The sequence below is a fragment of the Lycium barbarum genome, chromosome 9 (genome assembly GCF_019175385.1).
Source record: "Lycium barbarum isolate Lr01 chromosome 9, ASM1917538v2, whole genome shotgun sequence".
NCBI lineage: Eukaryota > Viridiplantae > Streptophyta > Magnoliopsida > Solanales > Solanaceae > Lycium > Lycium barbarum.
The window spans coordinates 38,377,177-38,449,265 of NC_083345.1; the positions used below are offsets into that span (position 1 = coordinate 38,377,177).

The 72,089-nt window shown below is 37.7% G+C and overlaps 3 protein-coding genes across 4 annotated transcripts; 1 reads left to right on the plus strand and 2 right to left on the minus strand.

Moving 5' to 3' along the window:
* The first annotated feature begins 15,494 nt into the window (after positions 1-15,494).
* On the plus strand, positions 15,495-18,541 carry LOC132610278 (uncharacterized). 2 transcript variants are annotated; one of them, XM_060324589.1, is made up of 2 exons: positions 15,495-15,639; positions 17,188-18,541. In XM_060324589.1, the coding sequence occupies exon 2, from the start codon at positions 17,578-17,580 to the stop codon at positions 18,076-18,078; it is 501 nt and encodes a 166-aa protein (XP_060180572.1). In that variant the 5' UTR covers positions 15,495-15,639; positions 17,188-17,577; the 3' UTR covers positions 18,079-18,541. The 2 variants fall into 2 exon arrangements, with proteins under 2 accessions (XP_060180572.1, XP_060180573.1); XM_060324590.1 differs by having other exon boundaries at positions 17,320-18,541.
* A 7,877-nt stretch (positions 18,542-26,418) lies between these two features.
* On the minus strand, positions 26,419-27,420 carry LOC132611879 (receptor-like protein EIX2). The gene has a single exon (XM_060326240.1). The coding sequence runs from the start codon at positions 27,418-27,420 to the stop codon at positions 26,419-26,421; it is 1,002 nt and encodes a 333-aa protein (XP_060182223.1).
* A 25-nt stretch (positions 27,421-27,445) lies between these two features.
* LOC132611880 (LRR receptor-like serine/threonine-protein kinase ERL1) lies at positions 27,446-29,145 on the minus strand. The gene is made up of 3 exons (XM_060326241.1): positions 27,949-29,145; positions 27,711-27,856; positions 27,446-27,590 (listed from the first exon to the last, which is right to left on the minus strand). The coding sequence occupies exons 1-3, from the start codon at positions 29,143-29,145 to the stop codon at positions 27,446-27,448; spliced, it is 1,488 nt and encodes a 495-aa protein (XP_060182224.1).
* Between the last annotated feature and the right edge of the window lie 42,944 nt (positions 29,146-72,089).

Sequence of the window (72,089 nt, forward strand, 5' to 3'; positions counted from 1 at the left end):
TACACGGGGATTTAATCAATGTTCCTCCCACCGAGCTACATGCGATGAGCTTGCCATGGCCCTTTGTAGCATGGGGGATGGACGTCATAGGACCCATCGAGCCCTCAGCCTCCAATAGACACCGTTTTATTTTAGTCGCCACTGACTACTTCACTAAATGGGTGGAAGCCATTTCCCACAAGTCAGTGAGCAAGAAGGTCCGGGTCGACTTTGTCAAAAACAACCTGATATGCCGCTTTGGTGTATCCGAGTCCATCATAACAGACAATGGTGCCAATTTAAACAGTCATTTGATGAAGGACATTTGCGAACGGTTCAAGATAACCCATAGAAACTCTACTGCCTACCGACCGCAGATAAATTGAGCCGTAGAGGCCTCCAACAAGAACATCAAGAGAATCCAGAGAAAGATGATCAATAACTACCGAGATTGGCATGAACAGCTGCCTTATGCTTTGTTGGGATATCGGACAACGACCCGCACTTCCACCGAGGCAACCCCGTATCTCCTTATCTATGGTACCAAAGTGGTCATACCCGTAGAAGTGGACATCCTATCACTCTGGATCATCCAGGAGGCGGAGCTACAATATGCAGAATGGGTTAAAAATTGTTATGAACAGCTGACTATGATAGAAGAGAAGAGAATGGTGGCAGTATGTCACAGACAGCTATATAGGCAAAGAATGTCTCGAGCCTTCAACAAGCGGGTTAGAACCTGACTCTTCCAGATCGGACAACTCGTGCTCAAGTGAGTCTTCCCTCACCAAGAGGAATATAAGGGGAAATTCGCGCCAAACTGGCAAGGGCCATACATGGTCAGGAAAGTACTCTCAGGAGGACTGAGGCTAAAAGATCTCCACCCATCTTCCCAAATCTGGACTTATCAATTCCTGACCATTTCCCGACTACCCAGACTGGGACTACTTTTCAAAATCCACTGCGCCGAAATACCACCCATATGGGGAATTCCTCCTACAAAACACCCGTTTTTCAAATACCCGCTCACCCTACAAACACAAATTCTTATCAAGCCCCTCAGGCAACAGGAACTCATGTGATCCATCCCGTATAACCAAATGTCACTTTTCAAGACCATGTCACCCATATTGACTCTTTTCCAGAACTGGATAACATAAAATGTTCTTTGAAGCAAGAATAGACAAGATCGAGAATGAAATGGGAAAGAAAATTGTTGAACTAGAACATGGCTCTAAAAAGAAAGAAGGGCTAAGATACATTAATTTGTGCATACATCTAGACCTGGGTCTACCAGAGGCTTCAAAATTCCCAAATTTGATCACTTTAATGGGTCGGGAAATCCCAGAGCCCACTTGAGGGCTTATTGCGACCAATTGGTCGGAAATGGCGGAAACGAAGCTTTGTTCATGAGGTTGTTTAGTCGAAGTCTGTCAGGAACAGGCATGGAATAGTTTATCTCTCAATACATTAGCTGATGGAAGACATGGGAAGAGATGGCGAGTTCGTTCATGAAAAGATTCCGCTTGAATGTGGAAAATGTGCCTGATCGTTTCTCGTTGGAGAAAATTCGCCAGAAATCGACTGAAACTTACAGAGAATATGACAGTCACTGGAGAGACGAGGTGGCACATGTGCAATCACCTATGACTGAAGCTGAGCTGGTAGCTACATTTATACGGTACCAAGAAGCTGACTATTTTGACAAAATGATAACTATGGAAGGGAGCTCCTTTGCAGATTTAGTTGCTGTTGGAGAAGACATCGAAGACGGCCTTAAAACCGGAAGGATCGTCAGTGTATTAAACAAATCAGGCATGTTTGGTGCCATGAGTGGCAAAAAGAAGAGAGCAGATATAGCTTACGTTTATAGAGCTACTAGCCCAAAAAGCCGAGGAAAAGAGATGACCCACAAAAATCAAGATAACTACCAATCACCTCCACCAACTAGCTATATAACCACTTCACCCCAATATAGCCCAATGTTTGTGTGCTACGCACAACCTGGCTACTAAGCTCCACAACCAAATTATCAAATACCAGCACCTAACAACCGAGCACCACGACCAAATTATCGAATGCAAGCACCCAATAACCAAGCTCCGCAAAACCAGACTTTCTAAAACCAGCCTTCTCCACCAACTATGAGGCACCCCAAAAGAAACCTATGAGAGTATTCACTCCCTTACCAGAATCAAGGGCTAGTTTGTTTTTTAAACTAAGATACGCCGGGCGAATGAATGTTGTTCCACCAAACCCTGCTAATCCCATGGATCAATGGTACAAGCCAGATTTCACTTGCGCCTATCATTCTAACCAAGTCAGACATACTACCAAATATTGTGTAAACCTAAGGCACAAACTACAAGATATGATAGATAATCATAAGCTTATCCTGGAACGAACACCTCCAAATGTGGACACAAATCCTCTCCCGAAGCATGGAGGGAATGAAATTCACATGATAGAAAGAGGTGATGAATGGAAAGAGAGCCCTGCGATAATTCGTCCAGATATTAAAGGGTTGGAAAGCATTGTCGCCTCGTTGTCTTTACAAGAGCGAAAAGAAGTGTTTAGCCCTTTGACAAAGAAATCTGAGACATCTGCTGTAGCCAAGAAAGATCCTTTCGTGCTCAAATATCCCGCAACAGTCGTTCGAATTCAGAACGAGTTGTTCATACTCAAAACATCAGGAGCAGTTGAGAATGCACCCTTTGTGATCAAACCGCCGCACCAGATGATAGTCAGTAAAAGAAAAGAGATAGTTGTTGTGGTTCAAGGTATGACCAGGTCTGGAAGGTGTTATGCTCTAGAAGAGCCTGTACTCGAAGCACCACATCGCGAAAATTCTCAAAAAAGACCAATCTCTGAAGGTGAAGCTGAAAACTTTTGGAGGAAAATGCCAGTCAAGGATTATTCGATTGTCGAGCACCTGCATAAGACTCCTGCCAAGATATCAGTAATGTCATTATTACTCAATTCATCTCAACATCACTTAGCCTTAATGAAAGCTTTGGATGAAGTCTAAGTTCCCGCCGGAAATACAAGTGAAATATTGGCTGAGATCGTGGGGTATGTTGTATAAGCGCCTAGGCTATCATTTTCTGATGATGAATTGCCAAGGGAAGGTAAGTCCCACAATAAAGCCTTGCACATAACAGTCAAATGCCGTGACAAGATTATCCCTCAAGCACCGATTGATGGAGGGGCTAGATTGAATGTATACCCTGTGACGACTTTGAAAGAACTCGAGTAAGATGTTGGCAAAATCTGCTAGAGTCGAACAAATGTAAAAGCTTATGATGGCGCAACGAGTGACCCAATTGAATAAATTGATATACGCATACAAATGGGTCCCCCAGAGTTCGTAGTGGAATTCGTCATCATGGATATCAAAACAAGCTACAACTTATTATTGGGACGACCCTGATTACACGCCGCTGGAGTTGTAGCATCTTCGCTACACCAGTCTCTCAAATTCATATGGGATGATCAAGAAGTTGTGATTCACGGTAAACGAAGTGTCCACAATTATCCAGACAACTCCGTACAAGTCATAGAGAAGTCACCAGTTGGTGCGGATTTCCACACTGTTGAACTAGCCATGATAGACCCTAGGGGAGATGATGAAGATATCCCTATGCCACTGGTTTACAAAATGGTTGCTACAATTATGCTAAGGAGTGGGTTTGGGCCCAGGAAAGGTCTGGGAAAGTATTTACTAGGAATCAAAGAACCAGTGAGTATAAAAAATGGGAAATATCGATTTGGGGTTGGATACAAGCCATGTGACGCAGAATATGGACCAAGAGGTCCCGTTGAAATGAGAAAGTCATTCCCTCATCTATACGAGTCCTTCACGGCATGCCCATTGAGTCACAACAGTCAACAACAAAGATCCAGAAGACGGTATAAGGACATTGTTTTGGGAAGAGGAATGCTCAACCATCATTGAAGAATGCTTCGAAGCATTGGAGATTCACCGAGCTAAGATAGGGAAACAACAAATGGATGGACTTCTACCCCGTTGTTCACTCTATAGTAGAAAGAATGCCCATTTTCAGAAAAAACAGCGAAAGTCAGCTTTGAGGATATATATATATATATATACGTTATTAAAATTGCTTTTACATGATTAATAACTGTGTTATTTTGTTTTACATTAATAATACAGAGGCCACAAATAATGTCATGACATGTTATGAAATAAGTAAAAACGACGACGAACAACGATCAAGAAGAAGAGATAACTGAACCATAGAGGTTGATAGATGTCGAAGCATACTACGAGAACAGACCAACGCCAAACCTAGAGAAAACAGAGGTTAATCCAGGAGATGAAGATTTGGTTCGGGAAACTAGAATAAGTGTGCATTTGACAGAAACTGAGAAAGAAGGGTATCAGAGCTTGTTGAAAGAATATGAGGATGTTTTTGCTTGGTCATACGCCGATATACCGGGTTTGAGTATGAACATTGTTGCCCATAGGTTACCGATCCTTGAGGGATTCGCCCTGGTAAAATAAAAAATCAGGCAACCTAAGCCTGATGTCAGTATCAGAATTAAAGAAGAAGTAGAAAAACATATTCAATCGACAGTTATGGAAGTGACACCATACCCGACATGGTTAGCGAACATAGTCCAGTACTAAAGAAATATGGGAAGATAAGGATTTGTGTGGACTATCGTGACCTTAACCGCGCTAGCCCAAAGGATAATTTCCTACTCCCAAACATTCACATACTCATTGACAACTGCGCCAAGCATGAGGTACAATCTTTTGTGGATTCTTACGCGGGCTATCATCAGATACTGATGGATGAAGAAGATGCTCAAAAGATGGCATTCATCACACCATGGAGAGTATATCATTACCGAGTAATGCCTTTTGGGCTCAGGAATGCCGGTGCTACTTACATGAGGGTGATGACCGCCATTTTTTATGATATGATGCATAGAGAGATTGAGGTATATGTGGATGAAATCGTCATCAAGTCTCGAGTGGGTGATGATCATCTTGAGCACTTAAGAAGATTCTTCGATAGACTCCGCAAGTACGACCTGAAGTTGAATCCTGCAAATGCGCAATTGGAGTGCCTGCCGGAAAATTACTAGGCTTCATAGTCAGTCTTGTGGTATTGAGTTGGATCCTACAAATATCAAAGCAATCCAAGAACTTCCACTGCCAAGAACAAAGAAAGAGGTCATGAGTTTTTTAGGAAGGTTGAATTACATTGGACGCTTCATCGCTCAGTCCACAGTAACCATAGAACTAATTCTCAAACTCCTCAAGAAAGATGCTCCAACTAAATGGACGGAGGACTGTCAGAAAGCCTTTGACACATTTAAAAGATACCTGTCAAATCCACCCGTTTTGGTCCCGCCAAGGCTGGGAAGCCCTTTGCTGTTGTACATGTCAGTATCAGAAAATGCTTTTGGGTGCATGTTGGCACAAAATGATGAAACAAGCAAGAAAGAGAGAGCCATCTATTACATCAGTAAGAAGTTCATACCCTGTGAATCCAGATATTCCTTGGTGGAAAAGACGTGTTGCGCTCTAAATTGGGTGTCTCAAAAATTAAGACATTCTAAAAAATTAAGACATTATATGGCTGCATACACAACTCATCTGATCTTAAGAATGGACCCCCTAAGATACATCTTTCGCCAGCCTATGTCGATAGGGAAGTTGGCCAAATGGAAAATGTTATTAAGCGAGTTCAACATTCAGTACGTCGCACAAAAATCAATTGAGGGGCAAGCATTGGCAAATCTACTGGCAGGAAGCCCGGTAGATGACAATCCCGTACCTTTGTGGACTTACTTCCCGGATGAAGAAATAATGACAATTGAGGGAGAAGAAAATAAAGATGAATTAGGATGGAAAGTATACTTCGACGGAGCGGTCAACTTTAAAGGATCAGGAATCGGAGCCATTTTGGTTTCAGGCTGAGGACAATATTATCCAGTGGCCGCCAAGTTGAACTTTAGTTGCACCAACAATATGGCAGAATATGAAGAATGTATCTTGGGTTTATGTTTAGCCCTTGACATGTATGTGCAAAATCTTCAGGTAATTGGCGACTCAGATTCGAGGAGAGTGGGCCACCAAAAATGAGAAGATCATACCGTATGTCGGACTTGTGCAAAGATTGGTAGATCGGTTCCAAGAAGTCAAGTTCAAGCATATACCAAGAACCCAGAATGAGTTTGCTGATGCATTGGCAACAATAACATCCATGATTCAGCATCCTGACTGTAGGTACATTGATCCTGTCAAAGTTGAAATCAGAGATTGACCGGCTCACTGTGCTTTTGTAGAGGCAGAGACTGATGGAAAACCTTGGTACATTGACATTAAAATGTACTTGGAGAAAGGAGAATATCCTAAAGGAATCACCTTAAATTAGAAAAAGACTGTTAGGAAGTTGGCGAATAGTTTCTTCCTCAACAAGAATGTTCTATACAAAAGAACCCCGGATTTGGGATTTCTTAGATGCGTTGACTCCATCCAAGCCACAAAATTGATTGAAGAAGTGCATGCCGGAACCTGCGGGCCTCACATGAATGGGTTCTTACTAGCAATGAAAATCTTATAAGAACAGGTTATTACTAGATGACCATGGAGAATGATTGTAGCAAATTCGTCCAAAAATGCCACAAGTGTCAAATTCATGGAGATTTGATAAAGGCCCCTCCGACAGAATTGAATGCTATAACATTGCCTTGGCCATTCGTTGCTTGGGGCATAGATGTCATAGGACCAATTGAGCCAGCTGCGTACACCGTTTCATTTTGGACGCCATAGACTACTTCACCAAGTGAGTAGAAGCAGCATCTTATGCATCGGTAATGAAGAAAGTAGTCACAGATTTTGTGCGCAACAACATCATATGCCGATTTGGTATCCCAGAATCAATCATAACAGACAATAGGGCCAACTTGAACAGCCACTTGATGAAACAAATGCGTGCGCAGTTCCGAATCACTCATCGGAATTCAACCGCATACCGACCATAAATGAATGGGGCTGTGAAAGCCGCCAACAAAAACATCAAGAAGATCCTCAGGAAGATGATTGATAACTACAAAGATTGGCATGAACAACTGCCATATGCATTACTGGGATATCACACTACTGCCAGAACTTCAACCGGGGCCACTCCATACCTGTTGGTATATGGCACTGAAGCAGTGATACCAGCCGAAGTAGAAATTCCTTCACTTCGAATAATAAAAGAAGCTAAGTCGGATTATGCAGAATGGATCCGCAAGAGGTATGAGCAACTGGCTTTGATAGATGAAAAGTGAATGATTGTCGTCTGCCATGGTCAATCGTACCAACAAAGAATGCCGCGGGCTTTCAACAAGCATGTGAGAACTAGAGGTTTTCAAATTGGGAAATTGGTGCTCAAACGAATATTTCCAAACCAAGAAGAATACAAAGAAAGGTTTTCACCAAACTGGCAAGGGCCCTATATGGTACGAAAAGTACTATTAGGAGGAGTTGTGGTACTTGCTGAGATGGATGGTCAAGAGTGACCAAGAGCAATAAATTCGGACGCCATCAAAAGATACTACGTGTGAAGAAGAAAACGACTACAAAGATTCAGAGTTTTTACAGTTTATGTTGCTTTAATTGCATTTCCTTTGCTTGTAATTTTGCTTTTTTTAAGAAAAAACAAAATCCAAAAACATGTACCAACTACGCGAGGACTTGATTCCCTATACTTATAAGGGGATACGTAAGCGCTTTTCCAAGCTCGGTCGCTTTAAATAAAAAATCCAAAATTATGTATTTTGAACTACGTTATGACCTGATTCCCATTTGGGATAGGTAGGCGCTCCCCCGAGCTCGGTTATTCCAAACAAACCTCCCTTATAAACCTTAGGAAACCTCAAAATGCTTTAGCAAGAGAGAGATAAAGGCAACTCCACAAGGAAATTAGGGCAGAATTTTTGAGAGGACCTCAAAAATTGTTTAAATATGTTAGTTCAAAGGAACGAACTGATTAGAACTTCTTACTAGGGCAGAATTTTTGAGAAAAATCTCAAAAATTCCTCAAGCACGGTAAAATCAAGAATTAACAAGTACGCACTTACACTGGAGCAGAATTTTTAGAGGGTCTCAAAAATTCCTTTGACATAGCGAAACTCGAGTTTGTATAAAGATGTATACAAACTGGGCAAAAATTTTTGAAAGGGATTCGAAAATTTTACTTGTCGAGATCAAGAAGAAGAAGAAGAGACGAAAAACTTTGTTTGAGTAACTAATGTCATGACGTTAAAACAGCGTGTATAAAATATATCATTTTCGAAACATATATAGCATACCAAATATACATATGTGTTTTCCCAAAATCATAGCCCAAAAATTTTCAAATTTGTTAAAAAAAAAGATTTTTTAAGGAAATTGAGCATTCCTTCCTACCGAAGTGTGAACGGAAAAAGTCCATGTGCAGGGAGAGCAATCGACCATATAGGAAACTGATAAATTTTTCTGTGGATGCAGGAACAAACAAGCATGGATGTTTTTACACTAACTTGTTTGCTAGGATGTTTAAATCAGGATAACGACAACAAGCCAAGTGAAGAAGAAGCTTCAAGGAATAGCAGCACAGAAGAGTATACGAAAGGGTAACGAAGTCCTCCCTAAGTAAAGTTTGCTTTACGCTGATAAGTTTGTTCGTTTTACAGAGCACAAAAATTTGTACAAAAGGAAATTTTAAGACTATTGAAAGATATAATCACGGTTTACCGAAAGCTTGCTCTCCACTAAACAGTATTGTGTCAAGGTATTGAGACCCCGGCCTAAACGTCACATGGCTTGCCTTGATACATTGACTGATTAGACGTCATAAAAATCTAAAATTTGAAGACGACGTGTTGAAATTGGTATTGAAATGCCATATTCACAATCGAGTCTAGTCCTTTTTGGAAGATGCGAACCCTGTCAACATGCGGGTATTCTTCCCCGGAGTCAAAAAAGGAAGCTATTAGTCTTGCCACCGAGGTAAGCTTCACTCCTCAAGATGACGATATGGATTAAACGACTACGTGCCGAAGGGTCTGAGTCGTCATCCATATATATAGCCAAAAATAGGTAGCATAATTCCGAGGTTGACGTCCACATTCGTTGAAGTACGAATGTGATTCCTACATCAAGATTTGTGGTCGCTACTACAGTTTATTTCAAGTTAACGTAATCATGGTTCCGGGATAGTGGTAGTCATGAGAAAAGGCTCCGCACTTGAATATGCAGTGGTTAACTTGAATATCCTGACTAAATGTTGTAATTCTGGACTCAAAGGTTAGTAGTCATCATGAAAGGAATATGATACTGCACTCTGATATGCATTCTACATTTGGGTATTTTTTACTATAAGTGATGTAGTCCCGAACTGGTATACCGCAAGCTTCGTATGAGGATAACGATGCAGTCGACACCAGATTTGTGACAGTCACCGCAGTATGTGAAAATGATGTGAGTCCAAATTTTCAGGGGTGGTGGATGTCATAAGAAACAAAAATGACCCCGCACTTGAAAACATGGTTTTCATTAGTAGCATCTTGCTTACGAAAACGACAACCAGACTGGGGTGGTTAGGTTTCACAAAAATGCGGTATAGCCCGACCCAAATCCCAACGGAAGTTATCATTGAACAATGAAAACATCTGAAAATGACGAAAAAAGAGCCAGTCAAAGTATCGTTATTATTATTATTATCCAGAGTAGATTATTTTTTCAAAAAAATACACGAAAACACACACTTACAGGAGAAAAGAAAGAAGACGGACAAGCATTGGCGAAAAGACAGACATAATATTGGAGGATGACTTCAATGACAATAAAATGGCAAAATATCACTCAGGTATGACTACATTAAAATCAAGATTTTCAAAAAAACTAACATGCAGGACTCAGTATATGGAAATGAGCTAAAACCTACTGAGATGGAAGCAAAAGCCGGATTTAAAACATGCGGAGCAAACGTGAAAATTTTCTTGGGCAACCAGTCAAATATCGTGTACGAGAGTCAAGCTTTCTACACCGAGGTTGAAACATCACTTCAAGCAACTGCACTAATAAATCTTTTGAAAACTGCTTCCGATTGGGTTTTTCACCCAAACAGTCAAAGGGATTCCCACATAAAGGGATATCCCTTTTCGGGTTATCGAGTCGAACTACAATTGGCCTGATTTCCAAAGCCAGGGATATGTAGGCTACTCAAAATTTGAGGCTCGGCCATATTTCTATAACTGTCTCCAGACACCTCGAGGTAGTTTAAAGAAAACTTTTTATTTTCATAGTCCTCATAGAGTCAGAACTACAAACGGCCTGAATTCTCATGTAACCCGAGATATGTAGGAAGCTCAGAAACCAGGGTCCGGCCATAATTTCAAAATTTTGCACAAAAAGGCTGTAATTTCTATTATTCGGTAAAAATTAGGATTGTCAAATTCGTAGCTCAAGGATGGCCTTGCCATCCTCGAACTCCGAAGGAGCAATTGTTGACACCTAATTTTCACCTCATAAAACACATATTTTAATTTTTAAAATTCCCGAGTCAAAGACAGAGCAAGGATGCACCTTCAAAATTTAAAATTTAAAAATCCCGAGAAAATTGCAAAAATTGACGTTTAATTATTATTTTCATAAAAATTAACAATTACAAGAAATTACGAGTTATTTACTTTCACAAACGTGATTTGAAAAGAAAATACATACCCCGCTCCGTCTAACTTGAAAACATTGTTAATTAAAAATGACGTATGAATTACAGCTCATTTTGATCGCATTTTTGCACATTTTTAAATATTGCTCGGAAGTATATCAATATTGGGCTCGTTTTGAAGCTCGTATTTTAAAACGACGTATTATAATTTTTATTTCGTCAAAATATTATTTTATGAGGGGCGTATTAGACTAATTAACCTAAAACTATATAAAAACTATGCTACATTTTTATAACAAAAATAAGAAGGGGATTTTATCCATTTGTACCTTTGTTGGTACTATTTGGATAAGGTCATTTTGGAGGGAAAAGTATGGCCAAGTGGCCTATTTTTGTCCATAGATTTCTACATGCTTAATTGGATGATTTTGAACATTTGAATAAGAATTTTGGGAGGAAAAGTACGGCCAACTGACCTATTTTTGTTCATAGAATTCTAAATGCTTTGTTAGATGATTTTGAAAATTTGAATAACGGTTTTTGGGGAAAAGGTACGGCCAAGTGGCCTATTTTTGTCCATAAAATTCTAATTGCTTAGTTGGATGATTTTTGAAAATTTGAATAAGAATTTTTTGAGGGGGGGGGGGGGGGGGGGGGGGAGCTATGGCCACATGGCCTATTTTTCTCCATAGAATTCTAAGTTGGCTTGCCTACAAATAGAAGGAATGGACATTAAGAGGAGGAGATCATTTTTTTTTCTTGGGGGGGGGGGGGGGGGGGATCTTCTTCTTCTATTTTTGGGAAAAAGAGAGGGAAAAAAAAGAGTTCAAAGTTGGCATCCTAAAAGCTAAATTTTGATTTATATATTCAAAGATTAGCAACAAAAGATACAAATATAAGATATACATATAGAAAAAGAGAAAAAAAAAAAAAGGGTTTAAAGATTTTTGAAGTGTTTGGTGCTTGAAGTAGATTGAACCATTCCTCATTTTGATCGTTGCCTCATCAAAAGGTAACCTCTCATTCTATCTTTTATTTCATTTCTAGTTATGATTATATATTTATTATGATACTTGTGTTAGTTAAAAATAATTCTTTGCTAGCTTAGTCTTGTTTGATGATTAAGTGGATATTCTGTGAATTTGATACCATTTGAAAAAATCAAAATAAATTAGAAGTTTAATTTTGATAATGTTAAGTGATTTTAGGTTAGTTAAATTGATATCCTTTATTTCATTTCTAGTTATGATTATATATTTATTATGATACTTGTGTTAGTTAAAAATAATTCTTTGCTAGCTTAGTCTTCTTTGATGATTAAGTGGATATTATGTGAATTTGATACCATTTGAAAAAATGAAAATAAATTAGAAGTTTAATTTTGAAAATGTTAAGTGATTTTAGGTTAGTTAAATTGATATCATTTATTTCATTTCTAGTTATGATTATATATTTATTATGATACTTGTGTTAGTTAAAAATAATTCTTTACCTGCTTAGCCTTGCTTGATGATTAAGTGGACATTATGTGAATTTGATACCATTTGAAAAAATGAAAATAAATTATAAGTTTGATTTAGACAATGTTAAGTGATTTTAGGTTAGTTAAATTGATAAAAAAAATTAAAAAAAAATTCATCCTTTATTTCATTTTAAGTTATGATTATGCATTGTTTATGATGCTTGTGTAGTTGAAAAGGATTAGGTGCTAGCCTAACTTTGTTTACATGATTAAGTGAGTATCCTGTGGATTTATTACTATTTGAAAAAATGAAAATAAATTAGAAGTTTGATTTAGACAATGTTAAGTGATTTTAGATTAGTTAAATCGATAAAAATAAGAAAAAGATATTACATCCCTTATTTCATTTTAAGTTATGATTATATGTTATTTATGATGCTTGTATAGTTGAAAAGGACTATGTACTAGCCTAACTTGGTTTACATGATTAAGTGAGTATCCTATGGATTTATTACTATTTTCGACAATGTTAAGTGATTTTAGGTTAATTAAAATTGATAAAAATAAGAAAAATAATAGCTTAAGTTAGAATTTTGACATTGTGTTGATAGGTTTAGTGTGATTTCATTCTTGTTAGCTTTTGATATATAAAAAATGAAAAAAAAAAACTTATTTCTTGTGAGTTTGTTACTAATTCATAGCAACTATTGGGCCTTTTGCATAAATTATCCTTTTATTTATAAGTATGATAATTATGGGCTTGGTTTAAAAGTATTGTAATTCATTTTTTTTTTTTTTTGCTTTGTAAATTAAATAATTGACCTCGACCTAAACTAACGTTTTGTACACCTATCTTTTGTAACCTCCCCAATTTGTTGGTGGATCTTTCGAGGCCCACTAACATTTCTAGATCGAGTCAACCCCTATCATGGAAAGACTAAGGCATTGGAGCATAATTTGGAGCGAAAAATATTTATTTATGCATTTTTCTATTGGGCTTGGTCGGCTCAATTCCCTACTCTTTATATTATTTACTCAATTCCCTACTCTTTATGTAGTATTACAAACTGGGACTTCCCTTTGAAAATTACCAACATATTTAAATATGGCAAAAGAATGAATATAGATTTGAAGGCACTATCAAAGCCATCAAATAATGATCTTTAGAGTGAACCTTTCTAATCTGAAGAACCTGCAAGTTGAACTTCATTGATTACGTAAATATAGTACCAAACTGATAGTTAACATGTTTTGTGGGAATAGACCCACTAGTAAGCTCGAATTTACGTTAGATGTCATTTCTAAGGACACTCATTTAATTTTTGGCCTTATTAACAAAAGTTTGATAATTTTAGATTCTCCCCAAGAAAAATCTTTTTTGTCCTCCTTTTCCTTCGTCATTCCACCTTCTTATTGCTTATTTATGGTTGTAATTGTGTGAAATTTGTTTCATTGCGTTTGTATCCCTCAATGATTTGAATTAATTTAGTTAAAAAAATTAAAGAACACTAAAAAAAATTGTTGAAGAAAATAAAGTGGGTCTATTGAATTTTTAAAGTATAGGTTGAATCTAACAAGAAAAAATCAATGGGAATAATATTAGAAGGTTGCATATCAAAATTTGAGTCATTGCGAGTTGGTTTGAATCAATATTAAAGCAAAAACGTGTTGGTGAAATTTTTTCACAGCAAACTATAGTAACGCCATCTGGATTTTATAGCCAATTCTAGTGATTGAAGAAGATTTGTGGTCATAATTCTAGCGATCCATCATGATTTAACCTTAAATTCTGGTGATTCATCAAGATCTATAACAAGGCAAGTTTTTCCATCAATTTGAAAATCGCCAGAATTTATGACCAAAACTTGGGCATCTGTAAAGATTTGGCTAGAAATCCTAGTGATTATTGTGACATTTCAAATTTTGCCCGTCAATAATATTTGGCTATTCATCAAAAGTTTGCTGCGAAAATTTTGCCGCAAATTTAGTTTTGCAAAAATTTTCTTAATAGTGTCAAAGTTTAAATGATGGCACTGAAACATTCAATTTGTGCAAATCTCCCACCAATGAGGCAGGGTAGGTTTTATTATAACATTGGACAGTTGTAGAGGGAACTAAAATGGGCTTTCCTTTTGGGATCTGCCTAGTTTAGCCCTGCAGTAAAATAGGATTGGGCTAAAAAATCAGCCCATTTATAAATGGGTCAAAAGCCGAACTTGATGTAATCACAGTTTGTCTTTCAATTGGGTGGTTTCTAATTTTTATCCTTCAAAATCGATCTTATGTCATCCGCTGAAAAGCTACATATATTATATATATATATATATATATATATATATATATATTCAATATTTTGCTTTTGAAGTCAAATGAGAAATATCAATCTCTTTTCCTCTTTCATTGGCATGTAAGGGCATAATTGGACAACTTGAGCTCCAAGATGAAAAGCAACTACAAAAATATTTCAATTACATGATGACAAAGACCTTCACATTAACCATGAAATTAGAGAAAGAATTAGACAGAATAGTAACGACATCAACCATGAAATTTTGAAATCTAAAGAGAAGGGAAGAAGATAAGGGCAGAAAATTGACCTGATATTGCAACACCTTGGAAGTTTGGAGAGAAGGGCATTTATTCTGAAGATTTGGGAAGAGATGCAGCCATTTGTACCTCATGAATAAAATTAAGAAGAAAAATCTAATTAACTGATTAAAATGGGCACAGAGTTGTTAACTGCTTCTCCATTCTATAGTTAGAGTTCTCTATATCACACTAATAGAGCTCATTCTGAAAGGGTGGTGTTAATGGCGAGAATCGAAAAAAGCCCTGCTCTCTCAGGAACATGTATAAAATAATAGACCAAACTTCAACTTTCCATTAAGCAGTACAGCTGGAACATAAAAAAATTCTGACTATAGTGTAGCAAAAGTACTACTCTTTCACCAAAATTTGTAACTGTGCAACACAGCTTTTTCAAGCGTGTTTTAATTTGTTTATCTAAAAATATAGAGTTGCTTGAACCAAACTCTTTGATTTCTTTGCCTATTGCGGCCTCCAAAATTTGGAAAAACATTCATCAGGGTGCCTGCTTCGAATTTTAGATTTTTTTTAGCAAAAACTTATTCAAAAAATTAGTTATAGAAGTTAGATTATAAATTTGTTTTGTGGCTCTACTTGCTTTCTTGTGCTTTTGTATTTTGATGATCTTTTGGTATTTGTTGGAAAGTATTATTGGGTCGGGTCCACCCATAAGGGGCGCTAGATGATCCATGAGCCCATTAAATATTCCTCCACATTAAACCCTAGAGCTAGCCTATATAAACACTATTATGAGTGTTTAAGAAAAGCTAATCTATCATATAAATACGGTTAGGGTTTACACATAATATCTATCTCTGTATTAGAAGGGATATTTAGGCTGGGGAAATAGGGGATTCATCTGCTTTGTGAGGATTCCCGACGACCGGTGACACGAGTAGTGGTTGCTCAAGATCCACTTCCGCTATGGAGAAACCCGTAAGTCTCCTAACTAGTATTTACGCATCAAATATCATCATTGGCATCAGATCCATAGGCTCGTGTTTCAATTGATCGCATGCAATACATGAAACATAGGTTTTTTTTATGAATAATCCGGAATCTTAATTGCATTATTTCATGTCCGTAAATGCCTAGTTTTTGCATGAAACCTTAGGGCTTTTTTAGATCTCATCGAGAGCTTTCCATCGATATGTGGATCATATATTTTGGCCATGTAGATTGTCAGATATTGAATTTTAAAGTTTTAGGATTTTATTATTACTAATTTAACCCCAAAAAATTCAATAATCCTTGTTTCATGCAACTTTCGTGCAATTGGCTTGGGTAATATGTTACCCATATGTTTTTGAGAAAAACTATATAATCAATTGTGATTTTGATCGAAAATTTGGGTAGTATTCTAAGGAAAATCTACAAGGGTTTGTTTAGAACAAAACCCATCAATATTTTGATCATACGGATCGATCTTTGAATGTTTTTGATGGTTCAAATCATTCCTAAAATAAGTTTAGGACATAAACTAGTAATTTAATTGGGGAGAATTGACCGAATAATATGGTTTTTGCCGGAAATTCAATGCGACCCGTTGGGAAGAAAAAAAGCCTCACGATTTTTTGATTTTTGGTACTATTTTTTATGACTTTTTGAGCAATTGATGTTTGGAATCAATCCTAAAACACATTTAGGACAAAACTTAGTGTTTTGATTGAATCAAAATAGCTTAACAATGGAGAAATTTGAAACGGGTCGTGGAAAAACCCATTTTGTGCACCTGGGTCGTGTCTAACCAGGCTGGTGGAGAAGAAGGCTGGTTGCCTAACCTGGACGAAACAAACTCTCGGCCGAAACACGTTTATGGAGAGTGCCCCGATTTCAGAATTAGATGATTCTCTTTTGGTTTTGCTCGAAATTAGTTTCCAGTTTTTTTCCATATTTTTGAAATAAATTTTGAACTCTGGAAAATATTTTTCCCGTAATTAATACCTTTCTAAAATTGTTAATTCCGTATTGATTAATTTATGTGGTATTTGTAAAAAATGAAAATATGGAAAATTATTATATGATGCATAGAACATGTCTATGTTACTCACTCTCCTTAAAGCTTTATGGAAAATAAAAAATCCTATTTTCTAAGTGAAATTAGGTATAAATGTTGATTTTCTCCTTGAATTGTTCTTCAAAAAAATGAAAATTATTTTTTTCAGATCTAATTAAATTATTCTATTGATATATAGGTATATCTAGGATAAGATTTGAATTTTTCTATTTGGTGTGTATATTTTTATGCATATACCACTTGTTTAATCAAGAAATAAAAATATTTATTGAAATATTTGGTGACTTAGCTTGAGTTGATATGGCTATTTACATTTAACATCTATCCTAGATGACGATTGGGAACGTAGTGAACTTTTGACTCTAGGATTTGTGTTTATGTTTAATAGCTACCCTGTCAATTTGCTAAAGTTACATTTATGTGTATGCAAAAACATTAACATGCGTGTTTTTATGCTAATTGTGAAGTTGCAAAATATGTCTGGAAGGTGTTTGGTAGTGCTGTTGGCATGCAAATGAATTTCTCTCAGGTGAAACATGCAGTGCAAATATGGTGGAATATTGTTTGTCATTATAAACTGAAAACTATCTTTAAAGCAGTGCCAGCAATGATCATGTGGCAAATATGGAAATGGAGAAACACAAAGTTGCATGGAGGTTCAATGTCTATTCATAGGGCGATTCATGAGATATCTCAAAATATCTTCTTACTATGCAAAGTAAGGTATCCAGCTTGGCAGAACATTCCTCACAAGTGGCCTGATATAATAGATTATTTTGAGCAGTTTAGGCCAACTCTGAAATGCATAACTATGACATGGAGATTGCCTGCAAGGGGTTGGTATAAGTGTAACAGTGATGGTGCTTCAAGAGGGAATTAATCCAGGTCCTAGTTTAGTGGCATTTTGCATTAGGAATGATAATGGGGATCTTGTATATGCAACAACACAAAAGATTGCATATGGAAACAACTTAGTTGCTGAAGATGTGGCCATTAAACAAGGAATTGAGTATTGTATGGATTATCAGTTGCATCCTTTGTTGGTGGAAACTGATTCCTTAGCTATGAAGATGTTTATAAAAGGAATATGGGAAGTTCCATGGTGCATTAGTATGATCTTAAAGGACATAAACAGATTGAGAAGAGGACAAATTGTTGAAGTGGAACACATATACAAGGAAGGGAACTGCCTTACAGATTTTTTAGCTAACTATGTTTTTTATTTTGCCGGAACACAACAATTTACCTCTTTTCAGGAGTTACCTTCTATGACAATGAGATTATTGAACATTGATAAGGCTCAGATACTAAATCTGAGAATCAGATATGCATCAGACACAATAGAGTACAACAGCTGAGTTGACTAATCTGCATCTATAAACTGCTATACTTTCAGTAGTTATCTGATGGAAGGCTATTGAAAAATTGGAACTGCATCTAGTTTAGCTGTCTGAGAAGTTAAGGATGGGTGGTATTAGTGTGAATGCATGCTCATTCCCATACTGGATGACTTAAACAGATGAGACTAAATGTAGCTTACATATCAAAGATAGCACATCATGGATACGTTTCACTAGTTGCAGCAGAGAAACACAGGAGTTGAGGCTACAAACGTGAAGTCTAAAGAAAATTCAAGAGATTTGAATTCATAACACTTGGTGAGAGCTTGGAGGTGAGAAAGATGGATGCAAGTCAAGACTGCAGGAGTTCTAGCTTTCATATATGTTACTTTGGATGTTGTAACTGTTTTTCCTTTTTGTTTCTTATATTTCAAACTAGCTGTTTGGCTAGTCCTGTACAGACTATTTTATTTTCAATAAAAATCCACCATTTTAGTGGTTTTCATTTAAAAAATAAAAATGCTAATTGTGAAACTTTGTGTTTTACAAATATGTAGAACTTTTGTGCTCCATAAATACCATGTCTACTTCTTTAAAGAATATTGTTGTAGAGCTTATCAAAAGTGAAAAGTTCAACAGTAATAATTATAAAATATTAAACTGTAATATGTGCTGGAAGAACTTTTTTTTAGATTGTAAATAATGTCATGGATAAAGCCTATAATGCTTGAAAAAAAAATTCCTGGCTCGCATTGTGCTGCTGAGCTGTGAAGATGTCACAAGGAATTTTACTCATGAGATTACCAAAACTCTGTAGGATGCTCTCGAATATAAGTGTGGTAACACTGCAGTTACCAAACTTAAGGTCATAAGTTGACTAATGAGCACCAAATTCAAGTGATTATCCGTTTCTTACCTCAAATTTAGGAGCATATGAAGATGCACCTGACTCATAATAAATGTAATAGTACATTTTATGATATGAGCAACACCTATAGTTAGAAGAGGAGCGGCATGAGGTTTCCATATAAGGTGCAAAAGTGCACAAAATAATTTCTAGCTCAATAAATGGTTTTAGACGGAAAATCAAAGGAAACTAAAAAGTTAAGGCTTAACCAAATAAGAATCCTAAAATGACCAACAAGGCGATAGAAAGTGAAAAAAAAAATTGTGACTAAAGTGAAATGCTTCAATTATGTTCAAAAGGGTCACCATGCTAATGATTGCACTAATCCTAATAAAGCACTTCATAATGAGTCTAAAAAGGTACTTCTTGTTCCTTACGCTAGTAATATATGTGTTGCTAGTTGTGTTTTCTTCCTAAGGCTAATCTTTCATCGTAATTGACTTAGGAGTTGTGTACCACATTGTGAGGGAAATTAAGCCTTTGTGGACTTTCAATGTGTCCCACATATATAAAGTGGGTATATGTAGAAAACGACATTAAGGTTGTTAAAAGGATCGTATCATGTGAATTAGTTTTACGTGAAAATCGAGACTTTATCCTACATAATACTTTAATTACTCCTTAAACTTTTAAGGATATTGCTTTCTGTTGGTTTATTATATTTAGGTTTCAATTGTAATTTTCATGACATTAAGGCATAGAAAAACTTATTTTGGTTATGATTTTATCAAAAATGATTTTATCTTTAATATATTTTGGATATTAGTTCCTTAATCCAATTGTAAGCTTCCCTAATTGCCTTATCATATAATCACAAGGATGATGTGAAATTTAGCGTGCTAGACTCGGTCATATGGGCCTATGACTTGTGGATAAGTCCACTTGTAAATATTAGCTAGTTCGAAAAGCTAATAAAAAATCATTTAATAACACCACCAAGAATAATTTTTCATTGCATAGATTCATTCTGAAGTTGTATTTCCATGAATGTGAAAATGTGGCAAAGAGCTTCCGATTTCATCATATTAATTGATAAAATTACTCTTTGCTGATGTTCATTTGATGTCATATACTCTAAGGCTACAAGCTGTTTTAAGAAGCGTGTGAAAAAAGATGGGAAATATATTGGACAAATCAATAAAAGTATTGAGAACCAGTTGATTGAGGCCATGAATACATCCAGACCCATTAAGCGAGTTTTTGATGATGAAAGTGGAACATTTAATAAGTTGACTATTTTAATATTTCACAATAAAAGGTATTGTGGAAAACATAAATAGAATGCTCCTTGAAACGATTAGATCAATAATTGCGCAAGTAAGTTACATGTTTCCTATTGGATATGTTTTGCACTAATTTGTTGCCTACGTTCTTAATCATGTGCTAGCGTAATCAGGTACATCTACACCATATGAGTTATGGAGTAAGTATTTTGTGAGACCTCTGTGATGCATAACTTATGTTTATAATTTTTTCTCATGGCATATTGGGCCAAGAGGAAGCAAAAGTGTCTATATGAGATACTGTAAATTACATATTTATGGAGCTACATCACAGTGGGAGCGTAACTGAATTCGACTAAAGAAATTTCACATCTTTAGAGAATGAATAACCCAAAAGGGCGAGATAAGTTAAAGACTTGTCTCCTTATGAACCGAAGGACCAAGATCAAATAGGATGCCTTCATTCGAGTGGGAGATTTTTAAGTGATGAAGGATTAATCTCTCATCAAGATCAACTTTCATCATCGAATGCGAATGACATTGATTCTTCTCCGAGTGGGAGCAACAATAATCTTCTTATTCTAAATGGGAGTGAGATTAATCTTGTTCCAAGTGGGAGTGAGATGAATAGTTCTCATCCAGGTAGGAGCAAAATTGATCCAAATGGGATCAATATGAGATTATATGAATATCAGTGAAGATATAGTGCTCCTACGAGATGGAAATGAGCCAAGAATTAACTCTTCTATGCCCTTCAGAGAATAAAATGAATAAACGCAATGGAAGTAAATGGAATCTAGTAGAATCAACTTAGTTTAAGAACTAGAAAAGAACACAAAACTATAGAAACCAAATGGGTTTCCAAAGTTAAGCATAAGGTTTGTAACACAGTTGAGATATATTGCCCGACTTGTTGCTAAGGTGTATACGTAACAGAAGTGATTGACTATGAAGAGACTGTGTATATGTAAAAGGAGTGATTGACTATGAAGAGACTTTCTCACCCGTTATGCGGAATCACCTCTACTTGTCTAATTTTTGTTATAGTTGCTAGCTTGGATTTATAATTGCATCAAAAAGATGTAAAGATTGTCTTTCTCAATGGAGAACTAAGTGAAGAACTGATAGGAAAATACTTGAAAATTTCATCCAAAGGGCCACAAACATGTGGTTTGTAGACTTTTGTAGTCTTGTTATGGCCATGGACAATCTTCAAGGCAATGGTACATACATTTTTTTTAGTGTGGTCAACTCTACTGACTTCATAATGATGCACAAGGGATCATTGCATTTATACTAAAAGGTCTAAGAGCAACTTTAACTTATGTCATTATATGTTGATGACATATTGATAGCCAAACAAACAAACAAAACAATTGTAGTATATAAACTAGGTAAAGGGTAAAGGCCTTGTTACGTCTCACTTGGAAATGAAAGATATGGGTAAAGATGCATATATTCTCGAAATAAAGATTTTGAGAAAATATTTAAAGAAATTGCTCTTTAAATGATTGAACTTGCTAAATTGTGATCCTATCAAAACTCTAATGAACAAAGACAGTGCCTTGTATGCTAGACTGTGTTCTAAGAAGTCCAAAATAAGATGAACAAATAAGTAAAGTTCCTTATGCTATGTACAGTTGAGATTCTTATGCAAGATACGTTTGCTAGACTTGATATCTATTTCACAATTGGCTTGTAAAAAATATAAAAAACCAACTTAAATACAACACATTGAAAATACAGTTAAAACGAATCATGAGGTACCATATTGGAACTTCTAATTATGCGCTATGCCATAAGGGCATGACATGGAACTGAAGGGATACACTGATGCTGATTGTCGAAGAGATATGGACATGAGTAGGTCCACCTCAGAATGTGTTCTATGCTCTATAATAATGACAAATCATAGACAATGAAAAACAATCGCGTGTAGCTTTATTCATGATGAGAGTTGAGCTTGTTGCTCTCGCCTCAGTAGCACAATAGGTTGTTTGGTTAAAAAGGTTCTTGGATCATGTGTTGATGCTGCAATTAGTACTGAACTAATGAGTCTTTGTGATTGTGAAACTGCTATTTTGAGCACCAAGAATCCTAAATACCATCGTAAAACCAAACACATTGACATTAAATTTAATTTTGTGATGACATGATTGCACGCAAAGAACTGAACGTAAAGTATATCTGTACAAATGAAAGCAGATTCATTGACTCAGACGGATCCTAGATATGTGTGTTTTTGTTCATACAAGATCTCAAGGACTGCGTGGGCTTTAAAATAGAGTAATTGTTTCTTGATTTATTTTTCCCGACGTCATGTTTATTGTTTTCTTAAAAATCAAAATAAGTTTGATTTGCATACATTTATTATTTGAATGTTTGTGTACATTCTTATTGTGAATGTTTGTGTACATTCTTATTATGAATGTTTACTGTACATTCATATTATGGAATGCTTTTGGTGCATTCTTTGATATTATTGAAAAGTATGTCGGGTAGACAGAGGTCAACCTTCTCAAGCAGGTGACCGCCTCCGTCAATTTAGTGTTGATGGGAGATGAGACTAGATCTTAAGCAAATCATCATACGGATAATTTGAGAGCACATGGCTTAAAGATCTTTAGCGTCACACAAGTAATGACAAAAGATTATTATAGTGTTTTGATGGTGGAAATGAGTTTCACCCAGTCTACTTCGGGAGGCCAGATGTGAGTTCGTGTTTTGTTGAGTAGATCAAGGAACTCAGTTCAGATGCATATGGTGTCTGAATATCATCTGTACAACATTATCTTATGAGATAGAGACATACGCTCCATGGGAAAGGAGAAAATGCTGTAGCACATGTTTCATACCATGTATGTAAATGTCGACCAAAAAGGGTTAACATAAGTTTTATCTCGACTTATTGTTGTGTGAGACTCTAAATTGAGTACCCGTACGACTCCTATCAGTGGCTCAAAGCTTGGTTCGATGTTCGCTATCTTAGCATGCTACCAAATGACCATGAGAGATTCGATTTGGCGGAGCATGACTAGAAGAGCGGGTTGGATACAATTTGAGAGACTCGTGAGAAGAGGAAGATCATTAACAAAATCTCATTTAGTTTGTGTTTGCTGGTACCGGTCATGACTTATAGGTCATAATTGTGAACACAAGAAACTGTGATACATGAGATCAAATTATGATGTATCAATGTGATTCAGATGATCTAGGGAACTGAGCATATTTCTTATGATCTACTTGATGATTTTATGACGACGACAAGAGGCTATATATTCCTAATAGATGTATAGCAAAGCTCTCTCATAGTATGCCGGTCACACGGCCTATTTATCTAGTATGAATGATGCAAGAGGAGATAACAAGGAAGAATATGTTTTTCCTTAGCTCGAAGGAGCTTGAGCACTCCCTTATGTGTGAGTCAGAGATGTTGGAAATTATTATTGGGTCGGGTCCACCCATATGGGGTGCTAGATGACCCATGAGCCCATTAAATATTCCTCCACATTAAACCCTAGAGCTAGCCCATATAAACACTATTATGATTGAAGCTAATCTATCTTATAGATATGGCTAGGGTTTACACATAATATCTATCTCTGCATTAGAAAGGATATCTAGGCTGTGGAAACATGGGGATTAATCCTCTTTGTGAGGATTCCCGACGACCGGTGACACGAGTAGTGGTTGCTCAAGATCCACTTCTGCTATGGAGAAACCCATAAGTCTCCTAACTAGTATTTACGCATCAAATTTCATCAGTATTTCCATCTGAATGCTGTGTCAAAATTAAGTTGTAAATAATGAAATTTACAAAGCATTAAGTTCCAAGACTCAATGGGAAGCTTAGATGATTGTATTGGTTCTATGAAGGAGGTGGTGTTTGACTTCTTTTGTAGTATGCATTTTGCTGATTCTAGCTGATATATTAGACTCGACCATACTTCTTTTGAAACAATTTGTCAATTGACAAAGTAAATAATAGTTTCTTGAATGTTGAAAGTGTAAAGAAAAGATCTTAAACAGTGTGTTATTGTTTTCTACTATTGTTTGGCCATCCTTGATACCAGATAATGTTCTTCATTTCTTGTGTGAATGAGGCTTATTCTATGAGCCTGATGGGGTTTACATCTGCTTTATTTTCTTAGCTATGCTTGATGTTGAATTGATATTCTATCTCTGGTCGTGAACAGTTAGAAAATACAATGATTGTTTCTCTTTGTTAGTTTCTTGAAAGGGGTGTAATAGTACATATTTACTGCTAACTGGGGGAAAATGAATTGACTTTCGCGCCTGTTAGCTTCAATCATTCCGGGTGGTCCAACAAAGAAAGAAAGAAAGAAAAGCTGAGAATTCCTACTATTTGACTACTTCAATCGAGTATTTCTTCTTTAAGAAGAGTTGATTTCTCGGTGGTTGTTTAAAAAAAGTTGAAGCCACGCGGAGCTGCTGAATTGTTTATACTTCAATGGAGAGTTTGCAGAAATTGCAGTCGAACTCCGATTTTCGACTTACCTACATATCTCATTGCCCGCTTAAAATGCATATTAATAATTGTGGTGACTTCTTGTAGAGGATGACATTGAAAAAGATATTATAGTGCTTATATTGCAGGTATAATAATTCTACTTAAGAGTATCCTGAAACAGGTTATAAAAGGTATTTTTAATCTTTTCACTTACATATTATGTTTGTTCCTTTTAAGGTAATTGGCAAGGAACTTAGGATTAATAGATTTTGAAATAACTGGCATTTGCTGGTGGGTGGATCGATCGTGGAGAGATTTTCATGATGTTTTATATGGCGATATGGAACAACCTACAATTTAGTTTTGGATGAAAAAAGAAGCTGAGAAATACTCCTCAAAAGAAACACAAACCAATCAAAATCTCTGCTCTTTATGCGCATAAAACACGCCCCATCGACGCATATTTATTGATAATTGATTGTGAATTCGACTCCTGAGATCGATTGAGTTGTTCTTAGATACTGCATTTTTGGGCGACTCTGTTACTATGAGTTGCATTGGCTCCTCACGTTCCAAAGGAGGCGGTACTGTTCTTGGTGTCTTGTTGTTCTTAGTGAAAGTATTGTTTGCACCAATTTTTAGTGATACCCATTTGGCTTCCTGATATGTGGTATGAGTTTTTGCGTGTTTCATTTATGTTTGAAGTTGATTGCTTTCTTGTTATTCTTAGCGAAATTATTGTTTTCTTTCAACTTTTAGAGGTACCCATCTGGTTTTCCGGACATAAAACATTATTTGTGTAATTCCGCTTTCTGTGAGTTCAAAGATTTCATTTGTTTTGGAAGTTGATTGCTTTCTCGTTCTTCGTGGTGAGGTGATTTAATGAAGTGAATATATACATTAATTAACTATAGTTAAATGATAGTTGTATATATTTACACTAATGTCATGCATCCATTGGTTGGTGTATACACCCGGTGCGCAGTGGCGGAGCCAGGATTTCCGCCGAAGGGATTTAAAATATAAAAAAGTAAACATACGAAGAAGCCTAAGGGGTTCAACATCTACTATATATACATAAAAATAATTTTACCTTGTAAAAACAATATTTTTTTTCCGCCGAGGGGGATCGGATGAACACCCTCGGCATAGTGTGGCTCCGCCACTGCCGGTGCGGGTAAGGTTTTACGTATTAGTACTATTATGTAACAGTAAGTTCCATTTTTTTAGATAATGTGGTTGTTTGGTACTAATGGGTTAGGTTATAGCTGCGGGTATATTGACGCCTCATGCCTTGCCTATTTCACATAAGATAGCTGGGAAAGATCCTTTAAATTTGAAGCATTAAAGTCTTGAATTAGAGAAAACAAAACTGAAACTCTTAAAGATATATTTGGGAAGCACCGCTCTCAAGTGTGTAAATACTTTAAGCGTTTACCACAAGATTTCACAAACGAGAACAACATAGCAATCTTAAGGAGATCTACTAAATGTTGGTTCATCAAATACGAGAATAGTACAGCAATGTCGGAACTAAATCAAGAATTTGGTGTGTAAGTTTGTTGCTGAAAAGACACTTAAGAATTTGAAGTTAAAAAGTACATAAATGTTAAAAAAACAAGCATTGAAAACAATCAAATAATATAAACAATAAAACTAAATAGTTGTCGGGCCTGTGCATTATCCAACTAGTATTAAAGAGAAATGTAAGCATACATACTAATTTTTCATAATAACAATATCCTTAATCCTATCTCTCAACGTATCAGAGCCTTTGCAAGCAACAATTCCCAGCTACGGTCTAAGAAACGAAAATAAGCATGCCTCCATGATCTCTTGAAAAGCAATGAACCACATACACTCCAAAAGCTTAGTGCAAATCCTATTGCCATTGAAATGTAGAACCAATCCACTTCATCTTTGTCACTCTCATCTTCTTCACACTCAACATTAAGAACTTTACCACCTGAACTGCAGTTCACCAAGAGTGAAAGCCCACACAGTTTGTTTCCTTGAAAACTCGTGGGATCAAAGCTTTGAAGTTGAGTGCTCAATGGTATCTTACCTGATAAATTGTTATCAGATAATTTCAAGTAACTCAAAGTGGAAAAACTCGTAAAGCTTTGTGGGATTTGACCAGAAAGTTGATTTTCTGACAGATCTACAGATTCCAATACTTTCATGTCACCAATGTCATTTGGAATCTTACCAGTTAGGTTATTTTTGGAAAAATTAAATGATCTTAATCTCGTAAGATGTGTTAGACTTGTAGGAATGTCTCCAGAAAGATTATTGCTAGACATATCCATGCTCGTAAACAACACCAGAATAGTGTCATATTGGTATATGTTGCCTTTAGTCGCCACTGTTGCACTCTCTCTCATGAATCTAGTAAAACCACGATAACTAAACATGTTATCTTCTTCGACTTCCATTTTTTGTTTAACCATTGCACTGAAATTTCCAATACACCTTGGTATGATTCTAATAAATGTATTGTTCGCAAGGTCTAGGATCTGAAGATCTTTGATGTGACAAAGTTCTCGAGGCAATTCACCATCGAATTTATTTGACCGAAGGATAAGGACTATCAAGGTTGGAACCCTCATTGCCAACCAAGATGGTAAATTTCCAACAAACTCATTCTCAGCTAAATCTATTTTATGTAGTTTTGTGCAGTTTCCGAAGGATGAAGGAAATGGACCTTTAAGTCTATTTCTTCGGAAGTCCAAGGATCGCAAATTAGTCAAAACATCCATAGATCTTGGTATGACTCCAAACAAATTATTCTCCCTCAAGATTAAAACTGACAACTGGCCAATTCATCCAACAATCAGGAATTTCTTCTGACAATTTGTTTCCCTCAAGGTTTAAGTAATACAAACTATATGGTCCATTCTTTGCTTCACATAAGAAGTTAGATAAACCTCTTGAAAAAGAGTTGTTCGAGAGATCTAGCTCAGTTACAATGGTTTAAATCAGCGGTAGAGGTCCACTAAAATTGTTGGAACCCAAGTACATTAACCAAGGAACTCCAGGTTTAACTAACCTTGAAGGTGCTGAGATGATTGGAACCTCACCAACAAATTGATTGTGAGAAAGATTGAGATGTGCAATTTCAGAAGACAAGTCCCAAAACCAAGTTGGAACCTCACCTTGTATTCCACCATCTAATATGTCAACATTCGTTATCAGCTTGAGTTCGAAGCCACATGGGAAACAGGGGGCCTATATTCCACCCGCCTATTAGAATCGTCATGGCTTGAAAAGGTCCAGTTTTCACTCACTTTTAAAGTCAGTTTGTTTCTAGATGCAGAGAAGACTAGTAATTGTCTTAATTTAGAGAAATGACTTTCTGTTACAACACCTTCCAACCTATTGTTAGTTATGAAAAAGTATTTTAGCATTGGAAGTTCAAGAGTACTTTTTGGAAGAGTTCCAGTGAGTTTATTGTTTTCGAGACTCAAATAACTCAAAGAAGAACTATTTCCCATTTCCGCTGAAACAAAATTACTCCTACCGTTGAATAAGTCATATACTTCTTCCTCAAATAGATTTAATGAGAGATCAAGAAGTTCTAATTTCCCTAACTTTCCAATTACATCTGGTAACTTTCCAGAAAGCATATTATCACCAAGAGCAATTGATTCTAGACCTTTGCATCGATAGAGCCAATTTGGTATAGTGGAGTTGAGGTTATTCTCAGAAAGATCGAGATATTTAAGTTTTGTTATGTTTCCACACATACTCGGTATAGTGCCTTCATTACCACTACGGGTTAGCTCAATATGTTCAAGATTACTTAGATCAAACAACCATCTGGGTAAAAGACAATTGAAAGAGTTGCCAGAAGCCTTTAAGGTTGTGAGAGAAGTCAAGTTAACTGGACCCTGAGAAAACTGGCCAATAAAATTACTACCACTCAAATGAAGAGAAACGAGATTAGCGAGGTTGAAAACCCATTCAGGAACAGGAGAACTAAAGTTGTTCCAGGAAAGATCGAGGGTTTCAAGTGAAGAAAAATTGTGATGAAGTAGAGGTTGTATATGATTAAGATTACAATAAACTAAACTAAGATCAACAAGAGAAGGAAGCATGTTAATGACCTGTAGCCAGTTAGTTGCTTTGCTAAGATCCACAGAATACATCTCTAGGTACTCAATACTCAAAAGACTTAGCAGCCACTCAAGGCTATTGATCCTTGGATAGTTAGATCCATCGTAGGAGAATTGCTCATGCATGTGTAGCTCAATCACATGATGAGTTAGATTGTTGCACACGACCCCTTCCCATTCACAACAATTATTTCCAACAACCCAAGAAGAGAGAAGATCCGAGGGATCGTCTACTTCTTTCTTCAAGCTCTCCAAAGCTCGTTGCTCATTTTCTCTGCAAATCCCAACACAAACGACAAAGTTGGTGTTTGTCAAAATAAAAAACAAGAGAACCCATAATGTTATTGCTAACACTTTCATGGTGTGCATGTTTAGACTAGGAATTGAAAAGTATATATGTGTGTCAAGCAGCTGATTGCTTATATTTTTGCTAGGCCAGGCAATATCTATATATAGATATTAAGAACTGTATAATAGTTGAAGATTAATGCTTAGTTTTAGAAAGATATACCTGTAGATGTTGACTGCTTGACTCGAGGACTTGTTAATTTTAAAGTTTTTCTTTTTAATTAAATATATTACAATTGACGGACCATAATTTCTTGCAAAGTCGAGAGGACTTTAGCAAGTCTTCTCAACAACATTATCAAGTGTCCCTGTTTGGGCCATGCATGTACACTGCCCGGTGCCCACATTGATGGGATTATTTCACTTAAATATTAAGCAAAATGTGATGAAGTCTCAATTTATTTTTAATATATACCCATACCTTATGTCTAACAGAAATTATCCTTTCTTTGAGGACATCTTTCTTTTTAAAAGAAAATAGATGAAAAAGAATGAAAATTTCATGTTTCCTTCAACCAGGGCCGACTCAAGGCCAAGGCCACTAAGGAAATGGCCTTGGGCCCCCAAATTTTTGGGGCCCCATTTTTTAGAGTCCGGAACTAAAATGCCCCAAAAAAATCATTTTGAACCAAAATACCCCAACAAAAAAAAAGTTACCAAAGTACCTTTAGCGCAGTAAAATACTACGCTATAGCACTTCACGGAGACGGAGCCGTTAAGTGCTATAGTGCAGTATTTTACTGCGTTATAGAATTTTTTTTCTATAAAGCAGTAAAATACTGCGTTATAGAAACAGTACCAAAAAAAATAAATTCTATAACGCAATAAAATATTGCGTTATAGAAAAGAGTACCAAGATTTTTTTCTCCGAAACGTCAATATTTTATAAAGAACCAGATATTTTTTTCTGCGTACAATAATGTAGGCTCAATACATCAAGGATACGTATACATTCGGATCGTGATTTTAGGGGTTGAAAAGGTGCCCGAAGTAATTTTTGCAACACTTAGTGTGTTTTTGCATACTTTGACTAACGATTAGTCGTATGTCAAGACTCCGAAACGTCAATATTTTATAAAGAACCTAATATTTGTTTCTGCGTACAATAATGTAGGCTCAATACATCAAGGATACGTATACATTCGGATCATCATTTTATGGGTTGAAAAGGTGTCCGAAGTAAGTTTTGTTTGAAAAAACTTAGTGTTTGACTGTAAGGTTATTTTAGTCAACTTTATATGTCGAGAAAATTAGTCAGCTTTATTTTCAAAAATTGAAACCGCAGAAGTGAAATTGACATTCACAGCTACATTACCCCGGGATTTTTACGTTGAAATCTATTGCGTATCATCATCTTATAAGTAAATAAAATTGAAAATTTCACGTCAATTTAGGGGAAAATTGAAATTGAATGGGATAAAAGGTGTTTTTTTAAAAAAAAATCGGCTCGGCTACCCGCATAGATCTGGAAAAAATACGCAAGTTCAAAAAAAAAAATGCGTAAAACGGACGTCCGAGTGCAAAGTTATGACCATCTAAAGTTTGACGACTTTACAACTAGTTTTTCTCCCTATATTTTTTAGAATTATAGTTATATTCAAAATAAAGTTATGTCTTGATTAAAAAATAACACGCTTAAATCAAAATCTTAAAAAATAAAACACTCTAAAGTTTCCAAACAAAACTTACTTCGGGCACCTTTTCAACCCCTAAAATGACTATCCGAACGTCTACGTATCCTTGATGTATTGGGCCTACATTATTGTACGCAGAAAAAAATATCATGTTCTATATAAAATATTGACGTTTCGGAGTCTTGACACACGACTAATCGTTGGTCAAAGTATGGAAAAAACACTAAGTTTTTTCAAACAAAACATACTTCGGACACCTTTTCAACCCCTAAAATGACGATCCGAACGTCTACGTATCCTTGATGTATTGGGCCTACATTATTGTACACAGAAAAAAATATCAGGTTCTATATAAAATATTGACGTTTCGGAGTCTTGACACATGACTAATCGTTGGTCAAAATATGGAAAAAACACTAAGTTTTTTCAAACAAAACTTACTTCGGGCACCTTTTCAACCCCTAAAATGACGATCCGAACATCTACGTATCCTTGATGTATTGAGCCTACATTATTGTACGCAGAAAAAAATATCAGGTTCTATATAAAATATTGACGTTTCGAAGTCTTGATACACGACTAATTATTGGTCAAAGTATGGAAAAAAACACTAAGTGTTATAAAAAATAAAGTTGGCCAATTTTTTTTTTGGTACTCTTTTCTATAACGCAGTATTTTCCTACGTTATATATATATATATATATATATATATATATATATATATATATATATATATATATATATATATATATATATATATATATATATATATACTGTTTCTATAACGCAGTAAAATACTGCGCTATAGCACTTAACGGCTCCGTCTCCGTGAAGTGCTATAGCGCAGTATTTTACTGCGCTAAAGGTACTTTGGTAACTTTTTTTTTGTTGGGGTATTTTGGTTCAAAGTGTTTTTTTTTTGGGCATTTTGGTTCCGGACTCCATTTTTTATCATGTTTTATTGCTAATTTGTTTAAAAAATTATTGTGACTTATAATATTTTTATATGTAGTTTCTAAATATATAAATTGTATTTCAAAAAACTTAAAGATTATATATCCGAATTCTTGATACAAATAATAAAATTTGACTCCTAAAATTCAAATTGTGTCACAAAACTTGAGATAGAATTCTTAGTGACGTGATTGATTAGCTATATTGTTGTCACTTGAATATTTTTTAGAATAAATTGATTTGAAAAATTTGTTAACAACTTTGTATTGTTCTTGACGATTATAAAGTATTAATTAATGACTTCGCATCTAAAAAATTTTAAAAATAGACTTTAAATAAACATATATATCACAACTTTTTTTTTTTAATAAAAATAGGATCTCTCTTTGAAGTTTGGCTTTAGGCCCCTAATCTTGTTGAGACGGCACTGCCTTCAACAACTATAAAGAAATTAAAGACTTAATATTACGACACCATCAGAAAATATTACGAAGCTTAATAATATACTTCTTCCATTTTAATTTGTTTGTCTTACTTTCATTTTTAGTCCATTTAAAAAAGAATGTTTTTTTTTTTGGCAACTCTTTAATTTCTACTTTCCACTTGACATGTTTAAGGCCACAAGATTAAATGGCAGTTTGGTACAAGCATTACGGGTGAAGAAATTGATATCATCTTCGATTCGTCAAGCTCTTGATAACCCATTAAACCATGCTAGAACATATTTAGCTGAGATCATTGAGCCGTGTGTTGAAAGGGTTATTCTGATGTGATTATTGTTGATGATATCCAAAAATTATGGTCGATTTCATTAACTGGTTCAAGAATTATTGGAACTCCAGTGAGCCTTACAGTAATTAGAAAAAGACGAGAAAGAGGGAAAGAAGTTGTTCTTCATTGGTGTTGTTCGGGGTGGGATCTGGCTGGACTTTGGATTTCGCTGGAGCGGCTCGAGCATGCTTGGAGAAGGAGACGGCTAGATCTTGTGAAATGAGGGAGAAGAATATAATGACACTTTTTTCTCAATGTATTTTTCTCTCTATTGTAGTATTCTTCTTTAAATATATAGTATAGCTAAGGTAGGTAGAAAGAAGGTACTCCCTCCGTCTCAAAAAAATTGTTATCTTTTGATTTGGCATAAAATTTAAGAAATAAAGGAAGACTTTTGATATGTGTGGTCCAAAACAAGCCTTAGATATTTGTATGGCTATAAATCATGTCATAAAGTTAAATTGTTTCTAAGTATAGAAAGGTGACAATCTTTTTGGGACAGATTAAGAAAGAAAGGAGGACAATCTTTTTGGGATAGAGGAAGTAATTAAATACATAGAGCTAAAGTAGGTAATTAATTTAAAGAATAATTACTGTAGGTAAATAAATACCTCTTAGATGTTATCTACACTATGTAAAATTTACTTAAATTAATGTACAATATCAAAACTAAAAGAAATAAAAAAAAATTATTATTCAATAAAATTATATCTCTAATGTTAAAATTTCAGTGGAACCTTGTCAATTGTTAAAAGGGAAAAAGAAAAGAAGTACTGTACAAATTCAAAAATTAACTCAAAATATAAAATTTGTAATCAGAAGTTCAAAAATCTAGAAAAACGAAGGAATTATTGGAAAGTTCAGAAATTCATAAGGAAATATTTGTTATATTTATTACGGAAAAGGGTCAAAATGCCCTTAAACTACGCGAATTGAACAAAATTTTCCTCCGTTCATATTTTGGTCAAAAAATGCCCTTAAACTATGCGAAATTGAACAAAAATGCCCTTATTGCCACTTAATTGGGTTGAAAAGCCCTTTTTCCTAATAAACATATTGTTTCTTTTCTTTTTAAACACATTTTTTTTATAAAAATCTTACAGAAACCTTTTTTTTTTAAATCCGTTTAACTAATAAGAAAGCGGGAAGTATTTTTTTTTTCTTAATCTCGTTTTATCAATTAAAATAAAATTATCCCATGTACTTTTTAACTGATAATATAGGTCATATATGTAAGATCATAGTAACCTCATCATTAATTTCATTTAGATACCGATCAAATTCTATAAACTAAAATTTCTGGTTCCGCTTCTGAATTTGTTTTGCACATTTGAGCCTCATAAACTTCCTTTAGGCTAACAAGTCCCCATTACGTATTTAAAATTACATTTTGTATCTAATAATAGTTAAATTGATCAGAAGAAAACGAAACATTCGAAGTTTCTTACCTTCCTTTTTTTTTTTGCTACTTTTTACTGGTTGAGTACCTATGGAGGTTGATAACATGGGCAATTTGCACAATTGCCCTTATTCAAGGGTGGTCTTTAATTTTTGGCCTAACTTTTGTAGAATTCCAACAGAATAAAAAAAATTATGCCTTGCAATTTCGCCAGACAAACTTTTGCCGTAAGGCATAACTAAATTCTGCCTTATACTATTGCACATAATGATCAACACAAAGGATGTGCAGTCTGTTGAAAATCAAATTTCCTGATTAAAAATCGTCCAACATGGAGATCAAAAGGAAAAGAGGCGTTGACAGCAACATCGAGTTCAAGGTCCAAGAATGATTCAGTGGAAGCGGATTGGAATACTCTCATAGCCATTGAATATTCAGACTCTGGCGTTGAGAAGGATATCTGGGAAGGTACTCTCGATCTTAACAGGCTTGATGACATTTCGAGAAACAACTTCATGACACTAATGATAAATTTAAATAATAAGTGTCGAAACATGAGCAATGAAAGAGTTAAGCTGCTTGGCACCATTATCAGCCTGACAAAGGGGTCCAGGAGTATACAGAAGATCAAGAATAAAACAAAAAGGGAAAATTGCTCAATAAAGGAACAGATGGCTCAACTTGGTCCACTCATCGCAGCTTTCCAAGCTGAAGCTCTAAAGCTGACCACAGATGCCGAACTCATTCTAAGAGAAACAAAGCTGGAACCTGTAAAGAGGAATGCGGGGGATACATACAAAAAAAAAAAAGAAGACCCCCCAGCAAATAAAGGTAAAACAAGGGGACTCAAGCCAGGCAAGGGTCGTAAGATCAACCTTTGATCGACCATGAGAGGAAGAGTGACAGAACGCAAACAAAACAAAGTATACGCAAAGGCTTGCTTAAAAACTTACAATAGAAATGAAACAAGAATTCTGTCACTCTTATTTTAGAAAGGGGAAGGCTCAGAGAAACAATCGAGAAAAGGGATGAACTCAAGGAATCACCCAAGGATGAGTGTGAGGGGGAACAAATGCATAACTCTAGAGAAAATTCAGTTTCACCAGACAACGATGACTGAGGAGAGATAAGTGAGGGAAAAAGAGAAAAGTAGAGAGCACTTATCCATAAGAAGCTGCTTGGAAGAGAAGAACACATCCAAAAGGTGAGTACTCATGTGACCATGAACCAGGTTGAAGAACCTATTTTATCAACTGGAACAAGTAGTTCAACCGGAACAAGTAGTTCAACTTGATCCCGAGAAGTGTTGAAATGTACAAATCCCCACTGGAACATCAATAAAAAAGGACATCAAAGGATTACAACAAGTTATGTAGTGTACACAAATGGTAACAATGTGCCAATTAAAAGGTTCCTTAGTTGATTAAGTTGATGTATTAACAAAAAGATTGAAGAGGAAGAATTGTGGTAGTATTGAGAATGATTAAAGTTGCATAAATCTTCCTTAAAATTGGCTAGAAAGGTTGTCTTAGACTGTGTGGTTTGTCAAAGTAATTAAAATATTTTACTTAGTCTTGTACATTTATTTGTATGTCCTACACCACAATATGTTCGTGATCTCCCAAAAGGCTCTTACATAATGATTGTCATAGAACTGGCATCAATACTAAAGATTGCATATGGTTAGTCTTCTACACTCCAGGTACGTGTTCTTTCTCTTGTAGTCAATCTCAGATCAAAGAACAACTCAAACAACCCGTTATCATTACCATAGCCAACTTTAGCCATCATTAAGTGTGTGTTGAGAAGTGAAAAGTAAGTGATGATGACCGTGTCAACAAAAAAAGGAGGATTTTGTCACAATCAAGTCATCAGCTTTTCCCAAGAAGACTCTTCAAATGTCGTTCACCCAACTTTAGTTTCCATTATCACGACTACTTAAACCAACCTCAAATTGCCCAGATCTCACTCACACCATTCCTTCACCCTAAAACCAAATCCAGAATTTCTAAAATGTCGAAGTACCCCTCTAGTTTCGATAAACCCTTCTCTCCCATACACTCACAAAACTCCTCAACCATAGAGTATATTCTCCACTATTTTTAAAGTTATGGGTGCATATCTAGTATTTATTATAATTTTAGTATATTTTCACACATAAAATGTGTTCTCTGCGTGGAAAGTTAGGGATTCATTCTTAGCTACAAGGCTAGATACACCTATGCTCTCGACAACACGCAAATTAGTGTAGTGATTCAACCAAATTGTGTCATGCAAGGTAAAAGTAAGATAATAGCATTAAACAAACAACTTATTATACCCCAATTTTGTGCTCGTCTTTATACCCCTCGTAACAATAATTGTTTTGCTGAATACAAGTTCATTTTCGTATCATAATATTTCATAAATGATATCTCACATGACTGAAAAACTTATACCTCGCTAGACATAAATTCGATTGCTAAAGAGCAAAAATAAAACACCAGCTCATTTGAAGGGAAAAACTTAAAGACAAGCCCATTTGAAGGGAAATTCGTGCAATTTTTTTGTCAGATTGCGGTGCACTTTGTTTACTGGGTGCATGAATGTATTGTATAGAAATAAGGGAAAACTATATATATACACAAAACGTGACGATAATTTTCCTTATTTACAAAATATAACGATATTTTACGAAACATTACGTATTTTCATATATTTTTTGTTTTTATTTTATTTTCAGAAAATATTTTTTTTTAAAATAAAAAATAATTTTTATATTTTTTTTTTGATTTTTTTCCACTCAAATGCTGAAAAAATTACCTCAAATTTTTGTGTATGAAAGATGCATGAAACATATATGAAATGTGTATGTGTGAATGAAATTTTAATATAATTTTCATATACAAAATTGTGAGTTGCTTCTCTCTCTCGGCGGCTTATAGGAATTCCCACTATTATCAAAATTATGCATACAACTTGCAGAGATGGAAATTAGCAGCCATGATGAGTCATATATTCCTCGATAATTTATTCATCTACTGGGACTTTTTTAGAGTGCCAGGCCTACCTCCCAATATAATATTGTCCCACCTTGACCAAACTTATAAATAAATTTTCATGCTAAAAAGTCCGGAGGACCTTCTCTAGTCTCACACTCTATTTGCAGACCAAAATCATGGCCTCCAAGTCCTCACCTAAACTTGTTCTTTTCACTGTTCTCCTCCTCTTCTTAGCCATTGGTTAGTTCTCTCTTCCTCTCTCTTTCTGTTTGTGTTCCCTAGAAATTGTATTTTAAAAAATATTCTCTTAGAAATGGGTGAGTTTCTTATTTATTTTCTAATGTTAATACGTAAGAAAAAAAATATTATCTCAAGAAAACTTATATTTAATCTAGCAAATATTACAGGTGTTAGATGAGGTGGAGAGTGGGAGTTTGGGGTGGCGAGGGGTAGGTATGGTCAAGGAGTGGGGGTGAGGGTGGGTGGTGAAGGGACAATGAGGTGGGAAGGCCATTTATAGAACTTGTTTTCCCTACTCCCACTAGGGAAGTCATCTTTCGAATTTTTCAGAACTTATAATCGAAAATATTTTCAAAATTTTTTCACCGATTAAACATGAAAAAATTGAAAAACAATTTTTCTCCATATCAAACACACCCGAAGACTATACAGTAGATTATATTATCAAATAATTAATCTGTAAATGTAGTCTGTAGACACAATGTCCTTAATGTCCCTATATATGCAAATATTGATGGTTGGATTTGTTGTGTGTGGGTTGTGCTGTGCGAGTAGTGTTGTGCGAAAATTGGTTCAAACTAATTCCTACAAGTGCAAAATCCATCTTATGCAACTTGCTATGAAAAGAGTCCTCTATTACAGGTATGGAAGAATGATGCTAAGCTTGCGATAAAAAAGAAACCTGGTCATAAGGGGAATGGGACAATCAAATTGATGTTGATACTCATACAGTATTGATATTGATAATCCATCATTTTATACTGCACTTGATATTAACGGGCCACATCCTCAGGGGGAAGTCCCAAATGAATATTGCACAGCTGTGAAATGGGGATACAATCAAATTGATGCACACTTGATGTTAATGGTCATGTCCTCAGGGGAACATCAATTACAAGTTTGTCATCCAAAAAGGGGGAAATTGACGAGTTATAGCATTTCATAAGTTTTGATAATTGACAAACGATCCAAGGACCAGGTCCTCCATCAGGTCCCATGAGTGTGGTGCACGTTACTTAACAACTGTAAAGCTGCTGCATTGTTCTGGCAGAACTACAGCAGCACAGCTGTATGTATGATAGAACTAAAAGCTCTTGAAACGTCACTATTCATGGTCACATGTTTCTCACAATGCTCTATACCTTGGTGTCATATATATACAACATGTTGGGATTAGTTTGACCTAACACTTGCAAATCAAAAAGGATATATTTCTCTCAAGTGTGGCGGCTACCTTTCACAAGGTGCCCACAAGAACAAGATCTCAACAATCCAAGTGACCAATTTCTACCGCTGAAGACATCTGAAGTCCTAGGATAGTTGAGTCTGGTTTTGTGCTCTTAATTTGTACTCCTACATTGCTTGTCAAGAAGCATCGTAGTAGGACAGATTTCAATCTTTGTTACTTCGTTTTCTTGGCTAGAGTTAGCTAAGTATCAGTTGGGTCGTTGGCTAGAGGTAGTCAAGACTTGGAGCTTTGCAATAGAGTTATTGTAAAGGTGCTTACGATAGATGTGTTGTAAGGGTTAGGGATTAAGAGTTTAATTCCTAGGTTGCAATAGGTTGTAATATGAAGTTGCTCAGTTTAGTGAAGTTGGAAATCCTACTAGGGTAGGTCATGGTTTTTAATCCCTTGAGCAAGGAGTTTTTCACGTAAATATCTTGCCTTATTTACTTTCTATTACTATCTGTGAAAACAACTTAGGGACCAGGTCCGTTAGACTGTTTTGGTGAACTTTCAGGTGGTGAACTCTAAAAGGGTGAACTCATAGGTTCTATCAATTGGTATCAGAGCAGGTGCTTTCTAAAAGGTTAGCACCTAGAAAGGATCTTCGTTATGACTGGTTCACTAATCCTAGAAAAGAAAGAATCTAGCATAAGACCACCAAGATTCAATGGAGAATATTATAAGCGGTGGAAGGCAAGAGTGCAAGGGGTTTTAGAAATGAAGGACAGTGAGTTCATTCAAGATCCGGAAAAAAGGAAACCAAAGAAAGAGCAACACCTGGTTCTCAAAACTGCTGAAAGTTACTCAAGTAGTGACGACTATGATATGGCGTATCTCACTCGAAGATTTCAAAAGATGTATCGAAGAAATGGTGAGTTCCCAAAGAAAGGAAGTCCTAGCAGGAGCTTAAAAGGAATTTATTGTTGTCACAAGTGTGAGAAGCATGGACACTCCATTAAAGAGTGTCCTCTTCCTAAGCTTGAATATTACAAAAATAATACTGAAAAGGCGGCTATGAGGAACCAGGTACCTAATGAGAAACTCATAAGAAGTAATGATGTTGACAATTTGGCTAAGCAAGCTGTGATTGGCTGGGAAGGCTTCTCCAGTAAATCTCAAGATGTAGATAACTAAGGAGACACATCTATGATTGTTGTTGTAAATGAACCTTCAGAATATGAGTCAACCTTTGCACTCATAGCCAGATCTGTTGCTAACAATGATAATGAGGATGTTGAGGTAAATTTTCTCGAAGTTCAGAAAAACTTGAAAAATTTCTCTCAGAAAAAATCGATGTCATTGGCAAATGTGTTAATCAATGCCTTTCACATCCTCATGAAAAGGAAGATTAGTTTAAATGAAGAAATTTGTGTTTTAGAACATGAAAAGGATGACTTGGCAGTCTTCATCGGAGATCTGAAAGAACAAGTTGTTGAAGTAACAAGAGAGACATCTCTGTTAGAGATTCAAACAAAAAAAAATGAATACTTCGAAGACAGAAAAGGAGATTTGTGAAACTCAACTTGAACATGAAAAGGAGCTTAAGAAAATCAAAGTGAGTCTCACCTCTGAGCTAGATAAGAGTAGACAACTACTAGAGGATATAATGAAGGTTAAAGCAGATCTTGATAAGTCACTTTGTTGTACCTGGTCCACTGATGAAATTGCTTCTATGTACAAGGATGTTGGTGGCATGCAGGTGATTAGCTTTCATAAGGCAAAAATCCCCTACAACTCATATAGCAAGCATGGTACCAACTCTGAAATTTGGCAATGCACTTACTGCGGTCAAACATGTCTTTATAAAGATGGATGCAAAGCCAAAATTCAAGTTGTTCAGATAAATAAGGAATGTTTTGAAAAGGATTTTAGAACAAAGGTACCTGGTCCTTAAAAGAGAAAAACTATTCTACTTACATGGACTAAAAGAAGCCTAATTCACTTATTCTATCATTTTGAGGGACCCAAACTGGTTTGGGTTCCTAAATCCAATGAATGACTTAGATTGCAGGCTCGAGTGCGAGGAGGCAGCTAAAATTGGTATACAAATAGTGATTTTTCTAAGCTTATGACTGGAAAAACGGATGATTTCCTCTCACTCAAGGCCTTCTAAGGTGGGAGTATGTCTTCGGAAATGACAAGATAGGTTATTCTTGGAATTGGCAAGACACTCTCCCATACAATTGTCAATGTGTACTGTGTGAATGGCTTGAAGTAAGTTATTTAGTCCGTCCCTAATCCGTGATAAAGGAAATAGAGAGAAGTTCTTATCCTGTTCTTGCATTGTCACCCATTTAAAGCAAAAAAGTGACTAGGACATGCAAGCCTTTCTTTGTTAAACAGGCTTGTTGCGAAGGACCTAGTTCATATGTTACCAAATATAAAATTCAAAGATCACAAGGCATATGATGCTTGCATAAGAGGGGAGCAGGTGCATGATCAGGTTCCTGCTTGAGAAGATCCCCTATGAATTGCTGAATGGAAAAAAACCCCAGCTAACTTTCCTAAAGCCATTCAGACGCAAATGTTTTATTCTCAACAATGTTAAGGAGGAGTTGGGAAAGTCAAATACTAAAAGTGGTGAAGCTGAAGATATAGTAGCTGATGATATGTCAAGCACTCATAGGTATAAGCAAAGAAGTGGAGATGATGGGTCTGTAGGTGCAAATAATGGATCAAATGTCGAGGCACCTGGTCCCTAGACCTTCAGAGAGATCAATGATTGGGACTAGGTGGGTGCCTCGCAACAAGCTTGATGATCTTGAAAACACCACAAGAAAAAAGGATTTCAATCAAGTCATAAGGAGTCGTATCTGAAAGCTGCTGAAAGGATATTGAGATAGGAAGAGCACATTTGGAATGACATATCTTCTGGGATCATGTTTGATCTTTTGGGGTACAAATTCAGTGGCTCTTTCTACTGCTTAAACTGAGAATGTGGTTGCTACCTCTCGTGGTTCTCAATTGCTATGTATCAAACAATGGCTTGAGGTTCTTGGTGTGATTACTGGGTGTGTGCCCTTGTTGTGTGTCACTACAATTGCACTTAACATGGAAAAAATTCAGTGCAACACAAAAGGACCAAGCACATCGATGTAAGGTACCATTTCCTATGGGATAATGCTGAAAATGGGTTGATCTGTATGAAGTTTTGCAAGACAGAGGACCAAGTAGCAGATATCTTCACCAAAGCACTGAGCAGGGAGCTTTTTGAAAGAAATCATTCAGAGTTGAGCTTGATCAAGCTCAACTAGTTACTCTTCCTCAAAATTAACTCATCATTGGCTATGATAAAAGGACAGACACAGTACTAAAAGTGTTTTTCTGGTGACATCTAACTCACCTCTATACTGTTACAGGTATACACACAGGGATTCCTTGGGACAGCATAGGCATTGGTGACATTGCATCTTTCAGAATCTTTGCCTACTTTTTAAAGAGATGTCCAGGAACCTAGTCCTTGTGACACAAGTTAGTGGTCTTTTTAGTACTTATATGTTTTTTTAAAATTGTCAAAATGTGCAATGTCGTTAAATTTCTCTTTCTGAATTTTTTTTTGGAGTCCAATCGATACATCTTCTCTGAGCTGATCCAATGTTTAAGTAAATTCACTTATTAGAATTGTCTTTTCACATTCTCTCTTAAGGCAAAAGTCCGTGTCTCTTCACTTCTTAAAACTCTTCTTCTTCCATCTCTGTGTAACATTCTTCTTGTGTGCTGTCTTTGTTCAAACTTTGACCATGTCTCCAGATGATTCCATCTCTTCTTTGCCACCAGAAATGCACTCTTCTCTCCGATTCTTAGAGAACTCAACTTTATCAGACCTAAAAATGCTAGAATCACCCTTAGAAGCACCAATCTCCACTGACCAAAACTCATCTGCTTCTCCACCAAAGCCCATGGTTTCAGGTCCCTCTACGACGCGCAAGAGTCAAACCCCAAAGAAGTTCATCTCTCCCTCTACAGTTCCTGCTCCAAATGAAAAGGACAACTCAGAAGAAAGTGGTCAAACTCCAAGTATGTTGGATGTCCTTCTAAATACTGAGGAGCTTAAGGAGAGAGATAACGGAGTCGAAGGGTCAAGCAAATTTGAGGCTACTGAAAATAGGGGCATCAAGGACCAAATCAGGGATACAGAAAAATCTAGTTCCGTGGTCATGCATGAGTTTATCAGTGTTGATGGTGACAAGGAATAGGAAAGTGGCATTAATAAAGGAGTTTCTAAATAAAATCCTTCAAACCTAGGTAATTTCGTCCTCCCTGATAGTGATAAAATAAGTTCAAATTCTACTGTAGTTCTTGATGGGAATGTGTCTGAAATACGTTCAGGTTTATCTAATAGGCTAGAGAATTTAGTGGATATTATAATTGGTTCTATCAATATGTCACATGCTAAGGAGATTAGTGCAAAGATTCTGGGGGGGGGGGGGGGGGGGGGGAATGATTATATTCAAGAAACAGGGGATGCAAATAAAGGACCTGGTCCCTTGACAGAAAAAATGGATTTTGTAGACACTAAAAATACTTTGTCTCTGGAAGTCGATTCAAATGATAATGTAAGCTTGAGGACTGTCTTCAAAAGGTCATCGAGTCGTGTGAAGAAACTTGGTGAAAATGCAAGAAAGCATATCTCTGCTAAGCCACCTACCACTAGACAAAAGAGCAATGCTCAACGTGAGTCTGCCCTTAAAAAGAACAAAGAAAAAGGTACAAGTAAGAAAGGAAAAAGACTAATAAAGCGTGGGTTGCAAGATGAAGAAACTATAGTAAGTGTGTCTAATAATGAATTTGAAGAGGAATCCTCTCAATTGGCGAAGAGAAATTCCAAGAAAAATACGAAAGATAAAGGAAAGAATGTTGTGGTAGATGAGTCAGACATTGGTGTTCATAAGGATGTGGAAAAGGATAAGATTGTGTCTGTCTCCTCTAAGAGAAGAAGAAGTGTTTCACATGAGGAATTCAGTTCTGCGAAGAAAAGGCAAAAAGTTAAAGGGTTAGAAGTACTGAGGCAGAAATATTTGAAAAACCAAAAGGTGTTATTTAGAAGGGTTGTCGATCCTGATATCGCCGAGAAAAATGGAATGAAGGAGCTACTAGAGATTTTGGATTTCCAGAAGTGGGAACATCTGTTTGCCTCTCCTGCTCCAAGTGTTTTTGAAGATGAAGTGATTAAGTTATATGCTTCATTGGTATATACTGATGATTCTACCTTTGTTATGACGGTGAATGGGATGGATTTCGAAATGGATGAAGAAGAGTTGGGAAATATTCTCCGCGTACCAACTGATGGATTGAAAATGGTACGAGGGGAGATATCACAAACCTTCAAGGATCTGATTGTAAAAAGGGGAGTGTCTGCAACTGGTAAAAGGCTTTATAAGAAACAACTTCAGCCTGAGTATCAGCTCCTATTTGAGATTGTTAATAAAGCACTACTTCCAAAGGCGGAAAGGAGATGCATTGCCTCAGTAGCGGACCTGGTCCTTATTGAGGCGTATAAGGACCCAATTCGGGGTTGCGCGGGCACCTACCTTTTTCACCTCGGTAGGCGAACCCTCTAATTGATTATACATCAATTAAGTAAATGCGATTCATTTAAATCAATAGATACTTAGAAATTTAGCGAAAACTTCATAATATATTCAATAAACTCAAGATTTAATATAATTACAATGATGTAGCACATAAACTCGATCCACTTCCCATGACCTGGTCTAGACTAGTACAAGAGCGACTAATGATTTCAGAATTACCACTACATTCTAAGACTCAATCTCTGTCCTGAAATGAAATGGGAGGAGGTCTTCCAGATAGGCACCGCGTATTTCCACATATGCTTCGATCAATCACCTGAAATAAATCTACACTCCAAAAAGGGTGTAGCAAGTGCAATATCAGTACAACCACACGTACTGAGTAAGTATCATAGGCCGACAATGGTTAGTAACACATATCAGTAAAGAATTCACAGATAAACATGATAACAACCCAGTCAAGTCATACGGCGATCTACCACACACTGTAAATCAATACCCTTAAGCATTAATTTCACTCTAATAATTCACCAGTCAAGCTCACAACGATATCGGGACTCACATATCACTAAATCGATCGTTTCAGTCTAGTAGTCAACTCATCATCAAGATACCCGTTATCCTACATCACATAGAGACCAAACATATAACTAATCTTACGGACGGTCTATAGCATACCTCAACAGGTTCAATCAATAAATCCAGATCCAAGTACACGTCATTGCCTAAGTAAAGCATCTAATCCCAAATATGCCAAGTCTGAATAAATCAATCTGAATCCAATCACCACAGGTAAACACCAAATCATCTCAAACAAGCCATAATGCAATGCAAGATGTATCAATGAAATGCAAGATGTATGGATGCAATGCTATGCCATGCAAATGAGGTGTACACATGTACTCCGAACGGAAATATCGACGTCTCGGTAGCACAACCCAATGTGACTCGTGAATTCTAAGTGCCACCCATCCCGGATCTTTGCCAAACAGACAGACGGGACCCTGGCTGATTGCTCACAGGGGGAGTCTCACCGGCACTACTCTGGGGGACCTGCAGAGTCCATGCACTAACAAACGATTCTGGGATAACATCAAAATCGACCATGCAACAACGATGCCCGAATATACCATCGGACATTGGCCTCCTCACAATCATTCAAAAGAGTCTGTCAAATATCAGTTTAAAAAATCAACGATTCGGGAATTGAACCTCGGATATCGGCCTCCTCACAATCACTTAAGTAAAAGAGTTTATCAAGTATCAGTTTCATACAAACAACGATTCCGGAATGGATCTTTGGACATCTGCCTTTTCACAATCACTCAAGTAAAAGAGTTTATCAAATATCAGTTTTGCTCAATCAACGATACCGGATTATCACCGGGTATTGGCCATGCATGATAAATATGAGAGAATGCGTGCAATGCATATGTCAATCACCAACAGTTGAGTTCAATATCACAAATACTACAACGGGTATGTCAACAACGTATCACATCACAATACCAATAGTGGGTATGCCAACATATATCGATAACTCAAGTACCAATAGTGGGTACCCCAACAATATATCCAAGTAAAAATACCAACAACGGGTATGTCAATACTATCCGAATCAGGACAACAAGTAGAATTTGATATCTCCCAACTACACATGGCATCAAGCCAACACAATTGAACAATCAAACACACATAACGGGGTGGCTAGTCCCACACACAAAGGTTAACCAATCGAGATACATATTTGCCACTTCCTTAAATTAGGAACACATATCTCATGCTACACTCAAAATCCCTCGTCACAACTCATTTTGGACTCAATCACAACCGTTGGTGCATTTTATCCTGCCATTTATCCACTAGATTCACTATTAATGACATAACACAATAATCATGTATTACAAAAATTTCTCATCATTATACATAACAATAGGTTTCACCCGCTACTTCTAAGTCATATATAACCACCGATATTAAAGATGAACCACATCAAACAACCTAAGGAATCTACAGGCCACAAGCCCGAACACACAAATCACACAACAATACCATCCTAAGAATTCCATCCCAAATCTCCAATTCCTATACATGCATTCTCATTCCTTCTAATACACGAATATATGAAACTAACCGGAGTCTACCGTAAGGGAAGCCATAGCCTACCTGGCAGCCGAACAGGTGCCACGAACCCATACGTTACCTTGTCTTTCGAAGAGTCTCCAAATAATCAAAACATATCACATATGAATTCTATGTAAGAAACCATGAATAATGATACCCATATTGGCTACTTTCTATTCGGGTCAAATTCCAACTCTTAATTTAGGAAAAAACGGGTCTTAAGGGCAAAACGGGAATTTTATGATCAAAATACCAAATTCAATAACAAGAGGGAAAAACCCATTACTTAAATCATTGGAATACTCAATTAATTCTTAAAATCATCATTGTTATGAAAACCTCCAAATTTGGGTCTAAGAACCCTAACTTTGATTCAAGAATTTCAACTTTAGAATGAAAGATTATTGGTTAATAAGCCTAGATATATCATTATCTAGCATAAATAACAATATTAACATCATTTATTCACAATCTATGAAGCCAATTCGTTTTTAGAACTCTTTCTTGAAAAACCCCAATTTTGGGTTGAAGAACCCTAGGTTTTGCATAGAGATTTTTTGGAAGAGGAAGGGTTTTACAAAACCAAAATTATGGATTAATTAATGGAAACTATTAAGCATGAGATTTATACCTTAACCATAGGAACAATCTTGAGAAATAACCAAGAATCCATTCATCCCCAAGCTTCCAAGAGATAAGGTATCCTAAATGAGGTCCAAATCCGATATAGTGTCTGTTGTTCCTCGATTTTTGTGCCAAGATGACCTCAAAATGCTGATTGTATGGTACCATGGAATTCCTCATGAAATATTATTGAATTTTGGATTTTGAATCACCTCATTTGGACTTAAAATGAGGGAGATATGAGGGTTTTTATATTGGACCCGACTTCAGTTTTCTGCGGGATTGCCACAGCGGAACCACTACCGCTACAGTGGTCAAACCGCTGCAGCAGTCAAATCGCTGCAGCAGTCCTAAGGATGCTGACCGCTGCAGCGGTCCTAAGGATGATGTAGCGGTGCCGCCCCAGCGGTAAAGGGTCCGCTGTAGCGGTCACCTGAAACCAAATGCCCCGGTTTTTTCGGGTTTTCGCCCCGGAACTCCGAAAGCTCATCCGGAATCCGATTTTGAAAAACCAAATATGTAGATAGAGGTAAAAGCATGCTACGAACTCATTCTCACACTCAAAATTCCTAATGGGGATACTGTTGACTAAGTCAACTCCCAAGCGGCCAAAAACCAACTTTCCAACCCGATTTCCGATAATCATCCGAGGTCCGATTTCAATTGTTGAAATATGCATCCATATGTAAAAAATCGCTACGAACGCATCCATGACCTCGGATTTCCCAACGGAGATAACTTTGACTAAGTCAACTCCCAAACCTCATAACCATTTTCAAACCAAGTCCCAAAATGCACCTGAGTGCATTGGGAGCTGAACCAATCCCACCAATACGTCATAAATTAGTCTATGAAACTCTCGGAATCGATGGATCTCTGAATGAAATCCGTTCACTCAAAAACTCAACTCCCGATCAAACTATTTTCGCTTAAAGCTAAATTTTTCTAGAAAACATTCCAAAGCCCGAAACGATGCCTAGGAAGTCATGCCAACTATCTTCTCAGGTCAAAATAGTTCTAACGAGAATTATAAATTTGTCAATAAGGGCAAAAATGAAAGAAAGACGGTAACGACAAAACGGGTCGTTACATGGCGCTAGCCAATTTTTAGTGTGTAAGTCTGCCTACTATAATGATTAAGCATATGATAAAAGTGGTTAATGCTAGAGAGGGAAAGCATGGTCTTCCATATGGGTTTTTCTTAACTAGAGTCTTTGAATATTTCAATATTAAGATCGGGAAGGCTACTATGGGGACTAGAAAACAGATGGTCACCGTGGGAACCTTGGAAGATGGTGAGTGCTTGGAAAGAAAAGGGGGTCTTGGAAACAACTCAACCATCTCAGTATGATTGAGGCATAGGAGCAGACCATTGCAGAGATTGAGAGGCTTCAAGCTGAGATTGTCCATCTGAAGACAGAACTGGCTGCTAGGGCTCAGGATCCTGGTCCCATCACAGAACTAACTATTGCCAATGCTAAGTTGAGAGCTGAGAATGAAGAGCTGAGGAACAAGCTGGATGAGCTACGCGATCAAATGATCCAGGACCAAAGGACAGCCCTCAAATCCTTCTCTCGCTAAATCCTTTCCAACCCCAGTCTTGTCCCTATTTTGTTTCTCCCATTTTTTTTTATATATATCTGTCTTGTGTTTTGACATTGCTCATTTGGAATTTTTAAATTATCATATCTTGTGTGTTCAGAATGCTACCTTTTAAAAGACGTGACTTGGTCACTTTGTTTTGTGGGCAATCACTCTGATTGTGCAATGCTTATTTGTTTGGGCTATGCTGTTACTATTGTTGCTCTTGGTGTGTTGCCCGAGTGGCTATGAGTCAATATCACTACACTTCTTTAGGTATGTGCTAATCACTCTTTTTGATGATGCTAAAAGGGGGAATGGGACAATCAAATTGATGTTTGTGTGTGGATTTATTATGTATGGCTGGATTTGTTGTGTGTGGGTTGTGCTGTGCATGTAGTGTTGTGCGAAAATTGGTTCAAACTAATTCCTACAAGTGCAAAGTCCATCTTATGCAACTTGCTATGAAAAATCTCCTGTATTATGGGTATGGAAGAATGATGCTAAGCTTGCGATGAAAATAAACTTGGTCCTCAGGGGAATGGGACAATCAAATTGATGTTGATACTCATACAGTATTGATATTGATAATCCATCATTTTATACTGTACTTGATGTTAACGGGCCACATCCTCAGGGGGAAGTCCCAAATGAATATTGCACAGCTGTGAAATGGGGATACAACGAGTTATAGCATTTCATAAGTTTTGATGATTGACAAACGATACAAGGACCAGGTCCTCCATCAGGTCCCATGAGTGTAATGCACGTTACTTAACAGCTGTAAAGCTGCTGCACTGTTCTGGCAGAACTACAGCAGCACAACTGTATGTATGATAGAACTAAAAGCTCTTGAAACGTCACTATTCATGGTCACATGTTTCTCCCAATGCTCTATACCTTGGTCTCATATATATACAACATGTTGGGATTAGTTTAACCTAACACTTGCAAATCAAAAAGGTATATTCCTCTCAAGTGTGGCGGCTACCTTTCACAAGGTGCCCACAAGAACAAGATCTCAACAATCTAAGGGATCGGTTTCTGGCACTGAAGACATCTGAAGTCCTAGGATAGTTGAGTCTGGTTTTATGCTCTTAATTTGTACTCCTACATTGCTTGTCAAGAAGCATCATAGTAGGACAGATTTCAATCTTTGTAACTTTGTTTTCTTGGCTAGAGTTAGCTAAGTATCAGTTGGGTCGTAGGCTAGAGGTAGTCAAGACTTGGAGCTTTGCAATAGAGTTATTGTAAAGGTGCTTACAATAGATGTGTTGTAAGGGTTAGGGATTTAGAGTTTAATTCCTAGGTTGCAATAGGTTATAATATGAAGTTGCTCAGTTTAGTGAAGTTGGAAATCCTACTAGGGTAGGTCGTGGTTTTTAATCCCTTGAGCAAGGAGTTTTACACATAAATATCTTGCCTTATTTACTTCCTATTACTATCTGTGAAAACAACTTAGGGGTCTGGTCCATTAGACTGTTTTGGTGAACTTTCAGGTGGTGAACTCTAAAAGGGTGAACTCATAGGTTCTATCAATATGGATATCATAATATTCATAAAACTTTAGTCTATACGAAATAAACTTAAACATGTCAAATGCATAAACAAAACAATAAACTTCCACTAAAGTGCCTCATCGTAGAGTTTAACAATACCCGTGTGAGCAACGTGCTCATGAAATACTTTAGGTGGAAAACCCTTTGTGAGCGGATCCCAATCATCGAGTTTGTACTGATATGCTTTGTTGACACAAGAAGACTCTGAACGCTTTCCTTCATAACTAGAAACTTGATATCTATATGCTTTGATTTTGACGAACTTCGGTTGTTCTTTGAATATAACTCAGCGAATTTATTATCACAATAAAGTTTCAATGGTCTTTCAATGCCACTGACTGATACCAACCAAACTCCATCAAGAACTTACACACAAAGCCGAGCTTCAAAGATAATGAAGATGGAGTATTTACAGATCATGAGAGGTCAACATAGGACAACCTTCAAGATATGGGAGATAGCTTGGGTGCAAGTCTTCAAGACCATCACATTAAAAATATGGAAGATAGTTTGGTTGAGGAGACTATTGGTGCAAAAGAGGCTATAATTTAAATGCAAACCTTTTTTTTGAGTTTCATTTCGAAAGAAGACCAACCAAACAAGGCCCTAACTTCATTAAGGGTAGAATTGTAATAGCTAGCTTGTCTTCCTTATTTTCCTAGTGTAAGTTGTAGAATTAAACATTTTCCAAGATTTAGACTATTTTTATTATTGTTGATGAACATACTCTTTGAGAGTTGTGAGCTTGTTGAAGCTTTTGATTGTGTGATTATTGAGAGGATTGGTTTCCTGGGAACTTAGATTCCCTTGAGGTCATCGTAAGCTAATTGGTGCTTTGATTGAATGCTAGTTGGATGTTTTAGCTATTGAAGAGCTTTAGTTGCCAATTAGTGTCTTTCCTTGTGTCATTCTATCTATCCCTTTACTTTCTTGTTGATTTCTTTGTTTTCCATATCCGTTCTTGTATCAATTGGTATCAGAGCTTAGTTTAGGTTTGTTCTATCAAATCTAGTCTTGGGTTTTGATTCTACCCAAAAAAAAAAAAATGAAATTCGAAAATTCAAAATCTTGTTTTATCCTTTCTTGTTTGTTTCTTTTTTGACACTAGATTTGAGTTCCTTAGTGTTATTTGAGTCTAGATCTTAAGTTTCAAGCTATTTGGAGTCATATTGAGTCATTCACCATTACTGGAGTTTGAAGGTTAAAGAACTTGAACGTGGGTTTTGAAGAAGAAATATAAATTGGAGCTTGAAAGTTATTGGGTTGTGTTCTCCTAGTGAATAAGGTTAAGAATTCGAAATTTGAAGTAACTTGGAGTATTTATGAAGGATCTACCATTGTTGAGTTTTGAAGAACTTGAAGAACTCAAAGTGGGTTTTGAAGATTGAGTTAAAATTGAAGGATAAAAACAATTGGGCTTTGTTCTTCAAGTGGAAGAGAGCTTAGATCCTAAATTTGGGGCAAAAAGGAGTTGATTTGAAGCAGTTGGAATTTTGAAAGTTCTTGGTGTTATTGAAGATCTTCAAATCTTCAAGAGGAAGAAGAAGGTAAAAAAGAGGGTTTCATCCAAAATTCTTCAAGTTAAAGGTTGAAAAGTGTTTGCGGGCTAAGGAAAAAAAAGGGAAAATCAAAAAATTCAGTCCACATTTCAAGGCTAAAAAAAAAAGCCATGTCGGCACCACGAGCCAGCCAAGCCCAGTCGCAGCCTGCAGGCGCGTGGGCCCCAATTTTAGAGAGTAATGTTTTTTTAGCACTTAGAAAATTTCTAAGTGTTGGCATATTTTGGCCCAATTTAGGGGGGTATGTGTGTAAATTCAAGTTCAGCGAGTTTACTTTCCAATGCAATAAACCGTTCCTCAATCGAAGCTTTTAACAAAAAGTTATGTGCGTTTTAATAAAATGCTGCAAGCAGCCCCAAAAGTTTTCCATGTGTCCAAAACTTCTCCAACTTTTTTCGTGTTTGACCAAGGTTTGTCTATTTCTTATCAAGCTTCTTTGATTCTATAAGCTAATTAACAACTAGTAATTGTTCTTATTTGATTGTTAATTAGGTCTTGAGTAATATTTCTTTTCGTACAAATTCTTTCATTCTTTTCTCATTTAACTTCGTCGATAACTTCTTGATTCAAGTCCATTAGTTTGAATTGAGTCTTCCGTTCTTCTAAGTTGAACAAGAATCCATTTTGGCCAAGAGTAGAAACTAAATCCCTAGTGACTAATCGGCATTAACAAGAACACAATCATTGGATGAAGCAATTTGTGAGGCAAATCAAAGGTGCGCATACTTGAGAGTTTGTGAGTTGTTTTCACTAACCTAATGTGTTTGCTTGTTTTGTTGAGTGTTTTTAATAGGTACGAGGATTTATAAGGAAGTATGTCATCCAATGGGGACTATGAATGTGATGATGATGACACGGGAGATTATGCTTGTAGCAATGAAGATTATGAGTGTGATGATGTGGATTATGAAGGCTATATAGGTAATGACGATCATGAGCAACTTAGAGATGAGAGCTACTATCCCGGAGGTGAATGTGAAGAGAGTGATGCTTATGGGTCTTATGATGAAGATGGAGAGGTAGAAGATGGTGAGGTAGAATAACCTTGTGACGATTTGTACGGTGAACATGGCAATTATGAAGGTTCTCACCCTATGTACCACGGGCAAAGAGGCGACTTGAGGTATAATACTCCCCAACATCAAACTTCATCGAATCGTATTCTCGTCGATTCGTTAACCCTCTAATCCTTCCATTACTTACTAATGATGAACTTAAACCTTCGTATACATAAGATGGACAGGTCTACTATCGTATACCCTTGAAGATAATCCCGATGTCAAAGGCTAGGATAACTAACATACGACGAATCTCGATGTATAGAACTACGAGGTGTAACATCCTTCCCCCCTTAGAAACATTCGTCCTTGAATGTTAAACTCTGAGATACCTTATAGATATTTTGGCAGAGTCTCTTCTATAACTGTACCACTACCAACCTGCCATGCAGAAAACCAAATAATACAATGCCATACAGGGCCACAACAATCAATAACACAATGGCCTCACACGAACAATAGCGAAATCTAGTAACATGTATGCACCTGAAAGCTGTGATGTATCAACCTGGATCTCCTCTGGAGGGGAAAAATAATGCGGATATCTAGTCCTCATGTCCTTCTCATATTCCCAAGTCATCTCCTCAGCATTCTTGTTCCTCCAGAGGACCTTTAATGAAGCCACGTCTTTGTTCCTCAACCTACGGACCTGTCGATCTAAGATGGCAATAGGGACTTCCTCATATGATAGCTGTTCTGTAACCTGAACATTATCAATATGTACGACTTTGGAAGGATCTCTAACACACTTGCGAAGCATAGACACATGAAAGACCGGATGTACAGACTCCAAGTCTGAAGGTAAAGCTAACTCATAAGCCACTTGGCCTACGCGGCGAACAATCCGGTAAGGCCCAATATATCGAGGGTTAAGCTTAACCTTCTTACCAAATCTCATTACACCCATTATTGGGTATACCTTTAGGAATACCCGGTCGTTTATCTGAAATTCCAAGTCTCATCGTCGATTATCTGTATAAGACTTCTGGCGACTCTGAGCAGCCAATAGCCTTTCCTGAATATGCTTAACCTTATCAACTGCCTGGTAGATCAAATTTGATCCTATCAGCTTAGATTTTCCAACCTCGAACCACCTAATAGGTGACCTGCACTTTCGTTCGTATAAGGCTTCACACGGAGCCATCTGAATGCTGGAGTGGCAGCTATTATTGTACGAAAACTCGATAAGTGGCAAATGATCGTCCCAGATACCTATGAAGTCTATCACACATGCCCGTAACATATCCTCGAGCGTCTAAATCGTATGCTCAGCTTGTCCATCTATTTGGGATGGAATGCTGTGCTAAGACTCACTTGTGTCCCCAATCCTTTCTGGAAGGATCTCCAGAAATTAGCTGTAAATTGCGCACCCCTATCTAAGATAATAGATACTGGAACTCCGTGAAGTCGCACTATATCCCTAATATAAAATTTCGCATAATCCTCTGCTGAGTAAGTTGTCCTGACAAGCAGAAAATGGGCTGATTTTGTAAGTCTATCAACAATCACCCATATCGAATCAAACTTACACTACATTGAGAACAGGGAAATCCTGTAATGAAATCCATATTGATCGCTTTCTATTTCGAAGTCGAAATCTCTACACTCTGTAGCAACCCACCAGGCTTCTGGTGCTCAACCTTAACCTGCTGACAATTAAGGCACTCTGCTACAAACTCTGCTATATCTCTCTTCATCCCGACCCACCATTAAACTTCCCTGATATCATGATATATTTTCATCGTCCCTGGATGCATATAATAGCTAGAATAATGAGCCTCTCCTATAATCTGTCGGTGTAACTCTGTAATATCTGGAACACACAATCTGCCTCGGTATCTGAGGACTCTATCTCCAGTAATCTCAAATGGTGAGTTCTCCTTCTGAGGAGCTGTATCTCTATAATGGACTAGCATGGGATCCTCGTACTGGTGCTCTTTAACCTCATCTACTAGAGATGATGCTGCTGAATCCTGAATAGTAACTCCTGAGTCGCCCGAGTCCAATAATCGAACTCCTAGGCTAGCTAACTGGTGAAGCTCATGAGCTATCTCCCTTTTCTCTGGACGTAAATAACATAGGTTGCCCATGAATTTGCGGCTAAGGGCATTGGCCACTACATTCGCCTTCCCAGGATGATATAGAATATCAAGATCATAATCCTTCAACAACACTAACCATCGCCTTTGATGCAAATTTAACTCCTTCAGCTTGAAGATGTACTGAAGACTCTTATGGTCGGTATAGACATCAACATGAACACCATATAAGTAGTGTCTCTACATCTTCAGTGCATGAATCACTGCAGCTAACTCTAAGTCAGCTAACTCTAAGTCATAGGTCGGGTAATTCTTCTCGTGCTTCCTCAATTGCCTCAAAACATAAATAATAACCTTACCGTGCATCAATACACAACCCAATTTGACGCCCGAAGTGTCACAAAAAATGGCATAATCCTCTGGTCCGTCTAAAAGTGTTAGAACTGGCGCTGAAGTCAGTCTATCCTTTAACTCCTGAAAACTCGGCTCAAAAGAATTAGTCCACTGGAACTTAGTTTCCTTCCGAGTCAGCTTCGTCAGTAGTGCTGAAAGGAAAGAGATACCCTCTACAAATCTCCTGTAATAACCTTCCAAATCCAGAAAACAACCTCTGCTACTGTCGTGGGTCTAGGCCAAGTCTTCACGGCTTCTATCTTCTGCGTATCAACCCTAATGCCCTCATCTGATATAATGTGCCCCAGGAAAGCCACAGAGTTCAACCAGAACTCACATTTAGAGAACTTGGCATACAACTTCCGATCCTAAAGGACTCTGAGTACAACACGCAAATGATTTACATGCTCAGCCTCTGATCGAGAGTAGACCAAGATATCATCAATAAACATAATCATGAATAGATCTAGGAAGGGTCTGAACACGCTGTTCATCAAGTCCATAAATACTATTGGGGGCATTAGTTAAGCCGAACGACATCACACGAAACTCAAAGTGACCATATCTGGTCCTGAAATCTGTCTTCGGAATGTCTTTCTCGCTGAACCTAACCTCATGGTAAACTGACCTTAGATCTATCTTCGAGAAACATCTGGCACCCATAAACTGGTCAAATAAGTCATCAATCCTCAAAGTACCTATTCTTTATCGTCACCTTGTTCAACTGCCTGTAGTCAATGGACATCTATAATGAGCCATCTTTCTTCCTTACAAACAAGGCAGGTGCTCCCCACGGTGATGTACTAGTCGTTATAAAGCCTTTTTTGAGCAAGTCCTTCAACTGCTGCTTCAGCTCCCTCAACTCAGCAGGTGCCATCCTATAGGAAGGAATAGATGTTGGCTAAGTATCTGGTAAAACATCGATAGCAAAGTCAATCTCCCGCTCTGGCGGAAGGCTTGGAAGCTCGTCTGAAAACTCATTAACTAATGGAACAGGCTGGAGAGTCGGTGACTCTGCTTCTACATTCTGAACTCGAACTATATGATAAATACAGCCTTTTCCAATCATTTTGTTACACCTCAGAAATTTCTCCGTACTTGTATGATGAGTGGAATGATGAAAATTTGAGTGAATGATGTTTTATTAAGTCGGGAATGGCTAATTAAGAATTTTTGAAAATAAGGAAGTCGCGGAAAATTTTTCAGCCCAGTGGTCGTATATGGCACTATACGTCCCGTAAAGTAGTTTACGGACCGTATAGTGCAATCGTCCTCCAGCTTGTCAAAAATCCCAACTTTTTGTAAATGTTGAATATGGTTAAATACGACCCAGTTTACGGCCCGTAAACTGGTTTACGGACCGTAAACCAGGTCGTAAACTACCATGTCCATCAACCAAAACTTTTTGTCTTTGAAATGGTTAAATACGACCACAGTGGACGGACCGTAAATCAAAATACGGTCCGTATACGGTGGTTTACGACCACTGTTCATCCCGACAAGTATTCATTAAAGACCAGATTTTGTGATTTTAAAAAGGGACTTAGACTTCATATTATTTCATTATTCATCCAACAACTCAAGAGACCTCTAGAACATTCCAAATAATTCTTCCACAAGAATTCAAGAGAATTAAAGGGAATATCAAGACCAACAACACTAATTTCATGGAAGCAAGTGTAAGAACACATCAAAGGATCTTCTAAGTCAAGAAATTCCCAAGAAGGTGGAACTAGGGTTTGGCTAAGTGAAGTATTTCAACTTAAGGATTGTTCAACCATCCTCCAAGGTAAGTTTCATGATTATTCCATATTGTTTGAAGTATTGGAAATCTTAGACACTTGAAATGTAGAAGAACATAGAAATGGGTCATTATTGAGTGAATAGTGACATAATTGAATGATGGTGGAATTGAACTATGAATATTGAAGTGTTGTGAGTACTAATACGTTATAAATGATGTTTATATCATGAAACAAGCATTAAATGCATGAAAACGCAAGGTTGAGCTAGAAGTAGAAATAAGGGAAAATTGGAGGAAAATGGTGGATTTTGCTAAACGCACGTAAATGACGATTGTCGATTGTGATATTATGAGTAATGTTATGAATGTTGGGAGTTGATATAAAACACGAGAAAAGAAATATGAGCGAAGGAAGCGTTGTCCGACTTCTCCTAGAATTAGCGACGCGTTCTTATAGTCAGTTACTAATGTTGATACGAATTCTCTTATGAAGGTAACGACGTGATATCGACGGAGAACAAGTGAGCGCCATCTTAGTTAAATGACCAAGGTATGTGAGGCTAGTCCTTCTTTCTAATGGCATGAATCTTTTAACTTGAATCCCTATTCCTCTTATGAGTTTTTACATTCTAAGAAGTTAAAAGCTCATACCTATGAATGTCTATATGAGATAAGTTATACGATATGATGACACTAGAATGAAGATGATGTTATTCCTTGCCTACACTCACCTTATGTACTAGTCCTTTCAAGGTGAGGCAGAATGTCCATGATGGTTCCATAATGTAACCGGGGGATCACGACCTTACGTCACCCCGATAGAGTAAAGTTGATCATGAGTCTTATATACGCATTATGATAAGATAAGTATTTTGTGATAAGCATATTACTATGAGTATTTACGTTAAGCATATCATGATTGCATTTCACACCGGGCCTAGTTGGCCGGGCAGGCACCGCTTCGGCGGGCGGCGATACGGATACACCACGACCTACGGGCGTGGGCAGACACCACTAGTGGGTGGCATGAGATGGTACCCCGGACGCAGGAGGCCTGGACGCGGGCTAATATTATTGATTATCACACCGTTCCGACATGGACGGGCAGCTTGCATATGATGTATACATGTCATGATGATGAGTATGAGTAAGATAGCATGTATTACTTCATTTATGATTATCAGTCAAATCCAGATGTCTCATGTTGATGTTATCCTCATATTATTGATGTTTCCTTTCATTATGTATGCCTCTCATACTCGGTACAATATTCGTACTGACGTCCCTTCTTCGGACGCTGTGTTCATGCCCACAGGTAGACAGGGAGGAGAGCTTGGCCCAGGTCCTCAGTAGCTGTCAGCTGATAGATAGCACTTCATCGTTCGGAGGTGCTTATGGCTATTCTTTTGATGTACATTCATATATGCATATTTTGGGCATGACGAAGTCTTGTTCCGTCTATGTATTCATTATGTTAGTAGAGGCTCGTAGATAGGCAGTGTGGGTTAGATGGTCTCACAAGATGTTTTCATATGTATGTATATTATTTTGATGGCCAAGGGGCAAATGTATATAAAGTATTTATATTTTGATTAAATATGATTTTCCTACAATTGGTATGTAAAAGTGGATAAAAGAGTATTAAATGAGCGAGACAAGCAGTAGAGTAAGCGGTGCTCGGTAATTGCTCCGGGTACCCGTCGCGGCCCCTAGCTGGGTCGTGACACATTTTCCTTGCCTTGAGATAGAAAATAAACCTAGGACTCAGCGACGCTGCATTACCTTTCCATTCTAGGACTGGCTCACCCGGAAATTGAAATTGAACCATCTTGGTTCTGGAATCAACATTAGCATAACAAGAGGCCAACCAGTCCATACCCATAATAACATCGAAGTCCACCATATCTAACTCAATCAAATTAGCTACGGCATGACGATTACAAACTATAACTACACAACCTCTGTATACCCGTCTAGCTATCACGAGATCACCAACAGGTGTAGACACCTCAAAAAGTCTAATCAACTCGGGTTCCATCCCAAACTTACCAGCAATAAAAGGTTAACATATGACAACATAAAACCTGGATCGATCAATGCATATACATGATGGGAGAAGACCGATAGTATACCTGTGATAACATCAGGTGATGACTCAAGATCCTATCGACTAGTCAATTCATAAATGCGGTTCTGAGGACCGCTTGAGCTAGACGCTCTACCTCTACCTCTACCACGACCAGTTGATGTCTGAGAACCCTACCTCGGAGGGCATATTGATGACGAAGAACCTAGTGCAGATCCTGCCGGCTGAATCGTATCTCTGCCATCCCTCATCGGACACTCTCGCATAATATAGCCTGGAAAGCCACAAGCATAGGAAACACCCGAACTCAAACGGACACTGCCCAGCATGCAACTTACCACACTGCGTACATCGTGGCAAAGGCAGACTCATCTGGCCTGACTCACCCCTATACTGAGAACCAGAGGCTCTAGAACCCTGACCTGATCCTGAAGAGGTAGATCGGTCAAATCTCTACCCTAAAAACTGAAGAGGTGCACTAGCCGCTGGATGGGCTGAATGCCTAGGATGCTGCTACCTCTGAACACCCTGAAACTCGTCGAAGGAACCTAAAGATCTAGCTCTCTTACTCTAGCCTCTATCACGCTCATGCTCGGCCCTCTGCTGCTGCTTACGCTCCTCGAAGCCCTGAACGTACGCCTGATTGCGAGAAATATCCACACCTATCTGAAGTGAGGCTGTGATGCAGTCATTAATCAAATGGGACCCCAAACCCATCACGAACTGGTGAACCCGATCCTCCATCTCAGCAACAATAGTGGGACCATGCCTAGCCAATGAATCAAAGCAAAGACTGTACTTCCGAATGCTCATATTCCACTGCCTAAGGTTCAAAAATCTGTCGGCTTGGGCCCGTCGGATCTCTGGCGGCAAATAATGACAAATGAAATCCTCCAGGAACTCCTGCCATACTAGTGGATCCCCAGATAACTCCCAAGTCTCATACCACTGAACGGTAAAATCCGCAGTCTATAAAAAGCCAACTATATCGACTAAGTATCAGTAGCGTGCATAGCCCTTAGGGTCCTCTGCATCCTGTCAATAAATACCAGTGGGTCCTCATTTGGATCAGATCCAAAGAACACTGGAGGGTCCAAATTAATGAAATCCCAAACCCTTGCAATGACAGTCCTATTAGCATAATCAACACCTATGCCCTGATGTTAGGCCTGAGCGACCACTAATCGAGTCAATAACTGAATAGCATCTCACATCTCCTGGCCAGGTGTATCAGATTGAGGAGCTGGGGATGCTGCAGCTAGAGCTCCTTTAGATAGGCAGAGTATGGGAGGTCTGCACCTCACTTCTTCCCCTATTAAGCTATGGCACACAATTGGTACCCTCATCTGCTACTGCTTTGCCCTTCTGGGAAGCTGAAACTATCTTAGGCATTGCTAAAATCATAACACATTGTTAGGAAAATGAATCCTTACCCCCCAGCTCTAGTGCACGATCTAAGAGAAGAAAGAAGGACAACCATCGTAAATGTCCCGCAGCCTCCTGTTTATAAATGTGGTGTACAACACACCCATAAATGAGTATTTTTACTAGACACGGCTTGTAGATAATCCTAGGACAGAACTGCTATGATACTAAGTTTATCACGACCCAAACCGGAGGGCCATGACGGGCACCTGGGCCTTACCTACCGAGCACCTCTAGACATACCTTCATAACATAACCATACATAAAAGTGGGCCACGGGGGCCTCTACAAGACAATCTGCTGTCTCATAGTAGCAATAAGCTGAAAAGGGGCAAGTACAAAAGGACATATGTACATAAGAATACTGAACTGGACAGTACGAGTCGACAAGTTACCGTGAGTGACTATACAAATAAATAATGGCCGAAGAGGCCACACAATATCTGTCCATACCGCAACTGTCTACAAGGTCGAGACAGGACCCCGCCATATCCATATACATATAAAAAATATCATACCAAGACTAGACTGCAACTCCAGAACAAGTGGAGTGCTCCAATACCAGATGAACAGGAAACCTACTGGTGTGGATTGTCTCCCTGTCTACCTGAACGAGCGGGCATGAAACACAGTGTCCTTAGGCAAAGAAACGTCAGTACGAGTAATGTACCGAGTATGTAAGGTATGAAAACAACATAATAGAGACATGAAAGTAATCTAAGACAAGAGAGAGTCAACTTGTACATCTGAAAGCCTCTGGGGGCCCAATATGCATATGTTTCGTACATGTGCGTATATAACCCCTGGTCATACATATATATGCGTATATAATGCCATTAAGCCTCTGTGGCCATCCCTTTGTATCATATCAGCCTCTTTGGGCATCATCATCATCATCATATACCAGCTGATCAGGTGGTGGTGTGTATATAACGCCTTACCTTTCTCATAGCCCATATATATATCATATAGTATACGTGTAAATAACGTCTGTGTGGTCATGGTATACATGTATATATATATATATATATATATATATAATGCATGAATGATAAGAAGTGTACGATAAAGGGTGCTAGAGATGAGGGTGAGAAGAGGCGTGTTTATTTCTGAGAATCAGTTCGGATTCATGTCAGGTTGTTCTACTAATGAAGCCATTCATATTGTTAGGAGATTGGTGGAGCAGTATAGGGAGCGGAAAAGAGACTTGCACATGGTATTCATCGACCTAGAGAAAGCTTATGATAAAGTGCTAGAGAGGTTCTGTGGAGATGCTTGGAGGCTAAAGGTGTACCTGTGGCGTACATTAGAGCGATCAAGGAAATGTATGATGGAGATAAGACCAGGATAAGGACTATAGGAGGAGACTCAGAGCACTTGCCAGTTCTGATGGGTTTGCATCAGGGATCAGCTCTTAGCTCATTTTTATTTGCCTCGGTGATGGATGGATTGACGTGACAAATTCAAGGTGAGGTGCCATGGTGTATGTTGTTCGCAGATGACATAGTCTTGATTGACGAGACTCGTAGCGGAGTTAACTCTAAGCTAGAGGATTGGAGACAGCCGTTAGAGTCTAAAGGACTCAAGTTGAGTAGGACCAAGACAGAGTAACTAGAGTGCAGGTTCAGTGGCGTAGCTCTGGAGGCTGACCTGAAAGTGAAGCTTGGTACCCAAGTCATCCAAAAGAAAGGAAGTTTCAAGTATCTTGGGTCTATTTTACAAGGAAAATGGGGATATTGATGATGATGTCACACATCGTATTGGTGCAGGATGATTAAAATGGAGGCTCGCTTTCGCAGTGCTGTGTGACAAGAAAGTGCAACCAAAACCTAAGGGTATGTTTTACAAAGTGGTGGTTAGACCGACTCTGTTGTACGGGGCAGAGTGTTGACTAGTCAAGAACTCTCAGATGCAGAAGATGAAAGTCGCGAAAATGAGAATGCTGCGGTGGATATGTGGGCACACTAGGAGAGATAGGATCAGGAATGAAGACATCCGGGACAAGGTGGGAGTGGCATCGTTGGAGGACAAGATGCGGGAAGCGAGGCTGAGATGGTGGTGGCATGTGAAGAGGAGAGACATAGATGATCCAGTGTAGAGGTGTGAGAGGTTGGCTATGGACGATTTTAGGAGAGGTAGAGGAAGGCCAAAGAAATATTGGGGAGAGGTGATTAGGCAGGACATGATGCAGTTTCAGATTACCGAGGATATGACCTTAGATAGGAGGTTGTGGAGGACTCAGATTAGGATAGAAGGCTAGTAGGTAGTCTCACTTTTCTTTCACACTAGTAGGCGTAGTTTTTCTCTACTGTGTATTGCCCTTTGATTCATGCTTTTATGTGTTGGGTCTTGTCTTTCCATGCTGTTTTATCATGACTTCTTTGCTCTTGTTATTTCTCATTTTCGCATTGCTTTGATTTGCTTGTCTGTATCTGACTCTTTTCTCTTGTTTTCTTTTGAGCCGAGGGTCTTTTGGAAACAACTTCCCTACCTTCCAAGGTGGGAGTATGGTCTGCGTACACTTAACCTTCCCTAAACCCCACACTGTGGGATTCAACTAGGTATGTTGCTGTTGTTGTTGTGGTTGCATGAATGATAAGAAGACAATATGAATCTATCGGAGTGACGTAAGGTCGTTACACCTTCGATTAACATTGTGGAACTAACATCATCAACATAACTTACCTTGAAGGATCAAAACCATATGACAAGATCAATAACATCATAAGGAGGTTAAGAACATAAGCTTCTAGTGTATCTAAGAGTGGAGTCGTTATGGATGTTATTTGTTTACATTCTTGTCATTCTAATCATGCCAAAATAAGGAAGAGAACAACCTTAACATACATCAAGTCATCCAGGCAATCCAACAATGAGCTTATTACAATTATCACACCAATCCTATAACAAGGGAATACATAACAACTTAGATGACGCTAGTATATCACGCATATCAAATGATAACTCGATTTTAAAATCAGACGGGCAGCATTTCCCTTTATTCTTGTTACACCTCAGAAATATTTTCCGTTGACGTACAGTGGATAGACCAACGAAGGGCATGAAGTATACGATGTTTCAATAAGTAAGAAATAGCATTTGATGACCCTAATTGAGATTCCAAAGACATTCAAGGCACGGGAAGAAAGTTTGCCAAGAAAGACAAGGTATACGTTAAGTATCGGAAGAGATTTACGAGTAACAAGTTAATGATGGCTTAATGATGTTTTGGAGAAGAGTTATAATGTCCCTTAGATTGTGAATGAGGTGTTAAAAAAGTGTTAAGAAGGTTCCATAAGGATTGAAGATCAAACGAGTCGACGAGAATGAATTCCGAAAAGTGGGGCAACATACGGTCCAACATACTGGCCGTATAAAACATACTGGCTGTATGTTTGGCCGTATGTTCTGCCCAGAATGGGACCTTCACTAGACCAAACATAAGGCCAGACATACGGCAAGTATAAAAGATACGGCCCGTATGTTGGTCCGTATGTTCATGTCGGGACAGATTTTAAAAGTTGATATAAGGACCCAATCTCATTTAATTCATTTCATTCTTTCTCTCCACACTTCAAGAACTCTCTAGAAAGCTTTACACTCTTCATCCACAAGAACTCAAGAGAAATTTATGATCAACTTCATCAAACGAAGAAAACCAAGTGTAAGAAACTCATTGGAGTCCATCTAAGTCAAGAAATTCCATTGGAAGTGAATTAGGGTTTTGGCTCAAGTGAAGCATTTCCACTCAAAGATCATTCCTACACTATCTAAGGTACGTTTTATGATCATTCCATGTTGTTTAAGGTATTGAGAGGTTGAAAGACTTAGATTATGAAAGGAGATAGAAAATAGGTCACAAAGATGAGAATAATGAGATTTTGAGTAGTAGCTTGGGATGAGTCATGATTGTTGATATGTTGTGATTGTAAATATGTTATAAATGATGTTAAGAAAATGGGATAAGCATTATATGTGAGAAAACGTACTAGTGTACTACGACTATGATTATGAATGAATTGAAGTGAAATTGTGAAATGTGGATAACGTAGATGAATGAAGATTGTTGGTTATAATGTTGTGAATATTATTATAGACGTTTGGGAGTTGACATATGATATGAGGAAAGTTGTATAAACAAAGGAAATGCTGCCCAATTTTCTCTAGCTTTAGTAAGCACGTCTATATAGTCGATTAGCTAATGTTAATACGAACTCTCTTGAAGGTAGAAACGCGAACATTGAAGGAGAGCGTTCAAGCGATAATATAACTAAACGAAAGGGTATGTAAGGCTAGTCCCTTCCTTCCAAGGCATGACTCCTATGGCATGAATTCCCTTATTTTCCCATGACTTTCTTAAATTCCGGTAATTATGAGCCTATGATTATAAAGAGCTTCACATGAGATAGGGAAACGAGATACGTTATGATTATGATAATGATGATGATGAGTTTAATCTAAAGGTCCTAAAGCTATTGATTCTAACTATGATCCATTGATGTTGTTTATTGTATACACTCACCTTATATGCTAATTCCTTCAAGGTGAGGCAGAATACTTATGAATGCTCCATAACGGAATCGGGGGTTCATGACCTTATGTCACCCCAATAAAGTATAGTTGTCTTTGCGTTCCTATGCATGCATTATGATAAGAGTATGACAAAATTATGATAAGCCTATAAGATGTACATGATGATGATATTACACCGCGCCTATATGGTCGGGCATACACCACTAAAACGGGCAGCGTATACACTATGTCTAGATGGCATGGGCAGACACCACTAGTGGGCGGCATGAGATGGTTACCCCAGAGGCGGGAGGCCTGGACGCGAGATAATGATGATCACACCGTACCTATATGGTCGGGCAGCTTATATAGATATGCATACATGATATGATGATGTTTATGAAGTGAGTTAGCATGTTTTATTTCTATCAAAATTGGCAGTCAGTTTTAGGTTGTCCTTCATTTTATATCCCCCTATTTCATTGATGTAGTATTATTGTTTATGCCTTACATACTCAGTACAATGCTCGTACTGACGTCCTCTTTCTTTGGACACTGTGTTCATGCCCACAGGTAGACAAGGAGGTGTTCCAGATTTATAGGAGCTATCAGTAGACTTGAGAGCACTCGTACCGTAAAATTATCAAGAGACATGCATCAAGAACTATCAACCATCTGTATGCATATATATATATATATATATATATACCAAAAAGAACAGTGCAAGCCAACTGGCTACAGACCTCTAATGAAATAGAAAACTATAGAAAGGACGGGACAGAGCCCCGCCATGCCCATATATGCATATACATCCCAAAATAGCATACCAAAATAGACCGCAGCTCCGGATCAAGTGGAGCGCACGGACTATAGCTGAGGGGAAGTCCTACTGAGCTGGATCGTCTCTCTGTCTACCTGAACCTGCGAGCATGAATGCAGCCCCCGAGCAATAGGGGAGTCAGTACAAAAAATGTACCGAGTATGTAAGGCTTAAGAACATAAATACATAAGAATCATGAAAGCAAATCTCGATATCTGAATGCATCCGTAGATAAACATATGGAAACACTTGTATAATAGGATAGTGCCTCTGAGGGCGCATGATATGCATAGGTCATAATATATACTAGTGCCGAGAAACGTACGACCCGATCCATATATCATATCATATAATAGTGCTGAGGAACGTACGACCCGATCCATATATCATCATCGTCATCTCTATGTACCAGCTGATCAGGTGGTGATGCGTTTATAATGCCTATCCCTTTCGCCATACCCCATATACATATAATATACGCGTATATAACGCCTTCTGGTCAAGGGTCAATATGCATATGTATAAAGGATGCAATGTATAAACATGATGAATAATTAGAGCTCTTGGAGTGACATAAGGTCGTACTATCTCCGATAAACATCTTTTGGGTTGACATCATCAATATAGGGAATCTCATGACCCAAGAATAGAAGGAACAATCATAACAAGGAGCATGAGATCATCAAAGGCTGAGGTACTCCTAGTGCTCTTAAGAGTAGAGTAATATGGAAGCTTGTTCACACGTTTGTTCGCTTATATCATAGGGTCATGCCAAAAATGAAAGAAAGGATAGCGTTAACATACCTTGAAGCGTACCTAACTGTCCAACTTCTACTCCTTAGACTCGTAAGTATACAATCAAGATAACATGACCACAATTAGACTATTTACATCACTTGCTATCCAATTTAAGTGAAAAAAGAACTTAACAAATCTCGGGAAACATCCCCTTCGTAACTCAATCATCCCTTAATTTCCAATTCAACTCAAATATCAATCACAACACCATCCTTGACAATATCAATTTCTACATATCACAATATAATCAATTCTACTCCAAATCATTCCCCAAAATAGCCCTCAAGTCCAATTTTACCCTTATTCAATTTACAACTTTCATAACTATATTTTCTTTACTTAAACCACTAAAACTCCTGGTAATTAACTCAAACATAGAGGTAAGAACCATGTACATACCTTGATAGGTCTAGGATTCCACGAGTAAAACTTCAACTTCAATTCCAAAGCTCAACAACTTCAACAAAACCCTAGGAACAACCTTCTTCTTCACTAGCTCGAGTTTTATGGGTTCGGATCTGACTAAAACTCCTCCAATTTGATGGAAATGTTGAGAGAAAATATAATAGGGCTTTCTCTGGTTTGGAATTGGAAAAAATGAAGAATAAAGTCGTGGGGTTACATATATATAGATGGTTCAATAAAGTTCCAGTGGCACGGTTTGAAGAGCGGGTCGATGTCGACTTACACCGTCAATCAGCCACTAGAGATTCAGAGACGGCGGTGTGTCAATGGCGTGGGTTGACACCACAGTCGACACGTCGATGATCCGTCAAAGGGGACTGGTTCTCTGCCAGTTCCCTAAGTCCGTTCTATTTGCGACGGTTCAATTCGTTTAGCTTCTAATCCTATCTATGGTAAAGAATGTATACTTATACTTAGGTATTTGCGGGGAAAAGCACTTAATCTCCAAAAAATTTGGGTACGGATTTCAATGCTAAAGGCATAAACCACCAACAGGCCAAAGACTTCATTGTGAGGAAAACAGGAGGTATAACATAGAGCTTATCATATTATTGCATAGCTTCTGAGTGTTTTGTTATTCTTTTTGAGGGGCCATATTCCCTCCCTATGTCCTTAAGTTCATAGAGAGACAGAAGGGACATGTTACAATATCGACATTTTTCAGCACATGCATGATATGCATATATTATTCTTTAGCCTGGACACTTGGTCAGTGAGACAGATATGCCTGGCCTACGGGTCAATGAGACATTTTATTTAGCCACGCGAGTTGGTCAGTGAGACATTTTTTCTTTGCCTGGCCGACGGGTCAGTGAGACAAATTTGCCTGGCCGACGGGTCAATGAGATTTTACAATTGGCAGGCCACTCGGTCAGTAAGATATATGATATTATTGTATTTCATTTCATTTGAGACAGATCAGGAGATATTGTAGGCATTCTTTGGCCTCCAGATTGTATTGTTTTCAGTTTAGTTTCAATTATCTATTGCCGTACTGTTACACCTTGGAAAATTCCCCGTTAACGTACAGTGAATAGGATAGCGAAGGGCACAACATATACGATGATTTGATAAGTAAGAGATAGCATTTGATGATCCTAATCGAGGTTCAAAGACATTTGACGTAATGGAAGAAGGTTGTTAAGGAAAGCAAGGGATATGTTGAGCGTCGGGTAAGAATTATGAGCGACGAGTTGACGATGGCTTAAAGATGTCTTGGAGACGAGTGATAAAATCCCTTAGAATGGTATTGAGGTGTTAAACAAGTATCAAGAAGGTTCCACAAGGATTGGAGATCAAACGAGTCAACGAGAAAGAGTTTGGATGAACTGGGCATTATACGACCCAACATACTGGCCGTATAAATTATACTAGCCGTATGTCTGGCCGTATAATTAGCCCAGAATGTCATGACTCACTGGACCAAACATACGGCCAAACATACGGCCCGTATAAAATGTATGGACCGTATGTTGGTCTGTATATCTTGGTCAAGACTGATTTCATGATTTAATATAAGGACCCCTCTCTCATTTTATTTCATTTCATTTCACTTCTCTACACACCAAGAAACCTCTAGAACTTTCTCCATTGTTCATCCATAAGAAACCAAGGGAAAACCATGATCAACTATACCAAATCCATGAAATCAAGTGTATGAAACCTAATAAAAGTTCATCTACACCAAGAAAACTCAAGGGAAGTGAGTTAGGATTTTGGTGTAAGACGAGAAGTTCCACTCAAGGGTTGTTCATCCATCATCTAAGGTGAGTTTTATGATCATTCTCGGTTGTTTAAGATGTTGAAAGCTAAAAGCACTTGGATTGTAGAAAGATATGGAAAATGGGTCATGAATGAGTGAATAGTGCCATTGTTGAGAAATAGTTTGGGGTGAATTATTAATATTGGTATGTTGTGAATGACATTTAGACCATGGAATAAGTATTATATATGAGAAAATGTAATAGCGAACTATAATCACAATTATGGAGAAATTGAAGAGGAATTGTGAAATGCGGATAATGTAGATGAATGATGATTGTTGTCTATTATATTGTGAATGTTGTTATGAATGTTTGCGAGTTGATATAGAATATGGGAAAAGTTGTATAAACAAAGGAAATGCTGCCCAATTTTCCTTAGCTCTAGTAAGCACGTTTAAGTAATCGATTAGCTAATGTTCATGCGACTTCTCTTGAAGGTAGAAACGTGGGCATTGAAGGAGAACAAGCAAGCGATAGAATAGTTAAATGGAAAAGGTATGTGAGGCTAGTCCTTTCTTTCTATGGCATGAATCCGGTGGTATGATTTTTCCTTCTTCTCCATGAATCCTCTATACCTTGGAAAACTAATAGCCATATAAGACGAGAGATACATTATGAGTTCAATAAGTGATGATGATGAGTTAAGTATAAAGATTATAGAGTTCATGATATGATGTTCCTATAACGCTAATGATGTCGTATGTCATATACACTCACCTTATATATTATTTCCTTCAAGGTGAGGCAGAATACCATTAAGTTACAACGTCATTTATTGTATACACTCACCTCATACATTATTCCCTTCAAGGTGAAGCATAATACCATTAGTTAATGAGGTCATATATCGTATACCCTCACCTCATATACTATTTCCTTCAAGGTGAGGCAGAGTACTGTAAAGTTAATGATGTCGTTTATTGTATACACTCACCTTATATACTATTTCCTTCAAGGTGAGGCAGAATACTTATAAATGTTCCATAATGGAATCGGGGGTTCACGACCTTATGTCTCCTCGATAAAGTATAACTATCTTTGAGTTATTTTACATGCATTATGATGAGTATATGTTGATGATATTACACCGTGCCTATATGACACAGACAGACACACCACTGCAGTGGGCAGCTTATACCCCGGACGCGGGAGGTCTGGACGCGGGTTAATTATTATCACACCGTACCTATATGGATGGGCAACTTATACATTTGTACATTTATGCATACATGATATGATGACAAATATGAGTAAGCCAGCATGTGTTATTTCTTTTATAAGGGACAGTCATATACAGTTGCTCCTTATTGATGCTTCCTTTATCTCATTGACGTATTTTCATTACTTATGCCTCTCATACTCAGTAAAATGTTCGTACTGAAGTCCGTTTTCTTTGGACGCTGTGTTCATGCCCACAGGTAGACAGGGAGGTGATCTTGATCCAGACTCGTAGGAGCTAGTAGCTAATTTGAGAGCACTCCATTGTTTCGGAGGTGCCTTTGACTATTCTTTTGTGTACATATGAATATTTTGGGCACGACGGGGTCCTGTCCCGTCCCTATGTCTAGCACTCTAGTAGAGACTCGTAGATACGCAGTTGTGGGTTATATGGTCTCACGAGGTTGCTATTATGTATATATATATATATATATATATATATTTTGTTAGCCGAAAGGCTTATGTATATGAAAGTATTTATGTTTTTAAAGGAAAAATGACTTTCTTATGATTGAGTACAAATTTGATAAAAGAACGTTTAGTGAGTATAATGAGTAGTAGAACGAGTGATGCTTGGTGGTTAGCCCTGGGTACCCGTCACGGCCGCTAGTCGGGTCATGACAAAAGTGGTATCAGAGCAGTTCAGTCCTAGGAAGTGTCTACGAGCCGTGTCTAGTAGAGTCTTGTTTATGGTGTGTTGCGCGCCACACTAATAAACCGGAGGCTACAGGGCATTTAGGAAAAATGACCATCTTTCATTTGAAGAGATCGTGCGATAGAGCCATGTTATAAGATTTTCTCCTCCCTAATAGTTTGCTATGATATGAGAAATGCCGCCAAAGGGAAAAGCTACAGCTGCCCAGAAGGGAAAGACTATGACAAAAAGGCGGGTAGAAAGAGAGCCGCCAATGCATGTAGAAGTGGGCGAGTCACTTAATGAGGCCCTATCTAATACTTCCTCTACACCGCCCAATGTAGAAGAACAAGGAGGAGCTTCAGCTCCAGTTCCTCCACCGGGTGCTTCAGGTCAACAAATGACTGAGGCCATTCATCTATTGTCACAGTTGGTTGACACCTAAGCACAGCGGCAGAATGTGAGTTCAAGTGATCGGGCAGCTAGTACCAGAGCCCATGATTTTATGAGTTTGAATCCTCCGGAGTTTTTCGGGTCAAAGCCGGATGAAGACCCGCAAGGTTTTATTGATGAGATGCTGAGAACATTGAGGGTTATTCATGCCTCTCAAACTGAATATGTGGAGTTGGCATCTTATAGACTCCGAGATGTGGTGGTATTGTGGTACAATAACTGGCTAGCATCAAGAAAAGAAAATGCGCCTCCTCCCGTGTGGCAAGAATTTGTAAATGCTTTCATCCGTCACTATTTGCCACCCGAGGTCCGCCGAGCTAGAGCAGATAGGTTCTTAAATCTAAAGCAAGGAAACATGAGTGCCCGGGAATATAGCCTTCAATTTAATTCATTGGCTAGATATGCCCCGACTATGGTGGCCAATATAGGAGACAGGGTACATAGGTTTGTGAGTGGCTTGGGGCCACATTTGTTCAAGGATTGTTTGACGGCTTCGTTGCAAGATGGGATGGATATTTCCTGAATACAAGCACATGACCAGAACTTGGAGGGACGACAGCAACCACAAAGGGGTGATCGTGATATTGATAAGAGGCAAAGCAAGAGGGCCAGATCTATGGGGGCAGGCAGTGATTATAGAGGGGGATCAAGGCAGACACATTCTAGGTACTCAGGCCAGTCGGTGACTAGTGCACCTCCTCGATTTACCAGTAGGAGATTTGATCTCTCCTTTCGTTCAGGACAGAGTCAGAGTTTAAGGGCCCCAGATTCTCAATTTGGGGGAGATTATAGCCGGAGGAGACCCCCAGTACCGTAATGCAGCCAGTGTGGTAGGTTACATTCCGAACGGTGGTACCAGGGTTCGGATGCTTACTATGCCTGTGGCCGGGTTGGGCATATGATGCGAGATTGCCCGTCGATGAGTGGTAGAGTTGGGGTTCAGCCCACAGGATTAGTGGATGGTTCATCTTCAGTGCGCCCGGTAGGTCAGACTCTCCAGATGTCAGCAGGCCGAGGCAGAGGCAGAGGGGGAGCACTACTCCAGGTGCCACTCTGCCCCATGTGTACGCTTTAACCGGACGACAGGATCTTGAGTCCTCCCCGGATGTGGTTACAGGTATATTATCCATATTTTCCCATGATGTATATGCATTGATAGATCCGGGTTCTACACTCTCTTCTATTACTCCGTATGTTACTGGCTGTATTGGGGTGAAACCCGAGCCAATCAAACCTTTTGAGGTATCTACTCCAGTTGGTGATCCCGTGATAGCTAGACAAGTGTATAAAAATTGTGTACTTGTGATATGCAATCGCCAGACCAAAACTGATTTAATTGAACTGGAAATGCTAGATTTCGATGTGATTA

Bases quoted from the DNA above. Each gene is read 5' to 3' on its own strand.
- LOC132610278 (XM_060324589.1), top strand. From the start codon at position 17,578: ATGGTGCTTCAAGAGGGAATTAATCCAGGTCCTAGTTTAGTGGCATTT.
- LOC132611879 (XM_060326240.1), bottom strand. From the start codon at position 27,420: ATGGATGTTTTGACTAATTTGCGATCCTTGGACTTCCGAAGAAATAGA.
- LOC132611880 (XM_060326241.1), bottom strand. From the start codon at position 29,145: ATGCACACCATGAAAGTGTTAGCAATAACATTATGGGTTCTCTTGTTT. The intron at 27,857-27,948 runs GTGAGTGAAAAC...TTCGAACTCAAG, and splicing joins GAAACAAACTGACTTTAAAA to CTGATAACGAATGTTGACAT. The intron at 27,591-27,710 runs GTTAGTTAAACC...CTCTTTTTCAAG, and splicing joins ATCATCTCAGCACCTTCAAG to AGGTTTATCTAACTTCTTAT.